Here is a 72,089-nt window from a genome sequence, read left to right on the forward strand (position 1 = left end):
ACATCTGACGCTGATACCACCTGATATGTTGACGCACGTATATGTATATTTCTGATCTCCTGCCACTCTGTTACTACACAACATCTGACGCTGATACCACCTGATATGTTGACACACGTATATGTATATTTCTGATCTGCCACTCTGTTACTACACAGCAGCTGGTAGCTGTGACCAATCTGTGGCGTCACGAAAACGACAAACTGTATGTTGCATTGATTCCGTCCCTTTTTAAATCACAGGCCTAATATTTTGGGGGAACACCATAAAAAGAAGTAGTCAAGTTTATTTCACTTATACGACGGCGGTCAGCGTCATAGTGAAAGGAAACCGGGCAGAGTTAGGCCTAAGACTTTAAAAGAGGAAGTTGTAACTTCCTCGCTTGGCGTTCAGCATGAAGGGGATAGTGCAACGACTGGTTGACCCGTATCAGTATAAGGGCTCGGGCGGGGCGGCATACTTGCCTTCGGTAAGTCATCTCAGTGAAGCAGCACTAAATAAAAGAGCGGTGGAAATCCGTCCTGCAACAAGGAGGCACATTACACGTACAAGCACTCACTCACTCCCAACAACATCTCTCTATTACTGTATTCTATTACCCTTCGATTCCTTTTTATTACATACAACGCGCTGCTTGGCGCTGTGCCAAGTGCACATTATATGAGTCGTTAGATACCCCCCATCACGAGACAGAAGCGTTTGATTTCTGGACGGGTCTATTGTCGTTGTATGGGTGGATAGAGGTTGTTTTTTACATTGAATAAAGCAGACGACAAATATAAACAAAGAAACAAAATGGCGATTTTTTCTGTCGAAGCGAACGTTTATTTTAGAGGAGAAAAGTATCAAGTTACAGATGTTTTTAAGCCCATAGGCACGTTTGAATGCTACACAATAAGAGATGGTAAGTAATGGTTTCACGAAATTTTTTTTTTTTTTACATACGGACCTGATAATTCTTCCTGCGAGTCTTTCTTTCAGCGGCCTCTCCCAAACGTTCCACGTTGACCACAAACCATGGTATGGCAATCAACCAGTGGGTCACAAAACGATCGGATCCATGATGTCTGATATTTCCCGCGATGCAAATCTTAGCCGCCGGTACACGAATCACTGCGTCCGGGCTACGACAGCCACAGTTCTTGCTGATCCCGGGGTTTCTGTGATGGACGCGACGTCTGTAAGAGGCCACCGCAATGAGTCCAGTGTACGGAGTTATGTCACCAAATCGTCCGTTTCAGCGCTACCCTGCATGCTTCAAGTATGTTATCAGAAAATGCTGAAAGTGAAAATGCCGTTGAGTGTAAATACTCCCATGTCAGTCACGCCACTCCCAGTGCAAATGCCCGACGCTGTCGGCTGTAATATTACACGTAAAACTAGCAATACCATCCAAATGGCAAAATTCCAGTTTTCAGTCACGCCTCAAAGTTTTGGAGGTTCAACAATGCAACAATAAATAACAGCACAGTTCACATCAGCTTCACATCCTCTGGATAGCGGACTGGCTGCAGATCGTCGTTTTCAACTCCCAGTCCTTGTTTGATGTTTATCCATGATGAACTGTTGTTTTTTTTCCCAACAATGTTCAGTCCGTTTACTCATGTTTTCTCTCCGCAAGCGCTATTGTCTGACTGCCGCCAATATATTGCCGTTGACCCAGATCTTCAAATTTGGTACATCATGTGACCTTTATGCATACGTGTGACGCGTACATTTTACGTAAATGGTACGTACGGCGCACTGAGTGAAACATGTGCATGGGGCTGGTTTAATGCACATATAACTTTGTACAGATTGCGTCATTACAAATTTAAATTGTGATAGTCATCCATTGTTTTTCACAATACTACAAACGCAAATCATATTTATCCTCGTGATACCTTGAACATTATTTGCTTACTTATAATAAGCATAAACACATATTTATGATGCTGTTATTGTTTTGTTATTTATCAACATATGTTGAGAAATTAACATTGAATTGAAAATGTGAACTGAAGTGTTCCATTATTCAAACATTCGTTACCTAGTGTTATTGAATTTGATACAAAATACAACACGACCGCAAATCATTTACACAAGCAAACCAAATAAAATTCAGTATCAAACTATTGTTAACCTAATTTTGTGTGTTTCAATTATTATTTTTTCGTACGTAATTCAGACTTTAATTACGTTTAAACAGTTGAACTCCCGACTTTTGTTTTCGTTTTGCTGATGCCAGAGGTTTCCAGCTTCTTTAGCTCTGTCAGACAGAGTTTGGGAAAACTTTTAACCTGCCCGATCTCTCGCTGCCAGCAACGAGCGACCTCCCCGGCTCACTGTCAGTGTTTGTCGCTGTTTGACACCGTGCCTGTCTTACCGAAGCCCACCCTGATAACAGCGTCTTAGCTGAAAGCTAGGACAATATGACAGCAACCCTGCAGATGTTTTACTTTATAGTGCTATATTTTACAGTCGGAATTGTTTTCGAGAAACAAACGTATTCTTTTTATTATTCCATTCTGGTCGTGAAGCACGTCCGTAACATTTAGCATAGCATTTTAACACCCCCTGTAAAACACATCATGGTTTCGTCCAGAATTAGGTCACGCCCCTTTAGAACGTTCAATTGGACGAAAACAACGTGTCAGGGAAAGTGGGGGCGCTTTTTGCTGTTAATCTATATCGCAATGGCGTTTTTTGTTATAATTACGAAAACATTTTGCTCCTACCAAGGTAATAGAATAGAAATAATGTTCGCGGCAGGGTAGTCTAACGGTAGTTTTACATCAAATCGATGTGGAAGAGTTTACAAATTCGAAGGCGAAGCCTGAGACCTAAAATTTGTAAACTCTTCCACATCGATTTGATGTAAAACTACCGTTAGACTACCCTGACGCGAACATTATTTCTTAAATAAAAAGCCTTACAAAACCTGATCTATCAGACAGATGAAGATCAGACTGAAGGAGTTGGACCCGAAACAAACAAAAAAAGTTTTCCATAGAGAGACTGACAGACTATACAAAGAGGCTAAACTCGCAGTATAAACAGATGGTTTTCAATTGTAACGTTGTTGTGCTTGTGCGACATACTACATGACAAGATCAAGAGTAGGCCTATCAGCTTTGGGCCGCTTTTATAACAGAATAGATTCTGGCATCACTCAGACAACAGAGCTGTTTTTAACTTAACAGATTGATTTTTTACTGTACATGCACGTGTAGCTCTATGGAACAATATTTATGTAGAAACATAGCCCTATATACACGCAGTGATTTACGTAGCACAATTCTACAGCCATCCTTTACAGTCCAGCCCTACAGACTCGCTATGCTTTAATTTGGTGGGAGATTAGGAAACTTTCAGCCCATGAGGTTTAGTTAGGAGTCAAATGCAACTCATTTTTTGTACTCAGCTGAAACAACTCAAACATTGTGAATTTCTTTTGGCGATCTGTTCCTTTAAGGCTAGCCCTAGAATTGCTATGACTTACCCTGCACTCCTCGGTTGTCGCTGTACTGTGCTCAATGCACTGATTTTGTCAGATATATGACGCAGATTAACCTTAGTCCCTGTCCATTTCTACGTCTGATGTACGTCATTTTTGTGATATGCTTTGCCTTGCAAGCGTTCGCTGGACAAAAACTTTTCCAACTGGTACTGCAATAAAGCCACATAGCCAAGGCATCAATCCCAGGCAACCTTTCTTTCGTCTTGTAGAAGAGCTGCTGCTTAAAGCCGATCTTTTGAAACTGTCCATTATGCGAAGGGTTCCTGACAATAAACTACATCCGGACATGTGCGTTTTCCCGCCATTTTTCTGTGAGCATCAGTTTACGTATGTCAACATTTAGTTTTCTTGTTTTATACTATAAATTTATCTACTGAGGAAAGGTATGGGTAAAGCTTTTCAGAAATTAAACAGTCTTGAAACAGCAAAGCAAACAGCAAAGTGGTGCTCCCCACGGTGTTGTGGGTAACAGAGGCAAGGTGCGATCAAGTCGCAGGTTTAGCGATTTCAAAACATCGCCATGAGGGGACAAAAGGCCACGGGATCGATGCTTTGGTTATTTTGCTATTTACCACAAAGTTTATGATGTTTTGTGAGATATGCTGGCGGCAAGCTGTAGTTGTTAAGAGGTTGGTAGTTTTCGACCAGGGATGAAAAAAAGGTGCCTATATCACTCTAGTGTCAAGTCATAACTATAAAAGTTTGTGTTTCTACATAAACATAGCCCCATAGCGCTAATGTACGTGTTCATGTGGTTTGGGGCAATTGTGGGAAGAAGTACATGTATGTATAAAAGCTTTCACCGTCGGTAAGTGGTTGGGGTCATGATGACCATCATTAACACAAACTTAAGAAAAGTCATATATGTTCCAGTAAGAAAAGTCATATATGTTCCAGGAAGAAAAGTCATATATGTTCCAGTAAATACATAGGTGTTACCTTCTCGCCGAAAGTCGCATATCTTTGCAACAGGCTATTTATGCATAGGATTTTTGTTATTATTTTTAATTTTTATGTGCTTCCTTGTTTTTGTTTTGCAAGTGTAATGTTTGTGTTTGTCGTTGCTTGACATGAACACAGCTTTGATTCAGGACTCAGTTTACTCCCTTTTTGCAGGTGACTGATACTAAGCATACACAATATAAGACACTAAATATCCATGACGGGTATTTTTGACGCAGACATCGTGTCACATTTCTTATCTCTGCTCTAAGCAGATTAAAATGACTGAAATTTATGGGTTAAGTATTTAACGCCTCTTGTCATCAAGTCGCAGGTGGCTTTTATCACCAAGTCAATCTTGGTAATGACTAAAAGGAATAAATTAACGGGGTCAAAAACATATTTAAAAGCGTTTAACTCCTACCTTCTACCTGATGCTAAGAGAAACAGGGTAGTCGTTGTGAGCTATGCCGATGGCCTCTTTATGGGTCTGATGGTTTTGTGAATTGAGCTGACAGTAGGGAAGGGACTACTTGAGGATTTATGTGACGGCCTGATTCTATCCTATATCCCAACACATGTTACAGCTCAGATTAGACCGGGAATTACTAGTGGATTGAAAAATACAAAGGGGCCAAGTTCTTTTGACAGACTGTATGCGTTCAATACGCCTCCAAATTGAGTGCGGATCTGTTGGTATATAGCGCGGTGACACGCACAGAGGAACATTTCCCCTGGGAAGATCATCGAGGTCACAAGACACACGCCCATATACACTGTGTGCTGGTACGCTGTTCTATCATATGCTCCCACCTTCATTGATTATGAATCTTAAGGTAAGTCAAGGCGATATATTGACTCCAGTGTATAAGTCTGTTTGCTGAACATATGACAATATACTTACCTGTGCATACATGCTATAATGCCCCTAATAGGGACAACACTAGATCAGGCTGTTGTCAAGAAACTAACGCGTCATTAATCAAGAGGTGTCGACCACACCGGGTTACTTACAGGTTTTTATATGACTGCACGGTGAGTACACTGACTTGAGACTTAGGAGTTTCTCTATGGACACAAAATGATGGAAAACTTGTGCTACAATCTTAGATCTACCCAATTTCTCTATGGACACAAAATGATGAAAAACTTGTGCTACAATCTTAGATCTACCCAATCTCTCTATGGACACAAAATGATGGAAAACTTGTGCTACAATCTTAGATCTACCCAATTTCTCTATGGACACAAAATGATGAAAAACTTGTGCTACAATCTTAGATCTACCCAATCTCTCTGTGGACACAAAATGATGAAAAACTTGTGCTACAATCCTAGATCTACCCAATCTCTCTATGGACACAAAATGATGAAAAACTTGTGTTACAATCTTAGATCTACCCAATCTCTCTATGGACACAAAATGATGAAAAACTTGTGCTACAATCTTAGATCTACCCAATCTCTCTATGGACACAAAATGATGAAAAACTTGTGCTACAATCTTAGATCTACCCAATCTCTCTATGGACACAAAATGATGAAAAACTTGTGCTACAATCTTAGATCTACCCAATCTCTCTATGGACACAAAAATGATGAAAAACTTGTGCTGCAATCCTAGATCTACCCAATCTCTCTACGGACACAAAATGATGAAAAACTTGTGCTGCAATCCTAGATCTACCCAATCTCTCTACCTACACAAAATGATGAAAAACTTGTGCTGCAATCCTAGATCTACCCAATCTCTCTACCTACACAAAATGATGAAAAACTTGTGATACAATCTTAGATCTACCCAATCTCTCCGTGGACACAAAATGATGAAAAACTTGTGCTACAATCCTAGATCTACCCAATCTCTCTGTGGACACAAAATGATGAAAAACTTGTGCTACAATCTTAGATCTACCCAATCTCTCTATGGACACAAAATGATGAAAAACTTATGTTGCAATTCTAGATCTACCCTATCTCTCCGTGGACACAAAATGATGAAAAACTTGTGCTGCAATCCTAGATCTACCCAATCTCTCTATGGACACAAAATGATGAAAAACTTGTGTTACAATCCTAGATCTACCCAATCTCTCTATGGACACAAAATGATGAAAAACTTGTGCTGCAATCCTAGATCTGCCCAATCTCTCTATGGACACAAAATGATGAAAAACTTGTGTTACAATCCTAGATCTACCCAATCTCTCTATGGACACAAAATGAAGAAAAACTTGTGCTGCAATCCTAGATCTGCCGAATCTTATAAACACAAAATTATAAAACGGTCTGATACAAATAAGATTACCCAGGTCTCGTCTATATTGGAAAACTCGATGTTAAATTACACCTTAAGACTTCTCTAAGGTAAGGCGGGTAGGGCGGGTAGAGAAGGGTCATTGTATTCCACTCTCCCCATCGATCTTTACATCTGTTGTTACCGTACTCAAGACGATTCATCAATAGGGTAGGGATATGTATGTGTCGTAAGAGAGCATCGACATATGCTGGTAACAGATACATGAACAATTTGTATAACACAGACACACAGCCAGCATACATCATATACCTAGAGCTGTTGTGTACCATCGGTACGTGTCAGTTTCCAAGTAAGCAGTCACTTTCTGATTTGGGTTTGGAGAAATCCACTTTTGCATTTCCTTTTCAGAAGAAGCAGTTAGACGCATACTTGGAGTTCTATGTCAAGAAAAACAGTTCTTAGACAACTTAGGATTTGCACTGTGGAAGTTTATTCTGAAGAGCGATATGTAAAATACACTTATAGGAAGAGTAGCGAATTATTTTTAGAAGAAGGAAAAGATGTGCAAGCTTTCAAGTGAATATGTGATAACGGTATAAAGAAAGGAGGGCTACTAAGAGGTATTGGAATATACTGATGTGTTATAAACTCAGTTGTTGACACTTACCAGATGATATGCTCGGTGGAGACTTCTAATGATTCGTACTGAACTCTTGAGAGGAATAAGTAGCTTACAAGGCGGTTTAGATGGCTTCCGTGATGGCTTTGATGGCTTTTAAGGTGGTTTTGATGGTTTCCGTAATGGCTGTTATGGCTTACAGGGCGGTTTTGATGGCTTCCATGATGGCAGTTATGGCTTACAGGGCGGTTTTGATGGCTTCCGTGATGGCAGTTATGGCTTACAGGGCGGTTTTGATGGCTTCCATGATGGCAGTTATGGCTTACAGGACGGTTTTGATGGCTTCCATGATGGCAGTTATGGCTTACAGGACGGTTTTGATGGCTTCCGTGATGGCAGTTATGGCTTACAGGGCGGTTTTGATGGCTCCCATGATGGCAGTTATGACTTACAGGACGGTTTTGATGGCTTCCGTGATGGCAGTTATGGCTTACAATGCGGTTTTGATGGCTTCCGTGATGGCAGTTATGGCTTACAGGGGGGGGGTTGATGGCTTCCATGATGGCAGTTATGGCTTACGGGGGGTGGGGGGGGGTGATGGCTTCCATGATGGCAGTTATGGCTAACAGGGCGGTTTTGATGGTTTCCACGATGGTTGTGATTTCTTACAGGACGGTTTTGATGGTTTCCGTCATGGCTGTGATGGCTTACAGGATGGTTTTGATAGTTTCCGTCATGGCGGTGGATGTAAAACCTTGCATGGTGGTTTTGATGGCTGCATGATAGCTTTTTTTTCTTTATTCATCAGTTTCATTTACATACGATAAAAAATTGAAATAATATAACATGCTGACGGGATTAAAGCTCATTGAGCTTGCCCTGTTCCAAGATAAATAGAGTATATGAAAGATATACATGTATGTGTACTAGACTGTTGTCAATGTATAAGCAAATGCACATATACATGTATGTGTACTAGACTGTTGTCAGTGCATAGGCAAATACACATATACATGTATGTGTACTACACTGTTGTCAGTGTATAGGCAAATACACATATACATGTATGTGTACTACACTGTTGTCAGTGTATAGGCAAACCCACATATACATGTATGTGTACTACACTGTTGTCAGTGTATAGGCAAACGCACATGTATACATGTATGTGTACTACACTGTTGTCAGTGTATAGGCAAACGCACATGTATACATGTATATGTATTGGACTGTTGATAGTGTATAGACAAAAGCACATGTATACATGTATACGTACTAGACTACTGTCAGTGTGTAGGCAAACGCTCATATATACATGTGTATGTACTACACTGTTGTCAGTGTGTAGGCAAACGCACATATACATGTATACGTAATAAACTGTTGCCAGTATACATGCAAATGCAAATATACATGCATACGTACTAGACTGTTGTCAGTGTATAGGCAACCCCACATATATACATTTATATGTACTACACTGTTATCAGTGAATAGGCAAACACATATATACATGTATACGTACTACACTGTTGTCAGTGTAAAGGCAAACACAGGTATACATGTATGTATACTAGACTGTTGTCAGTGTATAGGCAAACCCACATATATACATGTAAATGTACTACACTGTTGTCAGTGTATAGGCAAACCCACATGTATACATGTATACATACTACACTGTTGTCAGTGCATAGGCAAACACATATATACATGTATATGTACTGCACTGTTGTCAGTGTATAGGCAAACACAGATATACATGTAAATGTACTGGACTGTTGTCAATGTATAGGTAAACGAACGCATGTATACATGTATACGTACTCGACTGCTGTCAGGGTATAGGTAAACGCACATGTATACGCACATGTACTAGATGGTTGTCAGTGTTTAAGCAAACGCACATGTATACATACTAGACTGTTGTTAGTGTACAGGCAAACGCACATATACATGTATACACCCTAGACTGCTGTCAGTGTACAGGCAAACGCACATATACATGTATACACCCTAGACTGCTGTCAGTGTATAGGCAAACGCACATATACTGATGCACACATAAAAAAGTACGCGTAAACAGATGTAAATACACTATTTACAGATAACAAGATTAGTCAGGAAAGCAAGAGAAACACGAGGGTTCAGTTTTTTTCTTGAAGAAATTCTTTTATTTTACTTTTAAATAATGACGTTGAAGTAATGGATTCAAGCAAAGGTGAGAGTTTACCCCATTCTCGTGGACAGCTGTGTTTTAGTGTATGGCTGGCTTAGGTTTTGTGTGAAAAGAAAGGTTTTGGGGATTTGATTCTGTGGGATAAAAGTGTGCCTTTTAAATTGGCGACTAAAATCGGCGGGTAGTTGGTATAGGTGATGGATGAATTTATGAGATAGTAAGACTTGAGAGAAAATGTTTAGCTTACAGATGTTAGGTAATTTCAATGTCATAAATAGAGGTTCAGTGTTGTGGCTTCCGTAATGGCTTCGATGGCCTAGAACACGTTTTTGACGGTTTCCAAGACGCTATTGATGGCTTCCGTGATGATCAGGAAGGCTTACAAGTTGGTTTTGGTGGCTTCTTTGATGGTAGTGGATGTAAAACCTTCAGTCTCTAAATGTTATTGTATTTTAAGACACGATTGATATAATGAATCTTTTGAAGCATAACAGAGGTAGCATTTTTTGTATGTCAATCTGAAAATTAACATCCATCTATGTTGTCGTGCCACGCACTTTTCTGCAAAAGCGAGGAATATTAATTTGGGTCCATCCGTCCATGTTTCCGGCTGTTCGTCCGTATCGCTAAGCTGTATCGGTACCACATTGTGGAGCTTGCTAAGAAGCTTTATCTGTTGTTGTCTGTTTGTCGGACTGCTTTTACGACGTGATCGAATATTTGTTATTTGATGGTACAAAGTGTATATAGGCTTTAATGCATGCCCTTATACCACATATACAATTAGACATTGAGAAGAAGGATAGTCACTATTGCCAAGGTCGACGGTTCATTTAAGTTATACTTTTTAAGGCTTATACAATAAATACGACATAAGATCAACTCTTGAACAATTTTCCTCAAACCTTCATTAACTTTGGCCTAGTCATGCAGAAGAGCCATATTGTTTGCTATTGTTTTATATATGTACAGATGAACTTTAATCATGAAGTATTTGTACTCGTATAGATCACACAGGTACATAGATCATGTGGTGAGGATTGATGTTGGGCTACTTGAATGAAGTGAGGGCCATACAGTGCAAACACATTCAAGTCGTTCGTATGTGTACCTGGGTATGTCCCTCTAACTTGATATAAAACCCTGTCCCCATAGTTTTTTGAAAAGATACATCTATATGAAAGTGTTTATGAAGTATATCATAAGTGTACCTGAACTGAAATTTCATTACAAACGACAGTTACAAATATTTTATTTTCTGTTATATTTCATGTCACGGGTATGACTTAGAACCTAATGAACTGTGTTTGCGTTGATAGCGCTGTAAATCCTTCTGGCAAAACTTATGTAACATCAACAAAGACGCAAAGAGCCTAGGCACGCTACCGCTAGCAGCAGTTTACAGCTATAAGAAAATGATAAATATTATAACATTAAAAAGTTCACGTCACAACCTGACGCTGTCTTCTAAATAGATCGCTAGAATATAATCGATCAGCGCAAATCCATTTGTATTTTACAATTATTTTAGAATATATCAGATAATTACCTTTGATAAAATACCAGCAAGGTAGGCTACACAGTGGATGACGACTCTTCGTATACCTTCATAACCGATGATTGAAAAGATATCTTACATTCCTTTTAGGTATAGTTTTAAGACTGCTAAATTATTGCAAAGTTTACCCCATGTCACTCAATACAAAGTCTGACAATTTACAGGCCTACCCACGAGTGCGCAGTTTATGGCCCCAAAAAACTATACAGAGGCCCACAGCACACACATAGTGAGCTTCAATAAAAAAAAACTATTGACAAAACCTGCATCTGTTCAAAATTGATTTGTGAGAGTAGATGTACAGACAAGCTGGTGTGAAATTCTATATCCTTGCCTTTACAGCATCGAATTTTCCGGAAAATGTTTTACCTGCTTTCGGGTAGACGAACTGATAAAGATCAATGCCTTATTGTTTTTCTATTTACCCATCCTCAGAAATCAGCGATTAGAAACTCAAGTGGTTATCTGATCATCAAAAGGAGAAATCAGTTTGATTTTATAAAGTTAGATGTGACTTTATATACTAATCATTGAAAGTACCTTTTAACATCTAGTAATTCTATTTAAGAAAAAAATTTCACAAAATACTGAAGTTTCATCAACTGTCAGTTCAAAGCCCATGATCACAACTATCCACATTTCATTGAAAACAATGTCATATAAATTACATGTATTCCAAACCTGAAAGTGGGGTATATTGTGTCTTGTTCATACATAAAGCTATTCATTTATTTGATTGTCGTTTAACGCCATACTCTCAGGAAATGACGACGAGGAGTCATTAGGTGTGTACATATATTGTGTCTTCCTGTAGCAGGGCGAGTCCATGCCACCAAAATGCTGCCGCCACTGAAGCATCACGTAGAAGACACCTGACATAACACCCCACCCAGTCACATTATGCTGACACTGGGCCAACCAGTCATGTTTCCATGCTCTAAACTCCCATTGCTTAGCGCCAAGCGAGGCGTCAGCAAGTACCATTTTGAAACAACATAGCAAACCCGACACCGGTAAATTTCTCATTATAATGCAATAAACAACATAGCAAGCCCGACACTGGTATATCTCTCATTATAAAGCAATAAACAACATAGCAAGCGTGGCACTGGTGTATCTCTCATTATAAACCAATAAAAAACATAGGAAACCCGACACCGATATATCTCTCATTATAATGCAATAAACAACATAGCAAGCCTGACACTGGTGTATCTCTCATTATAAAGCAATAAACAACATAGCAAATCTGACACCGGTAAATTTCTCATTATAATGCAATAAACAACATAGCAAGCCCGACACTGGTGTATCTCTCATTATAAAGCAATAAACAACATAGGAAACCCGACACCAATATATCTCTCATTATAATGCAATAAACAACATAGCAGGCCCGACACTGGTGTATCTCTCATTATAGAGCAATAAACAACATACCAAGCCCGACACTGGTGTATCTCTCATTATAAAGCAATAAACAAAATAGCAAACCCGACACCGGTATATATCTCATTATGAAGCAATAAACAACAGAGGAAACCCGACACCTGTATCCCTGTCATTAAGCATTAAAAAAAAACACGAACTGTAAAATAAGTACGACCCCTGTGACAGGAGGGCACTAACTGATATGATGACCACCGTGCACTAATTGGTATGATGACCACCTTGCACTTATTGGTATGATGACCACCGTGCACTAATTGGTATGATGACCACCGTGCACTAATTGGTATGATGACCACCGTGCACTTATTGGTATGATGACCACCGTGCACTAATTGGTATGATGACCACCGTGCACTTATTGGTATGATGACCACCGTGCACTAATTGGTATGATGACCACCGTGCACTTATTGGTATGATGACCACCGTGCACTAATTGGTATGATGACCACCGTGCACTTATTGGTATGATGACCACCGTGCACTAATTGATATGATGACCACCGTGCACTTATTGGTATGATGACCACCGTGCACTACTTGTCATGATAACCACTGTGCACAAATGGGAGACTCGAGGGCGAGCTACTCAGACGGTGCAAGTGATGCTAGAACGCATCGTTTTCTTCTCTGTCGTTGCAGTGCGTGTGTACTTCATATATGTTTTATGAGCACACGTACATCGATAATTGTGACATATCAAATAAAAAAACAAATGCGCTCACGGCTTTGGACCGTCTTGTTACAGACGGGAAGGCATTTTACGAGTTCCCCATTGGTATGATAAGCACAGTGCACTGATTGGTATGATGATAACCATGCACTTGAAATAGTGGTCATGGTGCACTTGGTTTAGCGGACATGGTGAACATGGAATAGCAGACTTCGTGTGTTAATTTGAAATAGTGACCACCGTGCACTAACTGGTATAGTGATCACCGTGCAAGGGAAATAGCGGACACCGTGTATTTGGAATAGCGGACACCGTGCATTAATTTGATATAGTATTCGCCGCGTACTTGGAATAGCGATCACCGTCCACTTGAAATAGCGGACAACGTGCATTTGGAATATCGAACACCCTGCATTTTGAATAACGGACACGGTCTATTTGGAATAACGGACACCGTGCATTTGGAAAAGCGGACACCGTGCAGTAATTGGTGTAGTGATCATCGTGCGCTTGAAATAGCTAGCACTGTACATCTTCATTAGATGATCTAAATCAGAACGATTCATTTATCAATAATACGAAGCACTCTAAATATGTACTTAAAAGATAAGAATAAAAAATGGCTTTTCGCATCATTAAATGTCTTTATGTGATATGACCGTTTCCTATGCACGACAGATTATTTTGGGATATTTACGAAAGTTGAAAGGTTGAAAAGGGGTAAACTATTTTAAGATTAAAAGCTGTATGGATGAAGATTGGTGTATTCATCGGAGCCTTGGTCACTATAACATATTCGACGGAGCCGTGATGACTATAGCACCTCTGAATATAGTGCTACTTCAAAGTTTTATTGCTACGCAAGCTAGCTAGCTTTAATTTGAAAACGCCCAAGGAGATATAAAAACGCGTTTGTTCATTGTACGTCTTTTCAGTTTGGGATCAATAAATTCAGCGTATCGCTGCCTTATAACGTGGTAAGAGGAGCTCATTATAACGATCAGAATCCATGCCACATCCTGTTTTATTGGGGATAAACACCCCGGATAAAAAGGTTAAGGTATACACTCCAGCTGTTAACACAAAATTCACAAGTACAACTAAAAGCCGGGATCTCAGCTAAATCAAATTTCATTTCATGCTGTTTTCCGTTCAGTTTGAGTCAAAGATCTGTAGTCATCCGACTATATACGCGTATAACTAGAAGATTAGAAGCTAGCTATTCTTTGCCAGATAAAAGCGCAGTCAGTAAGCGTTCCTTATTGATAAACAGTTTTCTCTCCAACAACTGTTTGCCCTACCGATATACTATACAGTCGTAAAAATGCCTGCTTACCTGTTCAAAGGGTGACCCCCCTCACTCCACTGACAATTATACTTTCAGAAAAGTCACTCATACGGTTTATTAAACCATGTAGGAAAGAATTAATATTAATCCCCACATCATTAATGTAACACATGCACCCGTACTACTTACAAAGACAAGTCCGGCTATAGCCAACATGACTGTTATATGCATAAACTCCACGTCAAGACCCGCTACAGCCAACATGACTGTTGTATGTATAACCTCCACGTCAAGTCCCGCTACAGCCAACATGACTGTTGTATGTATAACCTCCACGTCAAGACCGGCTACAGACAACATGACTGTTGTATGTATAACCTCCACGTCAACACCGGCTACAGCCAACATGACTGTTGTGTGTATAACCTCCACGTCAAGTCCTGCTACAGCCAACATGACTGTTGCATGTATAACCTCCATGTCAAGTCTCGCTACAGCCAACATGACTGTTGTATTTATAACCTCCACGTCAGTACCGGCTACAGCCAAAATGACTGTTGTATGTATAACCTCCATGTCAAGTCCTGCTACAGACAACATGACTGTTGTATGTATAACCTCCACGTCAAGTCCCGCTACAGCCAACATGACTGTTGTATGTATAACCTCCACGTCAAGTCCTGCTACAGCTAACATGACTGTTGTATTATAACCTCCACGTCAAGTCCTGCTACAACCAATATGACTGTTGTATTATAACCTCCGCGTCAAGTCCGGCTACAGCCAACATGACTGTTGTACGTATAACCCCCACGTCAAGTTCGGCTACAGCCAATTTGACTGTTGTATGTATAACCTCCACGTCAAGTCCGGCTACAACCAACATGACTGTTGTACGTATAACCTCCACATCAAGACCGGCCACAGCCAACATGAAAAAGTCAAATATGTTTTGGCATTATTGAAACTTGGTGAAAGTGCCTCCTTCTCAAGTTAATGTGACACACCCACTGGAATATCCTTATTCATTTTGTATACATTTATTTGTACTTTCTCCGGAACTCGATATGGACATCATTTTGGAGAAAGGCGCCTTTTTAATTGTATGTATACTTATTTCCTTAGCTTTTGAACCTGTTTCCCACATTTGTTAGATCCCTCCCTTTTTACCATGTTTCAGACAGGCACATGCTTTTGTGGAGCTACGTGTACTCGGCTTCACTTGAATGAAGTTGGTGACCCAAAATAAAACCTTACTAAATCGAGAAATAAGAGCAAATACGTTGTCCAGACTTAAGTCATGCATGTTTGCAGATCATCGGAACAAGTACTCTAGAATTCATGTAACTGATTGTAAAGTTCAGGCATAGACCGATGACGTGACGTCTGAGTGCAGCCTGCACTCCGGGATGCCGAGGTTAAAACATGCATTCTTTTGTATAAGTTACAAGTGGTTGTGATATAAGTGAAGCGAGATTAGATTGGCTGTGGGTGTGTCAGCTTTCCATAACCGGTTAAAAAACTAAGTAGGCATAGATCGCTATTTGATACTAACAGTAGGTGTACTTTAAACACATAAAGGAAATAAAGGCAGAACCGTATAGAGTAAAGCATGTGTACAATTCAAAGCAGAACCGTATAGAGTAAAGCATGTGTACAATTTAAGGCAGAACCGTATAGAGTGAAGCATGTGTACAATTCAAGGCGGAACCGTATAGAGTAAAGCATGTGTACAATTTAAGGCGGAACCGTATAGAGTAAAGCATGTGTACAGTTCAAGGCGGAACCGTATAGAGTAAAGCATGTGTACAAATCAAGGCGGAACCGTATAGAGTAAAGCATGTGCACAATTCAAGGCGGAACCGTATAGAGTAAAGCATGTGTACAGTTCAAGGCGGAACCGTATAGAGTAAAGCATGTGTACAATTCAAGGCGGAACCGTATAGAGTAAAGCATGTGTACAATTCAAGGCGGAACCGTACAGATTAAAGCATGTGTACAATTCAAGGCGGAACCGTATAGAGTAAAGCATGTGTACAATTCAAGGGAGAACCGTATAGAGTAAAGCATGTGTACAATTCAAGGTGAACGAAAACAAGATACACGTAACAACGTCCTTAATGACAACAAAACTGCAAGTGTTCGGGTGATGGCTGATACATCAGCAAACCGATACTGTATGAACTAGCCCCAGAATCGTCAAGTTGTCTTAGACTTAAATCAGACTTATTCTTAACCTCAAAAGTTTTACTACTTTCGTAGCAAATTGAAAATTAACATTAAAATTCAAACCTAAGTTCAGAGATAGTTTGGAGTTCTACTTCCTTGCCGACGTCATGTCTTGTCCTTTATTCCATTTTTAGGTAACTGTGTTCAATACGAGCCACCTTCATGGCTCTGTCGTAAGGAATTAAATTTAAACTTTCCACCTGATTTCTTCAAGATATTCGAAACTGAAACTGAATTGCCTATGTTGAAATCGTCTTCAACTGTACAGAGCCTACATGTCCATGTTAGACGCTCAATCCTGAGATAGCCATTGTCTTCTTTAATTCTTATGGAGTGGACTTCCTTCAAGGTGTGGAGGTAAAATCAGTACCAGTACCAATATGCAGTACTGTGATAGTATCAGTTAAAACATCGCCGTTTTTGTGATGTAACTAACATGTAATGTTGCAAGTGTAGAACTGCATTCAGTTTACTTCATCCTTTTTTTCAAAACGGTTTGCGATTTAGTTGTGCCTAGTCCTGTTTCTATTGTAGTTTGTTGGCCTAGTCCTGTTTCTGTTATAGTTTGCTGGCCTAGTCCTGTTTCTGATATAGTTTGTTGGCCTAGTCCTGTTTCTGTTATAGTTTGCTGGCCTAGTCCTGTTTCTATTATAGTTTGTTGGCCTAGTCCTGTTTCTATTATAGTTTGCTGGCTATAGTTGGCGTTGAAGGGAGACTTTATCTTACATTACCATGTGTCAGCTAGGAGTGTGGTTATGGACAGCATACATGGTGCCTGGTTATTGTGGGTAAATAGATGTAGATAATCAAGTTTTCTGCTTCTTGGATGTTGACAATTTACATTGTGTATATATTTCACTTGTTCTATCAATGTTGAGATTTTGTCTTGTGTACAGACGTACTTATAGATCTTCTTCTCGTTTATATGCCCTTAGCTCGTAAGTGCGTGTTGAGATTTTGTCTAGTATACATATGTACAGTTTATATGCCATAGACTCGTCTGTTGTGTGAATGTTGACATTTTGTCATGCATACATATGTACAGTTTATATGCCATGGGCTCGTCTGTTGTGTGAATGTTGACATTTTGTCATGCATACATATGTACAGTTTATATGCCATGGGCTCGTCTGTTGTGTGAATGTTGACATTTTGTCTGGTATACATATGTACGGTTTATATGCCATCAGCCCCTCTGCTGTGTGAATGTTGACATTTTGTCTAGTATACATATGTACAGTTTATATGCAATCAGCTCGTCTGCTGTGTGAATGTTGACATTTTGTCTAGTATACATATGTACAGTTTATATGCCATCAGCTCCTCTGCTGTGTGAATGTTGACATTTTGTCATGCATACATATGTACAGTTTATATGCAATCAGCTCGTCTGCTGTGTGAATGTTGACATTTTGTCATGCATACATATGTACAGTTTATATGCAATCAGCTCGTCTGTTGTGTGAATGTTGACATTTTGTCATGCATACATATGTACAGTTTATATGCAATCAGCTCGTCTGTTGTGTGAATGTTGACATTTTGTCATGCATACATATGTACAGTTTATATGCAATCAGCTCGTCTGTTGTGTGAATGTTGACATTTTGTCATGCATACATATGTACAGTTTATATGCCATAGACTCGTCTGTTGTGTGAATGTTGACATTTTGTCATGCATACATATGTACAGATATATGCAATCAGCTCGTCTGCTGTGTGAATGTTGACATTTTGTCATGCATACATATGTACAGTTTATATGCCATAGACTCGTCTGTTGTGTGAATGTTGACATTTTGTCTGGTATACATATGTACAGTTTATATGCCATGGGCTCGTCTGCTGTGTGAATGTTGACATTTTGTCTAGTATACATATGTACAGTTTATATGCCATCAGCTCCTCTGCTGTGTGAATGTTGACATTTTGTCTAGTATACATATTTACAGTTTATATGCAATCAGCTCCTCTGCTGTGTGAATGTTGACATTTTGTCTAGTATACATATGTACGGTTTATATGCCATAGACTCGTCTGTTGTGTGAATGTTGACATTTTGTCATGCATACATATGTACAGTTTATATGCAATCAGCTCGTCTGCTGTGTGAATGTTGACATTTTGTCATGCATACATATGTACAGTTTATATGCCATAGACTCGTCTGTTGTGTGAATGTTGACATTTTGTCATGCATACATATGTACAGTTTATATGCAATCAGCTCGTCTGCTGTGTGAATGTTGACATTTTGTCATGCATACATATGTACAGTTTATATGCCATAGACTCGTCTGTTGTGTGAATGTTGACATTTTGTCATGCATACATATGTACAGTTTATATGCAATCAGCTCGTCTGCTGTGTGAATGTTGACATTTTGTCATGCATACATATGTACAGTTTATATGCCATAGACTCGTCTGTTGTGTGAATGTTGACATTTTGTCTGGTATACATATGTACAGTTTATATGCCATCAGCTCCTCTGCTGTGTGAATGTTGACATTTTGTCTAGTATACATATGTACAGTTTATATGCCATCAGCTCCTCTGCTGTGTGAATGTTGACATTTTGTCATGCATACATATGTACAGTTTATATGCAATCAGCTCCTCTGCTGTGTGAATGTTGACATTTTGTCTAGTATACATATGTACAGTTTATATGCAATCAGCTCGTCTGTTGTGTGAATGTTGACATTTTGTCATGCATACATATGTACAGTTTATATGCCATGGGCTCGTCTGTTGTGTGAATGTTGACATTTTGTCTGGTATACATATGTACAGTTTATATGCCATCAGATCCTCTGCTGTGTGAATGTTGACATTTTGTCTGGTATACATATGTACAGTTTATATGCCATGGGCTCGTCTGTTGTGGGAATGTTGACATTTTGTCATGCATACAGATGTACAGTTTATATGCCATGGGCTCCTCTGTTGTGTGAATGTTGACATTTTGTCTGGTATACATGTATACAGTTTATATGCCATCAGCTTGTTTCTTGTGTGAATGTTGACATTTTTTCTTCCATACATATGTACACTTTATATGCCATGGGCTCGTTCGTTGTGTGAATGTCAACATTTTGTCTCCCATACATATGTACAGTTTATATGTCCTGGGCTCGTCTGTTATATGAATGTTGACATTTTGTCTTGTATACATATGTACAGTTTATATGCCATGGGCACCTCCGTTGAGTGAATGTTGAGATTTTGTCTGGTATACATATGTACGTTCTATATGCCATCAGCTGGATTGTGGTGTGAATGTTGACATTTTGTCTTGTATACATATGTACACTTTACATGCCATCAGCTCGTCTGTTGAGTGAATGTTGACATTTTGTCCGGTATACATATGTACAGTTTATATGTCATGGGCTCGTCTGTTGAGTGAATGTTGACATTTAGTCTGGTATACATATATATATATATATACAGTTTATATGCCATCAGCCCTGCCGCTGTGTGAATGTTGACATTTTGTCATGCATACATATGTACAGTTTATATGCCATGGGCTCGTCTGTTGTGTGAATGTTGACATTTTGTCTGGTATACATACATATGTACAGTTTACATGCCATGGGCTCATCTGTTTTGTGAATGTTGACATTTTGTCATGCATACATATGTACAGTTTATATGCCATCAGCTTGTTTGTTGATTAAATGTTGACATTTAGTCTGGTATACATATATACAGTTTTTATGCCATCAGCCCCTCTGCTGTGCGAATGTTGACATTTTGTCCTGTGTACATATGTACAGTTTATATGCTACGGGCTCGTCTGTTGTGTGAATGTTGACATTTTGTCCTGTATACATATGTACAGTTTATATGCCATGGGCTTGTCTGTTAAGTGAATGTTCACATTTTGTCTGGTATACATATATACAGTTTATATGCCATCAGCTTGTTTGTTGAGTAAATGTTGACATTTTGTCTGGTATACATATGTACAGTGTATATGCCATGGGCTCGTCTGTTGTGTGAATGTTGATATTTTGTCATGCATACAGATGTACAGTTTATATGCCATGGGCTCCTCTGTTGTGTGAATGTTGACATTTTGTCTTGTATACATATGTACAGTTTATATGCCATGGGCTCGTCTGCTGTGTGAATGTTGACATTTTGTCCTGTATACATATGTACAGTTTACATGCCATCAGCTCGTCTGTTGAGTGAATGTTGACATTTTGTCTTGTATACATATGTACAGTTTACATGCCATGGGCTCCTCTGTTGAGTGAATGTTGACATTTTGAGTGAATGTTGACATTTTGTCTGGTATACATATGTACAGTTTATATGCCATCACCTTCTCTGCTGTGAGAATGTTGACATTTTGTTTTGTATACATATATACAGTGTATATGCCATCAGCTCGTCTGTTGTGTGAACGTTGACATTTTGTCATGCATACATATGTACAGTTTATATGCCATCAGCTCGTCTGTTGAGTGAATGTTGACATTTTGTCTGGTATACATATATACAGTTTATATGCCATTAGCTCGTTTGTTGAGGGAATGTTGACATTTAGTCTGGTATACATGTATACAGTTTATATGCCATCAGCTCCTCTGCTGTGTGAATGTTGACATTTTGTCATGCATACATATGTACAGTTTATATGCCATGGGCTCGTTTGTTGTGTGAATGTTGACATTTTGTCTGGTATACATATGTACAGTTTATATGCCATGGGCTCGTCTGCTGTGTGAATGTTGACATTTTGTCCTGTATACATATGTACAGTTTACATGCCATCAGCTCGTCTGTTGAGTGAATGTTGAGATTTTGTCCTGTATACATATGTACAGTTTACATGCCATGGGCTCCTCTGTTGAGTGAATGTTGACATTTTGAGTGAATGTTGACATTTTGTCTGGTATACATATGTACAGTTTATATGCCATCAGCTCGTTTGTTGAGTAAATGTTGACATTTAGTCTGGTATACATATGTACAGTGTATATGCCATCAGCTCGTTCGTTGTGTGAATTTTGACATTTTATGCGAATCATGTATTTACAGGTCTTCACTTTGGTTCTCGTCCTGACGATGCTACCCATCATTACGAGCACATGCAGCCACGTATGTGATATGCACGGGCCGCTCAGCGTGAATCACTGTGAGCTAACATACGGCGATTCACCGGTGATGATCCGGGCGTGTTGCCTGAAAGGCGATCTGTACTGCCCGCCTGTCACCTGTACCGACTATAAGGATGTCTCTCAGCTGGAGCCTACCTATGACGTGGATGCCATTATTCAAGACGACACCGCTCAAACTTGTGACTGCACAGTAGTCACCTGCGTGACGTCAAACTACGCAACCTGTTCAACATGCGCGCCATGACGTCACGGCGCAGACTGCTGCTACGAAAACCAACTATACACGACCATGGCCTTTGCCTCAGGCAATATATGATTTGAAATAGCTCCGGGCCGAAATAACATATTTTCAAGAACATTCTATCCACGATATCAGATAAGATACATAGCTTTGGATATATAAATACAGGCCTATAATAAGCGGACCTTGTTGCCTGAAACCTTGTACTTGTATTCAGTATCAGTATCGGGTACTGATCAAATTTACAAGCATTTAACATCAAATGATCGCTGAACAATCAGTTGACATAGTTATGAATGGACTTGACAGACAAAAAGTTATAAATCAAGACACTTGCTAAAAATGTTATTATGTACATAACAGGTTCACCTGTACCTGTTCACCACAGCACAAACTTCGACGTATGTATTAAAGAAAACATGTAAAAGAAATCTCTCTGATTTCGAAAATGAATTAAAAAATCATCAGATTGCTTTTTGTTTTTGAAAGTTAGAAGGCTTTCTCTTTTTTAATGTTATGTGTATTACTTTTTTATAAGAACACATAGGCCGAATTGAAACCTTGACGTCGATCGGGTTTGCGGAAGAGGTCCTTAGAGTGCGTGTAATGTGCAGGATGGATTTCCACCGTTCTTTTATCTAGTACTGCTTCACTGACACGATTTACCGAAGGCAAACTGCCCCACGCGAGCCATTACTCAGATAGTGGTCAACCAGTCGTTGCACTATCTCTTTTATGCTACAACTTACTTTTTTAAGGTCTTAGGTGTGACCCGACTCAGGATTGACCCTGGATCTACCGTCTCCCGAAGTGGGCGCTCTACCCACTGTGCCATCGAGGGCGGTCATGGTACACACACACGAAGGATATAGGAGTAGACGCATCCGTTTCTTTCACCCAAAACTTCGCACAATGCAAAATACATAACGCAGCCCAACGTCCGATACCACAGGCACATTTCTCAAAGCAATTTGGGGTTTCAGTCTAAAACTGTAATCCAAACGACAGATGAAAAGGACACATTTAACACTTGGTTTTTATTTCTTCACACGTGTTATGATGTGGCTTGACATATAAAACTACAAAAAGCTTATCAATTTTCTTCTTGGGTCGCAAAAAGGGCTTTAAATTAAACCTGTGGTAAGGCTATATAGCGGTCATTCCGGAAATTAACTAGACTACTGTGGTGACATCAACAGTGATAGCTGTAAAAACAACATTGTTCGGGGGAAAGTCCAAATTGGGGGCGCTAAGCTGGTCCTGCATTCTCAGTAGGTTCATCGATGACGTCATTTCTGAATATTCCCAAACAATAAGGGAAAAATAGAGGGTTTATTAAGAAATAGCAAATTGCCTTAAAAAACATGAAAAATTTTCTCTCGTTTTGTGGCATATCTGCCTTCATGTTACTAGCTATAATCCTCGTTTTATAGTACCATTTGTATCTGCATATCTGTCTACATGTATGTCCCTATGGCTGTCCTCATGTTCGTCCGTAAGTCTGTCCGTCCGAATGTCCGTCCATATATCCGTCCCATCGTCCATACGTACGTATGTATGTAAGCTTGAAGTGTTATGTTAAGCATTTCATCAATTTTAACTCTAACGACCTAATGACCAGAAAAAAGAGGTGAAGAGAAGCTGCTGAAGATCAATAAAGTTCTTCCTCTTCAAAAAGTGTAAGTGGCACTGAATGGGAAAAGCTAACATCCAAACGGAGTTGTTCAATGATCCACATTCATGATTCAAAAGGCACAAGAAAGAAAAAGTAAGAAAAAATTAAGTTTGAAGATTTCCTTTAAAAAAATGTCATATTTATTTGGCGAAACTGTACAATTGTTGACCAAGACTATCAAAAACAATACCATCAGCTGGTGCCAATGTATCTTGGAAATCATCAGTCTGAGACGGACTTGACTGACAACTGAGGACCAAGAAAAACATCACGCACCAGTCGACCGGAAAGAGCTATACCATATGGCTCAAGTTTGAGGTTTACCTCACATATTTTAGACACTGCTTTTCCCCAGTGGCTGAATTTAAGAACAGCACATAATTCCGTCTACAATTTCTTTAAACACAAATTGTAAGTACAATTTCAAAATGCAGCAGGGACACACTGAAGGTTAAAAATCTGAATGCAATCTGATCTAAGATGCTTTATAATTAACACGCCTGATGCAGCTAAAATTGCAATGAAACAGATCTTCATGATCAGAACAAAATACAGAGAAATCATAAATGATTTTACTGTTTATTCCTGAGGAAAAGCTCACAGTTCACAAGTTACAATCTCACTCCACAGACCACAGAAATTCCCATCCCCAGGGTAGAGAAATAACACAGACAAGTCAAGCACCTGCTGCAGTACTAGTACCAGTATAAGTCAAGCACCTGCCGCAGTACTAGTACCTGTACAAGTCAAGCATCTGCTGCAGTACTAGTACCGGTACTCAGCAAACATCTCAAGATTACACATGGCAAACACAGGGAAAAGGTCAACTATTGCAAACCAAAAAATCAATGTATGATCCAAATACAATATTCTCATACTGAAATAAAAGCTTTGAAACTCATAGCAAAATAATGTTCACTTTACCTTGTCTTCTGACATTGAACAAGGCCAAATTTGCTGATAGTATTTAACTATATATAGCCCTTCCAAGATAAAAGTCTGCTCTCTACAGGTCAAAAACTATTAATTATGAAGAAATAAATACATTCTGCCATAGTGACAATGATAATGAAATATGTACAAACCAATGGAATTAAAATAAATATGATATTAAGATTAAATGGAATATTCCCAAGTAGCAACTTTTTTAGGTGGGGATACATGTAGATATTGGTACATATAGAGTAGGGTAAAAATCTGGAAAGAAAACAGGACAATACAGTATTACAAAGGGACAGCTTGAACAAAGGCAAAAGCATCACTGTAAAACAAAAAAAGGAAAACAGATTAAGATAATAACAAGATAAACTAACATGAATGTATGTCCTGTAAATTGTTTTCATAGAGAAAAAGTGATAAAATAAGCCCAATTTACTGGGGGCAAGCTGCAGAAACAGAAAAGTAACAGCTCATTGTATAACAAACAGTCAAGAAAATATGACTATAATTACGTGTTGAGACAGAGGAGAACACTAACCGTATTCCCAGCTTACAAAACAAGACAAGTTTATACACAATTCACAGTAAAAAAAATCACACACAAAAATTACAACACAACATCAGAGTTCAAACGTAAAGACTACTGATAAAGCAAACAGATATCCCAGCAGATATAAGTGTCCTAAAGTGAAGATTACGATGACTGTAAACTCAATAACCATATTGCAGCTCTTTACAGGTGATGAAGACACACGTCAGATCACCAGGTGCAATATTATTTTTCCAATGAAAGGTCTCTTTGTATAGAGTTGATGTATAAGCAGGTTTTCTTCTTAAACATTTCCTTCACCATTTAATTTCTTTTTCAATTTTTTTTTCTTTTTTCATACCTTTACAAACCAAGGTAAATTTAAGCTATCATATTTGCGACTGAAAAAATCTCATTTCTGTTTACAAGTACAAAAAAATGTCTTAAATAGATCACACTTAAAATAGAATTTTTAATCAAACGGTGCACACTAGCAATTAATTTTTAATTATTTCATAGTCATTTCCAATGGCAGGTGAGAAAGGATTTATTCCAAGACCCCCAAATGAACTGTAATTCTTCAACATCTTCCTAAGGACACACTGAAGTACACATGAATAGCCTTCACATGTACAACGCACCCAAGTAACAGCTGTGGTAACATTTTGTAACATTTATACAACAGATCATGCTGATACGCTTGTAATTCCTATTTTATTTCATTATTATTATTATTAATAATAATTACAGAAAATAAAGTTTGTTGATGGACAGTTAAATTCCAAAACGAAGCAAAAAGTAGCCTGATACAATGATAGCAGAAAATGTGAGACAAGATGAAGGATTAGAGTTGTGAGTATATGTATTACTTTACTGAGTCTGCTGATAGGACAGCCAGCCACAGCACAGAACACAAGAGGCCAGTCAACAGTCGGTAGCAGCACTTGCCAGTCTCCTAGGCTATGGAGGAGTGTTTGTGTGGGTGAGGGGAATTATATAAATACCCTCACACACACATAAAGCATTAAAAATCCTAAACAGTAAAACACAAAATTGGCAGTATTCAAAAAGCAATGCTGGGCAACAGCACAAGTCAGGCCTATACACACCTGTACAAGATATGTCAACCTGTGACTAGTCAGTAAGGTTCTACACCTGCCTACACAACACTGGGTACGTGATGGAACTCAGTGAGCACTAGTACATCTGAATGCACCGAGTCTGACCCAGAAGTACATTAAACATCCTGTAACAATTCATTATAAAACACATTAACCTTAGTTCTGATAACTTACTGTAAAATCTTAACACAGAGTTAACATAGTATGACAGGTCTTCAATACAGGTACCATCAATCTTATGAAGGGATGCAGCTTTACAGTAAGGGAAAGTTTTGGAATTCATTTTTCCTTTGATGAATTTTCAATAATTTGTTACTAAAGTAGAATAAGTAAATATAAATCCATTATCATCATCAAACCAAATTCCCAGATACAGAATAAATTTAAGTAAAGATGCTTCACAATGCAGCAAAAAAACCTTAGTGACCTCCTTTAATTTTATGCTTGATATTTGAATACAATTCTGTGATACAATCTTAGAAAATACCTGGTGCCTTCCAGATGTAGCACATCTGACTTTTTACCCACCCACTACATAAACAAGATCTTTATAAAAATACATTTTTCAGCTCAAAAAACAGCAATGCAAAAAAAATAAAACAGTCCTATTCAATATAAAGCTGTGTACATTCACCTTCATTAGAGACCACCTGTCAGAAAGACGGGATGTCAGAACAAGAACAGTTGTGAGCTGAAGGTATTTACGAGAGTCCCACTCAAAGAGTCAATGCAAATCAGTTTATAAATGCAAAAAAACAAACATGTTGGGAAATTACTAGTACAAGTCTCAGTTATGTACTGTAGGTTATCAAATTTCACACAGCAGTCAAGTACAAAATATGTGTGTCAAAATACAGAATTTGAAATAGCTCACAGACTTCTGAAATGGTATTGTCAGTGTTCTGGGATTCAAACAATTCTTCTTGTAATCTTGTACATGAGCCAATACTCATTCTTTATCATGTGAACATACCATTACAACAGATATGTCATTACCACAGAATAATAATACTATTGTGTGAAGAATTAAGCTCACTTATACAGGAGTAAACTCTTCAACATTTCATATTCACCATTGCAATTTTTTCGAAAGTTTTCCATGGTGCACATTTTCAAGAAATGTTCCTACTCCTGAAAACAAAGAGAGGATGACATAACATTGCTTAATTCAAATTCCACTCCAGGCAATTGAATCTCATATATAAAAAAATTATTACAAAAGTTCACTGTTACATTTATTTGAGGAAAAATGTAGCCAGGCCTACAAAAGATTATGGTTTGTGGCCAGATAAAATCAGAGCTCCTCATGCTGCTTTACATCTCTTGTATTCAGCAAACAGTTTGGTAGTTAAACTGTTTAAACTATAACAACAAACAGGGCTTCAAGGCTGTTACTTTCTTGGATTCTGAATGGCCCAAACCCACTTTAAATAATTCAGGCTCAGTTAGGCTCAAGTGTAAACACTGATACATCAATTCACTTAGACATTTAATTGGGCCATCGTTTTTAAGTGCTGTGTTGTGGTGGTTGTTGTTTTCAAAACATTTGAAAGTTTCCTTTGCCACATTGTCCACAGGACAACAGCCACACTGTCCACAGGAGACCAGGAAAGATAAGAGAGAATGAGGTTCTTCAAGACAAAGAAATTCGACTAGTCTTCATGCTACACCTAATACCTGAGTGGAGCATGTGTACACTGTAAGTTAAACGGATCTCAACCAGCAGAAACCAAGAGAAAGAACATATCACTTTATTAACTTACCACTGAAGCACCATCAAACAGCATGTTGTCACCTTTAACCTGCGGTAAAGATGCATTCCTCATGCCTACAACGACACAATTATTTAACTATCAAAACTTTACAACAACAGACTCAGTCAAAGAGAAAGCCATTTATAATGGAATCAATCCTTCCCTCACATAAAGAGATTTCTTGTTTACATTTCAGTCAGAGAAAGTACAAGGGATTCATGACAGTTTAAAAGATGAAATATTACCGCTGAAAGTTTACAGTATTAAATTTATTGCATTATCATTGTATTTCATGGTTATTATTTGTACTACACTAAATAATTCTGATCACATCAAGGGAGTACTCACCTTGTTTTACATAATCATGTAATTCTTCTTGTAAGGACTTCTCATTGACAGCCCCTTTATCACCAGCAAGAGGGGTTCTCTCCCTTTGAGACTCACCTATTGAATGGCAGCTCTCTGCGGTAGCTGGTTGGCCATCTTTTGTACCACTGACAGAGCTACAGTCATCAGTCTGTTTCTCTGTTAGTCTGCCTGTCTCAGTATTATCAGGTTGAACGTTTGTGTGCTCAGCACACTTGTCGTCCAATTGAGTGTAGGAGCTTTCAGTGGTTTCAACATTACCTGCACATTTATCGTCTGACAGAGCTTCTATGTTGTCAGCGTTACCTGCACACTGGGGATCATCAGGGGATTCGGTCATGTGGTGGGGCTGGCTGCTGTCCTTGGGTATTTCAGAGTCTGCAGTAGAGGGTGTACTGTCTCCACCAGCCAGAGAGCTCTCCACAGCTTTACCGCACTCTGCGCTCTCTGCAGGACTAACATTTGATGTTTGCTCAGCAGCTTTAAGCGGACTCTTCTTGGGGCTGTGTTTTGGGCTGAATGTGGGGCTTCCCCCCTTTTCCATCTCAGCGGCCCAGTCCAGGATTTTGACATGGTCTGTCGGAGTTTTGAGAGGGGTTAAAGGAGACAGAGCCTGAGATGCCGGATCTGATTTCTCAGGAATTTTTAGCTCCACATTAATCTTGAGGGTTTCTCTCTCAGAAGAGGACCTTGGTGTGGCCACAGGTGTGTTTTCTGAGGACTTCTCGCCTGTTTCAGCTTCTGATCCTGTCATGCTAAGCTCTGGAGCAGAACTCTCGGCAGTGTCTGTCTGAAACTGAATTTGGCTTCCATGCTGCAGTTGAGGAGGACTCTGCGGATCCTCCCCTTCCTCCCCAAAGCTGTCATCCATCCCATAAAACTCGTCATCTTCAGGGATATCCTCCCACTCGTCAGACGCCCCAGTACTCACACTGTGGCTGGACTTGCTCAGGGAGGCACCTTCCTTCTGTGAGTCATCCTCCTCTTGATGAGGATTGTTCTGCTCCTCCACTAGTTCTCCTGCTTTTTCCTCCCCCTTTTTATGCATCAGTCCCACATCCTCCACACTATCCTCCATACAATCCTCCTGGTAGTCCTCTCCCGTGTAACTAGGGGTGTGGTCCACGGAGGACAGCTCAGGGACAGGTGTTGCTTCCTTAGATCGTATCGCAGGCAGGAAATCCTCTGGAGAGGTCTGTTCAGCGATCAGCTCTGCATCCGCAAATATGTCATCCTCCCAATACTCCTCCCCAGATTCATGTTTCGGTGGGGCCACGGTTTTGGATGGGCTTTTCCTTTTTGATTTAGACTTGCCATTGCGCTGCCCATTTTTCTCCTGTGAACCTGCCCTGCCACTGTTGTGGTTTCTGGTCCTGTGGTTGTTGTTGTCTGCATACTCCACCTCCACGCTGTGGTCCCCGGGGGAGTTATCAAACTTGACCACGAGGAGGTCCTCCTGCTGCTCCACCTTTCTCGACTGATCATCACTCCCAGATGACGTGCTGCGGACACGTGGGGCCCCTCGACCACGCCCTCTGCCTCTGCCTCGCCCTCTTCCACGAGCCCCTTGAGGTTTGCCATGATCAGATGGCATACCTACAAATGCAAATACATGAAATATAACTTCAGAGCAACAGATAAATAGAGGTATTAGCTAACAGCTCTTTATAAGAACAGCTGTTGGTTAATACTTCAGGCAAATAAATTGAGAGCAATGTCCTAGCATTAATTGCAAATCGAAATCAAAGTATTTATTTACAGCATGGGAAATGTTGATCATGTATTTGTAATAAATGTTTTAATGACAAGTCAAATCTGGATTGGCAGGTCAAAAAAATGGACACTTTGGAATAAGAAGGCCGATTAGATCTAGGTGAATCGAGGAGATTCAGCATTTCAAGCCCTGCATTTCAAGTATCATAGCTACAGTGAATCAGCAAGTTGATAGAAAAAAAGAGGGGTAAAACTTGGAGCCCACTGAGCTCAGGGGCAAACACACCTATACCGAACACACACATGTTGGTGGAAAAATAATAATGTGTATGAAAACAAATTTTAGTGGTTCTTTCGATTCCTTTATTTTAGTACATGATATTAAGAGAAAACAAAAAATCAACGGACTGAGGGAAAATCTTATATTCCAATATGCATACTGGCTTTTATCACAATGTTTTTGAGAGCCTTTTTCTGGTTTGTGCTGTCTCATCTGAACTCATACAACACTAGCCACCATAATCCTAACACACAGCATGTGACATAATACAGATAAAATATCAAACAATGCACATAAAGTGCTGAGGTGTACATAAAGTATATCCATCAGTTCACAAAAACAATCATAAACATACAGAGGGTGATGTAAAATGTGTTTATTACATTGCTAGCTACCACCACAGCTGGCACCTCTGACCACCTTGATGTTGCATCTCTTTAAGTGACGTCCCATCTGCCTATTCTGACTATGGATGTCCATGTAACTGGTAAGACGATGTTGGTGGTTCATGTAACCACTGATGGGTTCACCTACATGATATTGCCTGACACCTGATACAGCAAGGCTTCTGATGTCAAAGGTCAAAGCAATGCTGCATTACAACCTGCACCAACAAACTGATGAAACTCCTGTTTTTTGTACAAAATCTTATAACACTCTACTTTGTAGAAGCAATGATGATGAAGTAGCAAAGCCAGTATTTCTGGTCCCATGTCAGTGCTATTATTGCTATAGAATACTGCAGTTCTAACATTCACAGATGACAATATTCCAGCTGAAATGCGCACTGTTAATGTCATAATTGACAGTAGATCCATTGTTACACGTCAAATTGAAACTGTGGCTCTGCTGACGATGCAACTGCATGTACACAGCATTTGAGCGCACATCGGTCACAGCTGCGACCTATAATGTGCATTTCCCAGAAACACCAATCAATCACTTGATGATCCAGGATGATGTCAAAGAGCTCAAATACAAGCACAGGTGCAGCACATCAACCAGGTGAGGGTTGAAGAGCTTTGGGTGATGGCACACTGATACAGACAGGGGGGAGTATGTCACCCTTGACGGTAAGAGTGCGGTGAGGAGTGAAGAGCTAGGGGTGATGGCACACCGATACAGGTCGGGAGGGGAGTATGTCACTCTTGATGGTAAGAGAGCAGTGAGGGATGAAGCGCTTGGGGTAATGGCACACTGATACAGGCAAGGGTGGAGTACGTCACCCATGAGGGTTAGAGAGCAGTGAGGGTTAAAGAGCTAAAAGGGGTTGGGGGGGGATGTCACCCATGATGGTCAGAGAAAGACAGCAATGAGGGTGAAGAGCTGGGGGGTGATGGCACACTGATACAGGCAAGGGTGGAGTACATCACCCATGATGGTAAGAGAGCAGTGAGGGTTAAAGAGCTTAAAGGGGGAGGGGGGGGGGGGGAAATCACCCATGATGGTAAGAGAAAGAGAGCAATGCAGGTGAAGAGCTGGGGGTGATGGCACACTGATACAGGCAAGGGTGGAGTACGTCACCCATGAGGGTTAGAGAGCAGTGAGGGTTAAAGAGCTTAAAAGGGGAGGGGGGATGTCACCCATGATGGTAAGAGAAAGACAGCAATGAGGGTGAAGAGCTGGGGGTGATGGCACACTGATACAGGCAAAAGTGGAGTACGTCACCCATGATGGTAAGAGAGCAGTGAGGGTTAAAGAGCTTAAAGGGGGAGGGGGGATATCACCCATGATGGTAAGAGAAAGACAGCAATGAGGGTGAAGAGCTGGGGGTGATGGCACACTGATACAGGCAAGGGTGGAGTACATCACCCATGATGGTAAGAGAGCAGTGAGGGTTAAAGAGCTTAAAGGGGGAGGGGGGGAGGGAAATCACCCATGATGGTAAGAGAAAGAGAGCAATGCAGGTGAAGAGCTGGGGGTGATGGCACACTGATACAGGCAAGGGTGGAGTACATCACCCATGAGGGTTAGAGAGCAGTGAGGGTTAAAGAGCTTAAAGGGGGAGGGGGGATGTCACCCATGATGGTAAGAGAAAGACAGCAATGAGGGTGAAGAGCTGGGGGTGATGGCACACTGATACAGGCAAGGGTGGAGTACATCACCCATGAGGGTTAGAGAGCAGTGAGGATTAAAGAGCTTAAAGGGGGAGGGGGGATGTCACCCATGATGGTAAGAGAAAGACAGCAATGAGGGTGAAGAGCTGGGGGTGATGGCACACTGATACAGGCAAGGGTGGAGTACGTCACCCATGATGGTAAGAGAGCAGTGAGGGTTAAAGAGCTTAAAGGGGGAGGGGGGGGGAGGGAAATCACCCATGATGGTAAGAGAAAGACAGCAATGCAGGTGAAGAGCTGGGGGTGATGGCACACTGATACAGGCAAGGGTGGAGTACGTCACCCATGAGGGTAAGAGAGCAGTGAGGGTTAAAGAGCTTAAAGGGGGAGGGGGGGAGGGAAATCACCCATGATGGTAAGAGAAAGAGAGCAATGCAGGTGAAGAGCTGGGGGTGATGGCACACTGATACAGGCAAGGGTGGAGTACGTCACCCATGAGGGTTAGAGAGCAGTGAGGGTTAAAGAGCTTAAAAGGGGAGGGGGGATGTCACCCATGATGGTAAGAGAAAGACAGCAATGAGGGTGAAGAGCTGGGGGTGATGGCACCCTGATACAGGCAAAAGTGGAGTACATCACCCATGATGGTAAGAGAGCAGTGAGGGTTAAAGAGCTTAAAGGGGGAGGGGAGGATATCACCCATGATGGTAAGAGAAAGACAGCAATGAGGGTGAAGAGCTGGGGGTGATGGCACACTGATACAGACAAGGGTGGAGTACTTAACCCATGATGGTTAGAGAGCAGTGAAGGTAAAGAGCTTAAGGGGGGGGGGGGGGGGGGTATGTCACCCATGATTGTTAGAGAGCAGTGAGAGATGAAGAGCTGGGGGTGATGGCACACTGATACATGTGTGTGTAAGGGGGGGGGGGGGGATGTCACTCATGATGCTAAGAGAGCCATGAGGGGTAAAGAGCTGAGAGTGATAGCACCCTGATACAGACAGGTGGGGAGGGGGAGTATGTCAGCCATGATGATGGCAAGAGAGCAATTAGGGGGAAACAGCTGGGGATGATAGCACACTGATACAGGCAGGGGTGGAGTATGTCACCCATGATGGTAAGAGAGCAATGAAGGGTGAAGAGCTGGGGGTGATGGCACACTGATACCGCTCGGGAGGGGGGGGGGGGTATGTCACCCATGATGGTAAGAGAGCAGTGAGGGTGAAGAGCTGGGGGTGATGGCACACTGATACCGCTCGGGAGGGGGGGGGGGTATGTCACCCATGATGGTAAGAGAGCAGTGAGGGTGAAGAGCTGGGGGTGATGGCACACTGATACAGGCAGGTGGGGAGGGGGAGTATGTCAGCCATGATGATGGCAAGAGAGCAATTAGGGGGAAACAGCTGGGGATGATAGCACACTGATACAGGCAGGGGTGGAGTATGTCACCCATGATGGTAAGAGAGCAATGAAGGGTGAAGAGCTGGGGGTGATGGCACACTGATACCGCTTGGGAGGCGGAGTATGTCACCCATGATGATAAGAGAGCAGTAAGGGTGAAGAGCTGGGGGTGATGGCACACTGATTCAGGTTGGGGGGGGGGGGGGGGGGTATGTCACCCATGATGGTAAGAGAGCAGTGAGGGTGAAGAGCTGGGGGTGATAGCACCCTCATACATGCAGGTGGGGAGGGGGAGTATGTCAGCCATGATGATGGTAAGAGAGCAATTAGAGGGAAACAGCTGGGGATGATAGCACACTGATACAGGCAGGGGTGGAGTATGTCACCCATGATGGTAAGAGAGCAATGAAGGATGAAAAGCTGGGGGTGATGGCACACTGATACCACTCGGGAGGGGGGGGTATGTCACTCATGTTGGTAAGAGAGCAGTGAGGGTGAAGAGCTGGGGGTGATGGCAAACTGATACCGCTCGGGAGGGGGGGGGGGGGGGGTATGTCACCCATGATGGTAAGAGAGCAGTGAGGGTGAAGAGCTGGGGGTGATGGCACAATGATACAGGCAGGGGTGGAGTATGTCACCCATGATGGTAAGAGAGCAATGAAGGATGAAGAGCTGGGGGTGATGGCACACTGATACCGCTCGGGAGGGGGAGTATGTCACCCATGATGGTAAGAGAGCAATGAAGGATGAAGAGCTGGGGGTGATGGCACACTGATACCGCTCGGGAGGGGGAGTATGTCACCCATGATGGTAAGAGAGCAATGAAGGGTGAAGAGCTGGGGGTGATGACACACTGATGCAGGCAGGGGTGGAGTATGTCACCCATGATGGTAAGAGAGCAATGAAGGGTGAAGAGCTGGGGGTGATGGCACACTGATACCGCTCAGGAGGGGGGGGGGGGGGGGGGGTATGTCACCCATGTTGGTAAGAGAGCAGTGAGGGTGAAGAGCTGGGGGTGATGGCACATTGATACAGGTGGGTGGGGGGGGAGGGGGGGGTATGTCGCCCATGATGATAAGAGAGCAGTGAGGGGTGAAGAGCTGGGGGTGATGGCACACTGATACAGGTTGGGGGGGGGGGGGGGTATGTCACCCATGATGATAAGAGAGCAGTGAGGGTGAAGAGCTGGAGGTGATGGCACACTGATACCGCTCGGGAGGGGGGGGGGTATGTCACCCATGATGGTGAGAGGGGCAGTGAGGGTGAAGAGCTGGGGGTGATGGCACACTGATACCGCTCGGGGGGGGGGGGGGGGGGGGGGGGGGTATGTCACCCATGATGGTAAGAGAGCAGTGAAGGTGCAAGCAGGGGTGAAGCATGTCACCCATGAGGGGTGAAGAGCGGGGTGATGGCACACTGATACAGGCAGGAATGAAGTATGTCATCTACGAGGAGTGAAGAGCTGGAGTGATGGCATAATGATTCAGGCAGGGGTGGAGTATTTCACCCATGATGGTTCGAGAAGAGAGAGGTGAAGAGCTAGGTACACATCACACAGGAAGGCGGGACTGAAGTTAGGGGTGATGGCTTGCACACAGACAGGGTTTGGGTACGCGGGACACAGGAAGGCAAGACAAAAGTTAGGGGTGATGGCATGCACGCTTTGGGTACGCGGGACACAGGAAGGCGAGGCAAAAGTTTGGGGTGATGGCTTGCACACAGACAGGGTTTTGGGTACACGGGACACAGGAAGGCGAGACAAAAGTTTGGGGAGATAACAAGCACATAGGCAGGATTTGGGTACACATCAGACAGGGAGGTGAGACAAACGTTAGGGGAGATGACATGCACATAGGTAGGCTTTGGGTACACATCACACAGGAAGGCGGGACTTAAGTTAGGGGTGATGGCATGCACACAGGTAGGCTTTGGGTATGCGGGACACAGGACGGCGAGACAAAAGCTAGGGGTGATGACATGCACACAGGTAGGCTTTGGGTACACATCACACAGGAAGGGGGGAAAAAAGTTAGGGGTGATGACATGCACAAAGGCAGGATTTGGGTACACACCCCTAAAAACTACCTGCACAAAAAATAGAACTTTATGACAACCGAGAGAACCAGACTTCCAATTTCAGATCTTGTCATCTTCACTAATACAAGTTGCGTAAAATTTAGGAAAGCGAGACAAAATTTAGGGGAGATAGCAAGCACACAGGCAGGATTTGGGTGCACATCACACAGGAAGGCGGGACACAGGAAGGCGGGACAAAAGTTAGGGGTGATGACATGCACAAAGGCAGGATTTGGGTGCACATCACACAGGAAGGCGGGACATAAGTTAGGGGTGATGACATGCACACAGGCAGGGTTTGAGTACACATCACACAGGAGACAAAAGTTAGGGGAGATAACAAGCACACAGGCAGTATTTGGGTGCACATCACACAGGAAGGTTGGACACAGGAAGGTGGGACACAGGAAGGCGGGACAAAATTTAGGGGTGATGACATGCACACAGGTAGGCTTTGGGTACACATCACACAGGGAGGCGGGACAAAATTTAGGGGTGATGACATGCACACAGGTAGGTTTTGGGTACATATCACACAGGAAGGCGAGACAAAAGTTAGGGGTGAGGCATGCACACAGGTAGACTTTGGGTACACATCACACAGGGAGGCGGGACAAAAATTAGGGGTGATGACATGCACATAGGCAGGGGTAGGGTAGGTGTACATGTAAGTCACCCAAGAAAGTGTGAGGTGCTCTTGGTGATGGCATGCAGACGGCAGGGAAGGAGTACCTCTCTGTCCAGGGGCGTCCCCTCTCTGTCTCTCCTCAGTCCTCTCTGTGTGTACGAACCGCCCGCTGCCAATTCGACCCGCTTCAAACACAAGAGCACACCTACAAACCCTGCTACACTTCATGTTGACACTCATGCTTTTATGGCTCTGAACCACACAAGAGTTACAAGTTACAAGCGCTCTTTTAAATCACATCCATAGAAAGTAAGTTCTTGAGAAACAAAAAGAATAATGGATGTAAAATATACATTTTAAATTGAAGAATTTGTAAACCACTTAAACCCCAAAATTACAATAGCAACAATACTGGGAGACCGGGCATACCCCTTAATACCATTTTAATAAAATAGTAGCTTTTAAACAAGAACCTATGTTCATTTTGTCAAAGTTAACATATCACTGCCTTGATATGTTAATACTCAGGTTCACATATGTACATTTGCACACAAATCACTTCGTTAAAAACCTGCAACTATCATTTTTGATCACAAAAATTACATGTATCACTCAAAACATTTCACTCTCTGATGCAAAATTTTAGAAATTATTTGGTTCAACCCAAAACTGATCACCATGCCACTACAATAAAAACCATGCAATATGCCCAAACCAAGCAACGGCGGAACAGATTACCAAACGAATCAGGAAATCCAAATGAAGTATATAAATACACGTGTAAATGATAAAGCAGACTACATTGTAGATCTCAAATGCTTAAAATGAAAGCAGACTTAATAAAACGTAGCGCTCATACTTGTAACTGAAACTTAAAACAGTGTTCATATGATATGTGTGATCCAAACTTTAAAAGCTCTGGCCATAGGTGCAACTGATAAAAACTTTAAAACATAACATTCGTACACATGATTCAGAGGATTACAGATTCAGACCCAGGTTCAGGCCAGGTGTTTTGCAGAGGTTAGCACATCAGAGATACAGTGTACCAGATTCTGTGACTCAACACTTAGTTATAATTCACAACACCTTTCTCAATATCCTGTTTGGAAGTTAACTTTGTAAACTCACTTACAAATAATGGCTATGTATTTGATTGTGCCTTAACGTTTAACTCACGATACACACACACTTTTGTTATTCTATCAGATTTCAATAAGATGTCAAAGTAATTTTCCATGCAGCTTGAACCCAAACCTGTTGCCATTTTAAATACTTAATCTTACTAATACATTTTACATTTTAGACCAGCGAGGTCTAGAGTGATGAAATTCATACATGGATGAAAGATTGAAGAATTTCAGAGGTAAAATTCCTCTCTTATTTCAGGCCTCATGCTCATCATCACAACTATTTTGTGCTCACACTTCTCTGTTCCACAAATTGGTCCAGAAATTGTTCATTAATTTACAAAGAAAGCATTGCAGTTTCTTCAGCTGGAGTTTTGAGCTCAATGCAGCCAACTGGTCACTGACCAATGGTCAAGGCAGCATGTTCAAATCAAGGTTTCGCTAATAACGCTGCAGCATCAGTAAAAGCTTTGTCAGGTACCTGATGAATGTCAGTGGTTTGCTCCAAGTCCCCCAGTTGTTTCCACGCACTCAAGTTTTCCCGAATCCACCGTGTGATGTAAGTGAAAAATACCTAATTACAGAGTTAAACATCCTCCTAAATGCACAAACAACACTTTACATAAAATATCCCACTGATTAATTTCTGCTCAAAAAAAAATTGAAAAGATTGAAAATACAAGAAACAACAAAGCAAACCCATACAGACCTCTTGTACTGATCAACCACCTAATAACAGCATCATCACCATGCTCATACTTGTGAATAAAAGACATATTGGGGGATATCATCCGTGTGAGATGTCAACAAACACTAGTATTAAATATGCCCAAGTCTCTACAGACTACAAATCTATGATTCAAGCTTCTACTCCAAAGCAGATGTGTAAACATAATAACAAATGAAATGGTACAAAGCCCCAATCCAGATACCATCCGACACAGACAATGCAATATATTTTGCTCCAGTGAGCCCACTGCTCCTCAATTTTGGTCAAATCCATGTATAGTTTTTGTTATGGATTTTGCTGCAAAAAACTACCCGCACAAAAAATAGAACTTTATGACAACCGAGAGAACCAGACTTCCAATTTCAGATCTTGTCATCTTCACAAGTTGCGTAAAATTTACTGTTTTCAAGGAAATATTGCTTTCAAAATAATTATCTCACTTTAAATGCAGTTACTTCTACAACACAGTAGATTTTTTTGCCATTTACCTTGTTATGTATTTGACTAGGAAAAGGTCATCTGGATTAAGGCTTGCAGAGAACAGAAAATGAGGATTACTTAGGCTTGCAGCATGCTCAGGTGTCAGGTGATCACTCAGTGTACCTGGTCTGCGGCCTGGCTCAGACCTCCGCGGGTTGGGCGAGTCATCGTAACTGAAAGATAAATACACAAGAAGTCCACATTTTCACAGATTCCCATCAGCTATTTTGAAATTATTTGCAAGTATCTCTATGTAACAGATGTCCTGAAAACAAATGCTCCACTATTTCCTCAGTTTCCAAATGAAACCAAATACAGACATAACACAAGGTGACGGTCATTGCAGCTTTGGTTTAACAATGTACCATACAAATATTTCTCCCCGTGGGCTTGGTAAGAGGCATCAAGGCATCATGTAGGTTTACAGTTTCATCATTATGACAACAGAGTGATGTTCCTGTGCAAAATGACGTCAGCATTTTATAGCACAGAAGGGCTACTTGCCCATCTTAACCACAGCAGGGATTGTGTTCGGATTAAAGTATCAGCAAAACATCCTTATTATTTCAACACTGGGAATCCAAACCCACCTGAAGAATATAATTCTGAAGATCTATCTAATCCTTTTTAATTACATGTAGTTCTCTTCACATGTTACATTTGATAGATTGATCTACCCCATAAAGCAATGACGTCACGTCAAAAAGGAATGTCTCAAAACCTGTGTATTGAAACATACATTCCCAAAACATCTTCAGGCATTTTCATGATTTTGGAAATGAGGACACATTCAAAACAAATATTAGTATAATCAACAATTTGGCAATTTCCAAATGGAATTGCATACTTGTACTAATGTGTCACAGGAGGACTTGTTCTTGAAGCTTAGGCTTTACAATGCTTGTTCTGTAAGGTTCTTCTCAAAACTGCTATGTGGATGTTTTCTGACACCCGCTTTGTGTGATGTTCCAGTCAACTCTATCAGACGCTCCTAAAACTGTCCCTGTGCAAAGTTCCTGTAAGCTGTTTTGTGGAATGACTCTCGAGTCTATTTTGTACGATGTCTCTCAAATTTGCACTGCAGAATATTTTTCAAAGCTGCATTGTAAAATCTTTCTCAACCCAACCCAACCCCACAGGGTCTTCGTTACTTCTGCTCTGTGGTATGCAGGCCCTATCCAAAATGTCAGTTAACGGATATCCATCCCCCCTCCTTGTGCCTGAAGTATGTAATGTTCTGGATCTGAACTTCCTTATACCTACTCTGTAGAATGTTTCTCATTTCAACTCTGATGGGGTATTTCAGATTCGAACTGTTTGAAATATTTTCCCTATGGAGTGTTTGTCAGACTTGATCTGTGAGGTGACTCTCAGAGCTGTTTTGTGAGGTGATTCTCAAAGCTACTCTGTGGGGCAATACTCAAACCCATTCAATGGAGTTTCACCAAAACCTATTATGTGGAGAACACTGTAGGGTATTCCTCAAAGCTACTCTGTGGGGCAATACTCAAACCCATTCAATGGAGTTTCACCAAAATCTATTATGTGGAGAACACTGTGGGGTATTCCTCAAACCTACTCTGTGGGGCAATACTCAAACCCATTCAATGGAGTTTCACCAAAACCTATTATGTGGAGAACACTGTGGGGTATTCCTCAAACCTACTCTGTGGGGCAATACTCAAACCCACTCTATGGAGTTTCACCAAAACCTATTATGTGGAGAACACTGTAGGGTATTCCTCAAAGCTACTCTGTGGGGCAATACTCAAACTCACTCTATGGAGTTTCACCAAAATCTATTATGTGGAGAACACTGTGGGGTATTCCTCAAACCTACTCTGTGGGGCAATACTCAAACCCACTCTATGGAGTTTCACCAAAACCTATTATGTGGAGAACACTGTGGGGTATTCCTCAAACCTACTCTGTGGAGTGTTTTTCAAACTTGCTCTGTGGAGTGTTTCTCAAACCTAATCTGAAGAGTTTTTCTCAAACCTACTCTGCGGAATGTTTGTCAAATCCACTCTGTGTGGTGTTTCTCAACATTAAGCTGTAGAGTGTTTCTCAACATTAAGCTGTGGAGTGTTTCTCAAACCTACTTCTTGGGGTGTAGTACTCAAAGCTACTCTGTGGGATGTTTCTGAAATGTACTCTGTAGAGTGTTTCTCAAACCTACTGTGTAGGGTGTTTAGCAAATCTACCCAGTGGGGTGTTTCTCAAACCTACTTGTTAAGGTGTAGTACTCAAAGCTACTCTGTGGGATGTTTCTCAAGCCTATTCTGTGAGTTGTTTCTCAAACCTACTCAATGGGTTGTTTCACAAACTCTCTGAGAAGAGTAATTTCCAAACCTGCACAGTGGTGTGTTTCTCAAACCCACTCTTTTGGGTGTTTCTTACACCACCTCAGTGGAGTGTTTCTTAAACCCTCACAGTGATAGTAACTAAAACCTTCATTTTAATTGGTGGGGTGTTTCTCTTACCCTCTGAGTGGAGTAAATCTCAAACTTGTACCTTAAGGTGTTACTAAAACCTACTCTGTGGGGTGTTTCTCAGCATCCCAGGCTCTTTTCCACTCCCCAGAGGCAGATTTTTGGCGTTCTATCCTCTCCTGATCCACTTTCTCACGTTCAGCCTTCCATTCGACATACTGCCTCCTTTCCCTTCCTGTCATCGAGAGACTCATCTCCATTTTGGACCCAGGAGGACCTTTGTATGCTCTCTCCTGTCCATGTTAAAAAGCACATTTACATACAAACAGAAGGCAAATTGTCTTCTTTATACAAACCAACAATATGCTCTAACCACACTTTTGATTTTGCATGAACTTCTTATTGCTTTTACATAATTAAAAAAAAAAGTATGTGTGAGCGATCATAACTACTGTGGCCAGGTATACAAGCTGCCCGGTGAAAACTTACGTGTTTATCTTTTTGTAACTTCATTTTCATTTTAACATTTTGAAATTCTGTGCCACCAAAGTTTTTAGGGTGTCTTCGTGAACTGTCACGATCCCTTGATACATCCTTGTTCCCTGGACCTTCACGGCTTCTGTCCGCTAAGAAGTTGAAGGTTGGATCTGGTGGTGGACCCTGAAAACAGCCAAGCATACAGAGCTGAGTTCATACTTGCAGTGTACCCAGATGTAACACTTGAGAGGATAAAATATATTTTGTCACATGATTTCTATTTCAGACATTAATGTAACTACACATATTCCTACAGAGAAACTGTACAATAAATGGAAACAATACTACACTGCTTTCATTGATTTGGAAGACCATCATTCCTAGACGTACATGTATACTGGTAGCTATTTATATGTCTACAGAAGACTCTTATATACATACATGTATAGTCCAACATCAGCAGCTTCTAAGTTTCATGTATAAGACTCATGTACAGATCTGTACGAGTTGCTTTTTAATACTGAAAACTCATTGACTGTCGCCTATTAGCACATTTTTTAAACATAAAAGGCTTCCTTATAGTCCTGTACTGATAGCTGTTGAGTAGATTTTATTTATTTGATTGATGTTTTACACCATACTCAAGAATATTTCGCGCATATGACAGTGGCTGTTATGTCAGTTAAAGTCCTTTACTGCCCTAACAGTATAAACTTGATTACATCTACCAGTGCACTACTTTGATACATCATATTTATTCTGAGTGCAAAGTTGAGGTAGAAGTTTGCCACTGAGATCATACGACACTTTCACTTTACATGTGGCTAAGAATCAGTTCACTGGAAACAAATGTATACTGAGTTAGGCTTTACCCAAATGAAGAAATCAAGCAATGAAACAACTTACAGAGTTGCTTTCTCCTAGACGACCTGTATAACAGCTTTCTTGTTTAGCTGATGCTTCATTCACATCATTACGAAACTCAGGTGGGTGTCGTTTATTGTAAAACTCACGCCTCTGCTGTTAGTAATAAATAATCCATGCAGTGACATAGAAACGTACGAGGCTTTAGCATTCACAGAATGAACTCATAAAATGGTTAGTTATGAATAAATCTGAGTGTAACAAACAAAACAGAAACATTACAACAAAATGTATGAAAGAAAAGCTCAATGACAGTAGATTTTTTGCAAACAAAACCGTATCGGTTGCAATGGCCAGTTTCAGGGATTCACAAAAAGAATATATCTCTAAGAGTCAACACAGAATAATGCCTTCAGAATATGCTTGAAAAAACACCTTGCAAACATGTGAGCTGATTGAAGAATGACATGAACGCTTATCTCTCATGAGCACAGAAAACAAAGTACATTCATCTGTATAGGCATGTGCAGGCAAATGCCAATGGTTACGCACTAAATTACCTCCCTTGAGGTCACTCTCCCGCTTAAAAGATGCATTAAAGAGGAGTAAACTGTTTGTAGGTGGGACCTCAGTAAACCGCAAATTGCAAGTTTAGGAGTTAAGGCAACATAAGCTTCTTGATAACCTAGCATTAGACGGACTTTAATTTTGTAAACCTATCTGAATGTCCAGAATAGTTGTGCTTTTTTGAAATCAATTCAGAGACTTTTAAAATCCTGGCCCTCATTATATACGATAGACGGCTTCGGCAAACTCTTAAGCCGAAAACATCAAATTCTGCCATCCCCATGGCTAATATCATGTTTTTTTTTTACCCTCTGTTGCCTAGAAAATATTTCTCACTCTCTTGGCATAGCCTATATACTATATGCTTTAATAGGCGAGGTTCCATCTCTCGCATTAAGTCACAGTGGCTGTCATAAAACAAGGGAGGTAATTCAGAGCAAGCAAGTTGTGGAAAAATTACTCAAGGATTCAGTTTTTATAAATAGTTTTCATGAAATATTGTAAGCTTCCGACTGGCCACAAATGAAATGCTAATATTCTTAATATTATAATGACCTGGTGAAATTTTCCCCCAACGATCGAGGTGACGTAGACAGAAACAAACTGGAAACAAACTGAACTGCAATACTGTGTTAACTTACAGAATCTTCAGGGCCATAATGGTGAGAGCTGCTGAAACCATTATTTGTGCTATGATTCCTTACATCCGTTTCCTTGTCATAAAACTGAGCTTGATGACCTGGTTGTCTGTTGCGAAAACCCTCACTTTCAAACTAGGCGAAAACACACATGCCAGGCTTTAACAGCTAATCAAGGGTGAAGTGAATAAAACACAAACCACAATGACTCGTACATAAAGCATGGTATCACTCTGAAAATCATTTCATAAGGCAGAAAAGCAGGCACCTCACTTAAGAAATTTATTTTCTTTACAATGGTCTGAAAACATGAAAACAAGCTAAAAAGAAATGGTTTTATGGTATGGCAAAGATTCAGCAGATGTTTGAAATGTCGGACGGTTTAGGGTCCAAGAATACAAAGGATTAGGCTTTGACAACAGATAATTCTGTTTTGGAGCTTCAGGTGGTGACAAATAACCATCTACTCCAATTGTATAACTTTTCAACTTTCATGTGGGGAATTACAACTTTTTCAACACTTTGAAGGCCCATGAACAGTTAGGATCATAATCATTTGGCAGGACATCATAGAAAATGTTTTAAATATAACAATAAAACAAATGACCATTTTATCACGAGATTGTATTATATTACGGAGGAATGAGAAATTCTGGACTCACAAATTTATCGTCATCATCGCCCCTGTCAGAGTACATGTGATTTTCTGGTGGAATAAGGGCATTTCCATGCTGGTCAAACTCTCGCCTTCTGCGTGATCCAGGGCCCTAGGTTAGTCATAAACACACACCATGCAGTTACACACCATTACCACACATGTCAACATCACTAAGAACCCACATTCAACCTTCACGGGTAAAGTGCATGAAAACAAGGCCATATGTCATGGATGTCTTTAGGTGTGTTGTAAAGTGTAGGAAGTGAGTTTGAGTTTAGTAACACATCTGTAGTGATTATTCATATGGTCTTTAAAACACGATCTGAATATGTAAGCTAGAACATCATGATTTACACCTGAAATGTTAGTGAACATGTACGTATATATTAAATAGGGTTTATCCGTATTCATGAGTGATATAAATTTCTGTTATGTGTTTTTTTTACTCATAAGATTATCAAGTTTATATCAAATTTTGTAATTGTACAATATATTGTATTGCAATGTAAGGAAAACATATATGTACAATGTTAGCCCATCAAGCTAGGCTTGACACTCAGTACATATAGCCCAGCACATATTCGTACCTCGTCAAGCAAAAACATTTCACTTAACATTACCACTCAAGCCCGTCCTGATGTTTGTATACACTAAGTCCACTTGTTATCCGGATTGTAACTATGTCCAGTCTTAACAATAATCCCGCTCATAAAACCTATTAATCAAGAAGTCAAGCCAACTTACACCATGTTTCATACTTGAACCTTACGCAAGTATATGCTGGGTGTTCAAATAATTTCTTCCAACAGGTTTTTTTGTTGAAAATTCACTTTGTTTTCTTTGTTTTTTGTTGTTTTTTTTGTTTTTTTGTTTTTTTTTTTTGTTTTGTCTTTAAATATTAGGGTACTCTGGTCAATGGATTTTGTTGTCAACAGTTCATCTTTAAGCCACACGTATCTTGTCTTGCTGGAAACCAGGCTCCATAATGTGGCGGACAATCGCTTTACTTATTTGAATCAAAGTTTGAATGGCTGAGTTACTGTTAAAAGATGGTATATACCATATATCAGGACGGGCTGAGTTGTATAGTTTGTTTGAAATTTTCATGCTGGACTAGACACATGGACGAATATATGCCTGGCTTTGCATACCTGTAGAGACGGCTAAATGGGTTACCACAGTGTGCATACCATGATATGTGGATATAAATACAGCTCGGCAGGAAATGTGATAACAGGATAATTCAATAGCAAACCACAAAGATACATGATGCATTAAATCAGCATACAAGGTTTTACATGCTGTACCAACCATGAACATTTCCATGTGTATATTGCGAACAGATAATGACTTTCGCTCTTGCCAATCTAGGATAAGGTTAACAGGTATGAAGTTACTGCTTTATCCACAGATTCATTTAGTTTTCTTTTTAACTCAAGACAGCACATATTTCAAACAGGCTTTTTTTCTTCTCAACACTGAGACTGTGCTACCAAGTGTGCTACATCACAGGCTGTTCTGCTTCATGAATGACGGGCCCATGGAGAAATGTTAAACACTGACTGACTAACTTACATATAATAGGTTGATACAGGCATGATGCAAACAAGCTACAAACACCATGCATCCTTAACCTACCTGTGATTTGAATGGAGGTTTATCTTTAGGGGAACGGGCAGACTGGGGCTTGCCTCGACCACGAGATCGGGCTGGCTTGTCTTCTCCTGGTAAAGGCTAAATATTGACACAACAAACTCACACTAAATTCTGTTCACATATGAAAAGCAGTGGAGTACAAAAACATGGTTTTTACTGGAAGAGAATCAATGCTAACATACTGTGCAGCTTGTAAATGAGCCCAAAAGAACACAGACATTGCAAAATGCAGAAAATATCACAGGGAACAGCAAATGATATCTCTGTTTTAAGCTGAAAGATTTTATTCATACTCAACTTTTTGAAGACATGCAAAGAATATGAATGGACAACGAATGCCAAATAGCACATACAATATAGTTTGAAAGAGACAAATTGCAATTTTTTGATTTCAACACTACCAGTATCTATTCTAAACATTAGAAGAAATACAGTATATCAATATTACCCAAGGCAATGTCTAAACATGTACATGCAGTTGCTGTTTCGGATACCCATCAAGGAGTTTCTCAATTTGTAGTGGAACAGTATGAGGTGAGAAAACAAAGTGCATGTAGATCTGAACTATTGAATTGAAACTAAGCGTAGCAGTAACGTGGCGAAGGCTAATGATGTTGCATGTCATACCCAGGAAATCTGTTCTCTAACACACATGTACACAAATATAACAAAGTATTACATTTTCTATACTGATACATGATTCCTATTTCTGGAGGTGTAAAAATAAACTTAATTAATCAACCAATATAGTGATAGATATTAATGTATAATTATCATTATTGCACATAAATCTACTCTGTAACCAGTTCCATTTATTGCGATTAACGGGTCCAAAATAGCTTACATCAACATGCTTGGCACTGATTATTACTGTTTTAGGTCTTGGGGCAATTTACAATATTTCTTTTATAAAAGTGACAAGTACATTCTGGAGTAAGAAGTTTTCTCTGTAGAGCAAATTCTCTTAAAAGGACAAGACAGCACCTGGCTAAAACATATTTCAATCAAAAGTAGGATACTCAAGCTTTCTACAAAGTATCCTGCTTCATTATTTTTATGAGATTTCACTGAAAAGCAGGTAGAACAAAATGACACTAGGGCACAAATGGTCGTTAGAAAGACCGAGGCAGCCATCTTGAGAATTTCATCCAATCAAACATGCTGCTATCAGATTGCACGGCCTAAGCTGTGGCGTTGCCTTTATGTATTTACTCCATGAGTGACATACGAAAACACAAAACTACAGCATAAGGCATCAATTTCAGATTGTGTACAACAATTCAGTTATGTGTAGCTGAAGGGCCATTTCACGTAGTGTTGCAGACCACCACAGACATAAAATCAGTTGACTTACAAGCCATGTAATATTCAACAACGGTATCACAAATTATGTCAGACAGTATAGCATACCATCTCAGCCCAAACCACATTCATCTCCACAAGTACATTTTTTATCATTCATTTAAGCGTTTAGTCAGCAGTTTCTAAAATAACAAATATCAGTCAGTGAAAAAATTCATTAGGGATGCTGAAGGTTTATGAGCTGTTTTTTCTTTTTTTTTTAAAAATACAGTAAAATTATTGAAACGTCGTATTCAAGCTGAGGTGCTTTCTCTGACTTCCGCGATAACCAGGCCACTACTGCTTTCATCTTAGATGCTACCGCTACAAAATTGAAGCATAAAATCCAGCGACAGTCGAATGCCTAGATCAGCCTCAGTGGCACTTGGATTTATTGAGCATGAATCTAGTTGTACAACAATCCTATTGTAATTTTGTAAACATTTAAAAGGGGTCAAAATCACCAGCACAACCCCTCCAGAGGCTACAAACCTAAACCAGGTGTACCCCGACTGTTCATCTGCAGCTAGGCTATTGAAACAGGGTCTGTGAAGATCCAAGTAAATGATACAGCAGGCCAACTGTATCAACAGTTCAAGCAGTAGAAGACATGTTTTTCCAGTACGTCTAATTTCAGAGTAAAGTATATTTACCACTTGAGCCTTCATCACAGAAGTCCACAACTTTTATCTGTCAAATGCTACTGCTTAGACTATTATTCAGACAATAAATTGGATGTTAGAGAGCTAGAGTGAACGTGACATCACCTTGCCTTTGATAATGGGAACATCCTCAAAATGAACTTTCACTAAACTTTTACTGGGATGAAAAAAAAAGCTAAAAAAATATTTAGTCAGGTGCTATCACTTTAACTTTTGACAGCCACATATCACATTCTGATACACACACGGAAAATAATATATTGTACCTTTGATTCCTTCTTTGGAGACCCAACAGGTTTTTGCAGCTTCTCAGCCAAGCGCTTATCAGCTTCAATTTCCTGAAAAAGATGATCAGCTCTAAAAAAAGAATACCAGAAAAAACCTGGACTTTGAGTTCAATTTTTGAGTGGATGAAAATGACTGGAGCCCTGAACAATCACGACAACACTGTGTGTTTTAAATGAAACAAAAATGTAAAGGGCATAATATGATTATTTTCATAACCTCCCAATATTAAATATATTTATCTGTCAGGTTTGTCCAGATATATAATCCACAGTTTGTACTGTACCGTTACGGTTTCTGCAAGTATGAAAAACACAGTAATAAACAAAAATTAGAGAAATTTAAATGTTTCCAAGCAATATTTTACTAATATCTTTCAAGCACTCTTAAATCCTGCATAAATTAAACTTTCACTTTTACAAAGAAATTCAAGGTTCTGAATGATTGATTACATTATGCTAAATAAGCTACTGTGAAACACAGATCACCCACCTCTTTGATTACATTATGCTAAAGAAGCTACTGTAAAACACAGATCACCCACCTCTTTGATTACATTATGCTAAAGAAGCTACTGTAAAACACAGATCACCCACCTCTTTGATTACATTATGCTAAAGAAGCTACTGTAAAACACAGATCACCCACCTCTTTGATTACATTATGCTAAAGAAGCTACTGTAAAACACAGATCACCCACCTCTTTGATTACATTATGCTAAAGAAGCTACTGTAAAACACAGATCACCCACCTCTTTGATTACATTATGCTAAAGAAGCTACTGTAAAACACAGATCACCCACCTCTTTGATTACATTATGCTACAGAAGCTACTGTAAAACACAGATCACCCACCTCTTTGATTACATTATGCTAAAGAAGCTACTGTAAAACACAGATCACCCACCTCTTTGATTACATTATGCTAAAGAAGCTACTGTAAAACACAGATCACCCACCTCTTTGATTACATTATGCTACAGAAGCTACTGTAAAACACAGATCACCCACCTCATGTCGCTTTCTGAGAGCTTCATTTTTCTTGCGAATCTCCTCCATTTTCTTTGTGAGTAAAGCTTCCCTTTCTTCCTTGGTCAGTATGTCAAGGAAGAGCTCCTCTGTGGGATGCTGGAAGGCCTGACAAAATGAACATATCCTCACTCATCTACACTCACTAATAACTTTTAGCATCTTTTAGCATTAGTATATCTACATGTAACATTCCAGCAATTCAGCACAGGCAAATGAAAATGAAATGCTAATAATATCTACAACCAAATCACATTTAACTTTTTCTCACCATAAAGATATAAGATGTATTAGAATCTCTACAAAACAACCTCATGAAAGCTTTTTTTTTAAGACTCCTCTAAAATAACCTAAACTTTCAGTCAAACACTGAATTTTGTGGATGCAAATAACTGACGTCCTTCACAGCTCATATCCTTCATGTACCTGGTTGTACGCCATTGTCCACGATGTATGTTTCTTGTCAGTGTGCAGGATTTACTGGTCTGGTGTCCACACAGAACTGGTGGAGGTATGCCCCTGATTTAATTCCTGAAATATACAAACCTTCATTACAGGTAACTCTCTAAAAATTCTACACTCCATCATGATTTCGATTCAAGAGACCTGAGAAGTGAGTCCAATCTACATCGTAGCATGCAGCATATCAACTGACCATCTGCATGAAGTAACTGTGAGACAAGTATCAATTATGAAGAACGTTTAAATGTTCATACAAAAAATCTTAATATCACCAGTTTTCATTTCTGCAATACATAAAATATCTTCACCCGTTCTAAATTCCACTTACCAAAACCAACTAATCCTATCCTGCTTGACAGTGAAGCCAGCATAACCTTGCCTGTGTGATGCCGGTTTCATTATAAACACACCTAATGTACCATTATATTGTTAAGTGGATCAAAGCCCTACATGTATAGTAATACATAAGGTACATAAGGTACCAAATAATTTGGTCATTAACAATACCTTTGTTCACTCTGGAATTTCAGGCAGGTGAAACCCGTACCCCTTGGAAAGTAGCCATGAGCCTGTTACATGATGTATATATTACAGTATTACACTGCACGACATACCCAGTACATGTTGACTCAACTGAGAGTGAGTGTGGTGTTTGGCTGGGCAGAAAAAGCTTGCATGGCCAGCAATGTTAAGATTCTTGTCTTTCTACCCATGGACCCTTCCCTACGGGGGAAATAGCTACACAGACAAACCTACAGATGGTATCACCACATACTCCCATCTCTCTGCTTAACTCAAATAACATTATGTAATTTTACATGCAGAATTCTAGCCTATTACATGCATGTGTCTGGTGCCAATACATCAAGATTTGAATGCAATAAGCTGGCACAGGATAGGCATGTAGGAAGGCACTAACTGTAAATACATGTATGTGCGGTACTCTACCCCACTGAGTGTGGATACAAGGCTTACTCGAACTACTCATCCCTAGTACTTTGTTAATTTCTAAGGAGTGGTCAAAATCAGCAGCAGCCATAAATTGGTAAATCTCTTGCCAATTTTATTTCAGCAAAGAAACCAGAAATTTTTCACTCGTATTACAGAAACCTGGCGTCTTTTCAGAAGAGCACAGAACTGACAGATTGGAAAGTGGACGCCAAAAGCTGTGTGTAGAGACTGCTTGGAAGCTGTATAACTGCATGCAGTTCTAGTTTATTTATTTATTTGATTGGTGTTTTATGCCATACTCAAGAATATTTCACTTATACCACTACTGCCAGCATTATGGTGGGAGGGGAAACACCCCACCATCCGTAGATTCAGATTCTGTGCGTATTGACTGTATCATTGATAGCACTACATGTATCTAGTTGAGTACTTGTACATATACATTCGATAAACCCTTTTTGACATAAACACCAGTCACAAACAGGAAACAATTAGGCACACCTATGTATCTAAGCAGAAATAAGCCTATATTCAACATTTATACACCCATCAACTCTCCGCCTGAAAAACAAAAGTAGGGCTGCTACAGGAAATCAGTCTTCATTTTTCATGCAAATCCCACAAAATGACGACCCAAAGTAAACACAACATTTCACACTGGTCATTTCTGATCATACAATCTGTTCCAAGCAGGTACATGTATGTTCAATGAAATAAATACTGACAGGAAAAACACTGTGATGTGATTACACATGTACATATATTATGATTCACTGGCAACTCCTTCCAGTTCATTAAAGGAAAATCTGTTCGAGTACAAAATAACAGTGACCATGTACATGTATATGTATGCACTGCTGTGTTCGCCTTCCCCTCACCCCAATAATTCCCTGTCTGTACTAACCCAGTTTGTATTATGTGTGCACTTAGTATGTGTATGATACAGCTTTTGCATGACTTACATGTAGCTGTATGACAAGACAGTTTCTGCAGCTGGCAGGGAAGAACAAGGGGGCTAACATGATACCTCAGAGCAGATGTAAACATAGGCATGTCAGTCACCCCAGCCCCTTTTATATATACCACAGGCTTCAAATGAGGGTCACAAGTGGGGGCCTTGTTGGTCGCCACACATGGTTGGGCGTAGTCCCTATGCGTACCAGGAATAGATGAAATCAGTACACTGAGGTATACATGAACACAAGTTCAACTACATTTAGGTACAGCTGACAGCTTTATACTATCCCAATAAGAATAAGCACAATTTAGTTCCCAGCACTTTCTTTTAGCACAAAACACTCAAAATTAAGTTTGTCTACAGAGTAATTTTTAGTACTGTCAGATTATGCAACAAAATGATAATAATACCAAATTGATTCTGATCCGTATGTAACCTAACATCCCTGAAGCATACATGTATGTGCCATGGACATATACTGCACAACATCCAAAAAAATTTGATATTGTCCTTTCTGATGTAAATCCATATTTGACTTCCATAATATGCAATATGTATTCTTTCGTACAGGCAACTAGGATCTTACACACAGATCTTATTTTTTTCATTCTTTTTTTGTTTTGACACTTTTATGACAGAGTGTCAAATAGTTCTACTGACTTTATTGATGTTCTGACAAATTATTTTTACAATTAAACAATGTTTGTAAATTTTAAATCACAAAAATGGTTAATGGTTCCTGGGGAGAAGGGATGTATATTTAGTTATGACATATTCTAACATGATTGTATGAATATAAATAAGCTTTCAGTCTTCATCTGTGTAGCAAAAATGACTATAAACTTACAGCTTTATCACCTGTCAGTAGTCAGCCTTGCAGTTAGGGTTACTGGTTAGGATGAGACTGACTCTATGAATTATGTCTGTGACAGACAGTAAATGCTGTGATAACAACTAAACTCCTCTCTCATTACAACACTGTTGATGGGAACAAATCTGCCTACTGTGTTACCCAATAAGTGAAGCACCCTATATATTAAGTTTTTTAACCCTAATATAAAGAATAACACTGTAAGCCAATTCAGCATATTAACATGGCTATCACTGAATAACTACATGATATTGAACCAAGTCTCTGAATGCAAACAAAATACAAGGTGAAGTTTTCTTCACTACAAATTTGGAAAATCTGCAAAGATGTTCTGATCATATTTCATTCTTCAAGTTGTAGCACATGATACATAGGAAGGGTCTTCACCTAGATGTGAACAAATAAAAAAAAACTGTTGCATTCTATATTGTCCCTAAATTTTGACATGGATTTTCTAGCTTAATGCCAAGCAAAGGAAAAAAAGCATGACACATGGTTACAATACACTGCAACAGCTGAACATTATGTAATAGTTAGTACATAGTAGATTTTGAACAAGAAACACATCATACGTATGCCTACATTTCTTCACAGTTTAATAGATCCATGAAGTCTAACAGCCTTACATGAAGTCTAACAGCCTTATCTTGCTTAATGCTATCTTCTTTACATTTTCATCTCATAAGCCTTGCCATTGTAGACATCTCAATATGCATTTTGCACACTGGAAAGACGTCTTTGTTTATGCAATCGGTTTATAGGACTGACACAGTTCTTTGATATGTCATATCTCCTGTTGGGAATCGTCTGTTAATTTAGTTTTGTAAACATCATGTTTACCTGATGACATACATTCCAGAAACATATGATTACACAAGTTGAACTCTGTCAGGGTGGTAAATGAACAATTTGTTTGTCTGTTTTTTTATTCTATTAGAGCTTTATAAATATTCAGCTTTCAGCCGAACAGAAACTTATAACCTTCATGCGCTGTAAAAAAATTGTTTCAAATCTCCCAATGTGCTGTGCCAGAATTCTGTTGTATCGTTACATAAGCATGAGGTACATTTACGTTTCTGACAACCCAATTCTATCTGGCTAACCCAGAAAAAGTAGATACAATGACACATGCATGAAAGTCTGTGATGGAACCAGCAAACCTATTCAAGTTAATGTATTTTACTACCTGCACCCCATGCTTTGAAAGACATCTGTCAAGTCTAAATAAAATTTAATTAAACACTTATAAAAACACACATTTTTAAAAGTTTATTATTTATTCCACTTGATTTTACTGTTTATTTCTAGAAAATATAACAATACATATCTAGGGACATTCTAGTTCATCTACGCAGGCAAAGTGTGCCATTTTAAATTTTTTAACAACAAACTGAGACTGACTGAGTCCTTCTAGAAGGACATTCGGAGTCCTATACGCCTTCGTAAATTCTGCAAACAGGTTTAACCTCTATTGCAAGAACCCTTATTAAAAATGCAATAAACAAATAACAACTACACAAATAACTACAGAACATCTACGCCATTCTCCCCCGCTCCCCAACCCCTCGCCTCCGTCAGTGTAACACCATCACCACACCAGGTAGCAGAGGAGATCTCAGAGATTGAGGGAAACACGAGAGACATGAGACTGAAGAGGCTGGGAAGAGTTTTCTTCCATCTCAAAAGTTTATATTTTTAAGCCATTCGCCAGTCTGTGACATCGTACAATAAAGCATCCCATAAAACATTTAGATGAGCAACTTGCGGTCGTCAAAACTTGCAACAATACAAAAAGATACATGTAACTGAGAAAATTTTCAAGAGTTTGACAAGTACTTACGAAAACCCAGTCGCCATTTTCCCCCAACTCTACAGATTGCAGCTTTCCGTAACTCTAGACAGAGAAGAGCTCTACGCGGAGTGGGCGTGTTATGCTTCGCCAGTAAGTCATCTTTACCCCTAGATTTATATTCAGTCTGAAAAGCATCAACTCTCTTTTTTCATTTTTTTATGTTTTTATTGTTTTTTTCTTGCACGATTTCATATGATCTAAAACATTTTACACAAAGATCTTGCATGTAAACGGGCATGTCTATTAGGATATAGTATCGCTATTGACTTGAAATAATTCCATCCTTGAAAATATTCTTGATTAGATAAATTCTTTTTCTTTTTGCCAGGAGAAAAAATCTAGCTGATACGGAGGAAATTAATTCCGACTTAATAGTCTACAAAATTTTTCCTATTCCTATTCTCTTTTTTTTATAACCGAAAAAAACACAAGAATCTAAACATTATGTCCCTTCCGCGTTTTTTAAATAAGATAGTAAATATCGTACCCACTATATAGGCCTACCCTTTACAAGTTTTTGTTTTAGTAAGATCGTGGCATAAAATAAATAACGAACCTATTATAGAAGCCAATGTATCCCAACCCATGTTACGTAAAATAGTTTGATATATATTTTTTTCCTTGCCACTGAGTAAAAAAATAGTTACTATTATATGTTACTGTTAGTTGACAAACTTTCTTGTTGCAGTTGACGATAACACACATAGAAATGTAGGCTTATAGAGATTCCGTAAAAATCATGTGATCTGGCTAAAATAAAATTAGTGATCTGACTAAAATACAGTTTTACGTTGAATCTGACGTAAATCTTACAAATATGTTTTCAGTGTCTGTGGAGTGATATACCCGATTTTCCACAGTTCTGTCGTTTGGCGATCGATATGTAATATCATAGCATAGGGCATGCTGATGCTGTTCGGCTTTATGCTTATGAATATTCGGTGAGGTCATTTACAGATAGAAACTTCCCGTGTCAAAATATATTTATGAAAGGGAGTCTATATGTAGTTACAAAAGCAGCCTCCACTCTGACAAATTACCTCCTTGGCATCTAGAATGATTAGCTATATTGAAACAATATATGTCTAAGCGTCATGACGTCATAAACTAATTTTGCACGACATAATGTTATCTGGCATAGTGAAAAACCTACGTCACAGCGTGACGCCCTCCTTTGTCAAGTCACTCTATTGTTCGCACGAAAGAAGGCCACGCAGTAAAAGGAAGGCAGATGGAGCCAATTTATTCCTCGTATTTTCCTTACAGAAGTCATCCTGGGGGTGATGACATGTAAGTTAATGCCCTCATGATATACATAGATAGGTATAGGCCTACAGTGCACGAGGCTTAGAAAAAGGGCGAATCAGGGGTTACGTCGAAATGTTTATAGGCATATTTCCCAGTGTGAATCTTCAAGGTTTATAGGCATATGTCCCAGAGTGAATCTTGAAGGTTTATAGGCATATGTCCCAGTGTGAATCTTGAAGGTTTATAGGCATATGAACCGGTGTGAATCTTGAAGGTTTATAGGCATATGTCCCAGTGTGAATCTTGAAGGTTTATAAGCATATGTCCCAGTGTGAATCTTGAAGGTTTATAGGCATATGTACCAGTGTTAATCTTGAGGGTCTATAGGCATATGTCCCAGTGTGAATCTTGAAAGTTTATAGGCATATGTCCCAGTGTGAATCTTGAAGGTTTATAGGCATACGCCCCAGTGTGAATCTTGAAAGTTTATAGGCACATGTTCCAGTGTGAATCTTGAAGGTTTATAGGCATATTAACCAGTTTGAATCTTGAAAGTTGATAGGCATATGTCCGAGCGTGAATCTTGAAAGTTTATAGGCGTAAGCAGATGCTACATGGTTTGTGACACCCCACTGACACTGTTATCGCTTGCTGATAGGTATAGTTTTGCCAAAAACATAAGCTCATTGTGGCCGGCAGAATGCACGCACATCAAAGCTCAAGCCTTTTGGCCAAGCCCAAAAGTCAATACCTGTGATGTGCAAGAAACTCATTCATTTCTGATTTTACATACAGGCCTATATTATATATATACTGGCCCTTACTCACCACAAAACCTTTGTCTGGGTAAAGTTTTTAAACACATAAGCCTTTACATGGCCAGATGTGAACATTTAGCTATTTGGGGAGGGGGGGGGGGGGGGAAGTGGGATATACGTGTACCTGAGCATGTACGTGTTTACTGACTGTTACTTGCGCAATGTAACAGATTACTAATTCGAGTAAATATACTTTATTTCATTTATAAATGTAACATGTTTACTGTAAAAGGTAAACATTTATACAGTATGAGTAAAAAAAATTTTATTGGAAATTCTGTGTACCTGCTACATTAGATAAGCGTGCAGTATTATAGAAACATTTCTCGTTTCTTCTACATATTTTAACAGATCCCCACGGCTGTTGTCAATCATACGGATAGCACGTCCAATGCTGGATACAACAACTACGGCTATCCGCACATATCCGATGTTCCCCACAGAGGTAAATACGTGTTTTATTTGGCCTAGTGTTCTGGTAGCGCCGTGGAAGAATAGTTCGTTCATACAGGGAACAACTGATTCTCTCTGTGGATGACGAATTTAGATAAGTATAATGTCTCCCACTTTACACATGTGACAGGAACGCTGACCCGCCCAGAGACACTGGCAAGTCCTGTGTACCCTCGCTTACCGCCAGCGACATAATGAGAGACTCCGAAGTTTACCCAGTTTTAAACAAGGCGAGTCTACCGACTGGCTCGACCGTCCCCTTGGTGGTGCAATGGGCTCAAATCATCGCGATGGGACACCCGTGCATATGTCCGTGGGTTCCTTCCAGAGTCTGGACTAAACGACTGTGTACCTAATCCCTTATCCACCCACATCCCGGTCAACACGACAGCAGGTATGAGCGCAAGTAACACCTTGCAAGTAAAAAACAGATACTATATGGAAATCACTCGAAAACATCTATCAAATATGGATACACCGTCGATTCTGCCATTTTTAGCACCGACTATATTCAGTCCCCTATATATCTGTTGTGCATGATGTTTTCTTGTTAATTTTTGTGGGTTTTACATTATGCTGTTTGTTCTCAAGAAACTGTAATTTTTCGTATAATTGTTAATTTTGGAACTTAGAGAGTAGATTCAATGAACTGATTAATCAACATATTTCTCCATCATCGATTTATCGATATTTGGAATTAAATATCTATCATTGATTTTGTAGCCCAGAATATGAGGTCATTACATGACTCAGTACTGATTCCTTGGTGCTTAATATATTGAACTGATTTTAGCTGCAAAGTTAATGTAACATACATGTATTCACCATGACTGTTCTCTACAACGTGATGGCAGCATTCATTGGTTGTTGTTGTTGTTTTTTTTTGTTTGTTTTTTTTTTTTTTGTTTGTTTTCTTTCTTGTTTGTTTTTGTTTCTCCAGAGGAAACGGAGCCCAAAAATCATGCCATCGCTGAATGCAGTGTAGCCAGTAATAGCAGGTACGTGTTCGTCCTTGTTATTTAGGCTTTTACCTTTCTGTATTATACGTGTGAGTATAATAACAGATAAGGGGGTCGCACTTTGTAATAGGCCTCATCATTCTGTATTGTAACTGTGAGTGTAATAACAGGTAAGGGGTCGTACTTTGTATTAAGCTTCACCTTTCTGTATTATAAGTGTGAGTATAATAACAGGTAAGTGATCGTCGTTTGTAAAGCCTTCACCTTTCTGTATTATAAGTGTGAGTATAATAACAGGTAAGGGGTCGTACTTTATATTAAGCTTTGCCTTTCTGTATTAGAAGTGTGAGTATAATGACAGGTAAGGGGTTAACCTATATATACAATCACGATGGCTTTACCCTGCCTTACAGGGGACGAACTGTCAGCAGCCTTTATATGTATAGAAACAGGATGGCTTTCCCTCCCTTAAAGGGTACGAACTGTCAAGAGCCTTTTTATATGTATTGGAATAGGCTTGGCTTTCCCTCCCTTAAAGGGGACGAACTGTCAGCAGCCTTTACATGTATACAAACAGAATGGCTTTCCCTCCCTTAAAGGGGACGAACTGTCAGCAGCCTTTATATGTATACAAAACACGATGGCTTTCCCTCCCTTAAAGGGGACGATCTGTCAACAGCCTTTATATGTATACAAACAGAATGGCTTTCCCTCCCTTAAAGGGGACGAACTGTCAACAGGCCTTTATATGTATACAAACAGAATGCTTTCCCTCCCTTAAAGGGGACGAACTGTCAACAGCCTTTATATGTATACAAACAGAATGGCTTTCCCTCTCTTAAAGGGGGACGAACTCTCAGCAGCCTTTATATGTAAACATTCAGGGTGGCTTTCCCTGCGTTACAAGGGAACGAACTGTCAGCAACCTTTATATATATATGTATACAATCAGTTTGGCTTTCCCTCACATACAGGGGACGAAGTGTCAGGAACCGGATCTCGCTGTGGTTTTCTCGCCCCCACAGTCACTTCTTGAAATCATTCCGCCACAAAGACAAGAAGGTAAAACATACGTCAGTTTCTTAAACTTACCCACGTTACGGCGGAGATGATTAAATATTGAATCGAAATTTATATCTGTTCAGAAATAGTCTTGTGTTAAACACTATGCAAATGGTAAAATGCCGAATCTGCATTAAAAAGAAGTACAGGGATGAAGGAGAGCCCAGGTTTAATATACATAATATTTAATATATACAATATTTAATATACATAATATACATTTATGTGATCTCTCTGTATTTATAACCATCCTCCACAGATACATTTATCTGTTTTAGTTATGTTTAAGTTACAGTGGTGCAAACACTGTACCAATTTAAAACAAGTAATCATTAGTCTTGGGTGTCACTTATACGTGTATTATAAAATACTCATCTCACTGGGAATTTTTTTTATATATTTCTCCACTTAGATCACACGCCATTGCTCTGAAAATGAACGAGTAAAAGGACTGGATGAGAGTAAAAATGGACAAGAGGATGAGAAAACCCAAGAGACCGACAAGGCGAAAGAGACTCAGGTGAAAGTAATGCAGGCCAATCTCTCAGATACACCTAGATGCAGAGGAGCCTTGTCAAGAGTGGCTCGTCGGCTACAACGACAGTTCAGAAAGATTTTCAACTGAACAAACACTGCCATATACTATTTTTTGCTGTACAAAATTTACTTTCTTCTCTAAAACTCGTGGTCATAGTTTATAGGTTATCTTATTTATATAAGAGTAAAACTTCAATACATATATATCGAAATATAGAATTTATATATATTCGTTCGTTTTTGGATTTACCTAAAATAAGAAAACTAATGTTTACGGTTGTCTATAATATAGACTTGTGTATGGCATGCAAGCATAAAGTGTAATTTTATTACCAAGTTGATATTTAAAATAAAAATGATCTCTAGTTTTGATATTTTGTCGCTGGTCTTGTGTTATCTGTCAGGAACTATTTCATAATTTTGTGTAGCAGATATGGAGAAATAATGTTTCACGAAATACGACTGACCGGTTTAAGTTATTAACTCGATTTCAATTCATGTTTCCATCATGCAACAAATCTAATTCAATGTCCATTCATGAGTCCATGAATGCATCTTGCGTCCAATGATGGTCGTGTACAGACTAAATCTGCTTTCAACTTCGAGCTTAGATACAAAACTGAAGAAGTTCGTACGAATGCGCTCCCATATACATTGACTAGTTCATATACTGGTTGGTGTTTTACACCTTTTTAAAGAGCATTTCACTTGTACGATCATAGTTTATGTGGATGGTTATGTAGGATTAGGTCAATATGGTTTAAGTGGATGGTTATGTAGGATTAGGTAAACATGGTTTAAGTGGTTGGTTATATAGGATTAGGTCAACATGGTTTAAGTGAATGGTTATGTAGGATTAGGTCAACATGGTTTAAGTGGTTGGTTATATAGGATTAGGTCAACATGGTTTAAGTGAATGGTTATGAAGGATTAGGTCAACATGGTTTAAGTGAATGGTTATGTAGGATTAGGTAAACATGGTTTAAGTGGATGGTTATGTAGGATTAGGTCAACATGGTTTAAGTGGATTGTTATGTAGGATAAGGTCAACGAGGTTTAAGTGAATAGTTATGTAGGATTAGGCCAACACAGTTTAGGTGGATGGTTATGTAGGATTAGGTCAACATGTTTAAGTGAATGGTTATGCAGGATTAGGTCAACATGGTTTAAGTAGTTGGTTATATAGGATTAGGTCAACATGGTTTAAGTGAATGGTTATGCAGGATTAGGTCAACATGGTTTAAGTGGATGGTTATGCAGAATTAGGTCTACATGGTTAAAGTGAATGGTTAGATAGGAGTACGCCAACGTGGTTTAAGTGGGTGGTTAGGCGGGAAAAATCAACATGGTTTAAGCCGATGGTTATGCAGGATCTGTCTTCATGGTTTAAGTAGGTAGTTATGCAGGATTAGGTCAACAAGGTTTAAGTGGATGGTTATGTAGGATTAGGTCAACATGGTTCAAGTGGATGAACTACTGAGGATTAGGTCAACATGGTTTAAGTGAAATGTTATGTAGGATTAGGTCACCATGCTTTAAAGTTGTTGGTTATGCTGGATTAGGTCAACCTGGTTTAAGTGGATGGTTATGCAGGATTAGGCTATACAGACTGGATCAACGTGGGTGAAATAATGGTCACACAACGTTGGGTCAACATCGTGGATATGAAGGATCAAATAGGACTGGGTCATCATGTTGAAAGTGGATGGTCATACTTGATTGGGTCAGCATGGTTGAAGTGTATCGCCACAGATAGGTAGATTAAGCAAACGAAATGTTTATAATTGCACATATAATTGTCGGCTTTGATGAAATGAAAAGCCATGATGCACGAGTGATTAATGGATTGGAATCCACTTTCATACCTCTTCTCGGAAATCGGGTCGCTTTATTGAGCCACTGCACCATTAATGGAAAACGTTACGAAAAGTTTTATTTAGGATGTTTTGTGAAAGTGCCTCGGATAGTGTTTTCTGGGAATTTAATGTCGCGTATCTGTATATCTGGTTGTAGTTCGACAGCGTCTTCTTGCTACACGTCAGTCCCATTGCTGACATATTTATAGCGCTGCCAAACTAAATTACACTAGACATGACACCTCCTGTGTCACAGTATACTGACAACGGATTTTCTGACACTTGATCAGTCCCATGAATATGCGTTGAAGATGACGTCAAAGCTATGGGGAGAAGATGACGTCATTTCTGAATAAATCAAAACCGATCGTGGACGGAAAATATGCATAACATAATCTTTGTTTGATAGCTCCTTTTCATGCATCCTTTAATGTGACTTAATAGGGAACTCATAAAACCCCTTCCCTGTGTTGCTCGTCCTCGAGTGTCCCATTCTGACAGGTAACCATAAGAAACATTTGACGTCAAAAAATGGCATCAGGACCATTGTTGCCGGTTTTTATGAGGTCAGCTAGTGACGTCATAATGCCTGCTGTGAGCTATTTTCAATGACGCCTGTGAAAACGTGATAAGTTACGAAAGGATTGTCTGTTACGTCACCACATTGTTTGAGAAGAGAACATCAAATATCGATAGAAGAAAAAGACTTCATGCAAAACGGCCTACCAATATTGTCCTTCCGGCTTCCTATGAGACGGCATTTGGGAGGAGATGACGTGTAAGTTTGGTTTAAGGGTGGGGTGAGGAATAAATTCGGCGAGATCGGGACGCCGATGAAGTGTGGGTGTCGGGTTGCGGACTGGACAGTATAAATGCGATAAGCTTTAAATACACGACTATTGTCACACTGTAAATAGCTGTCACAGGAGAATACATAATATGTTAATTTGTTGGCTTTCATACAAATTTATACATTCACCTTCTCAGTGCTAGACAGTGTGCACCGTACAGGTCTCTGTGCAGCACATTATACCACTGTACATTTTTGTCACATCTCTGTCTTTCTCTATTTAATCGAGTCTCTTTTAGAACAACTTCTTACATTTAAAACATTATTTTGAGAGTTTGTGAAATTTGTAAATTGTTATATCTCAAATAGATCCCATCGGAGCATCTCAGTAATCTGGGTGTCCCGGTCTACCACGGTGCAGTACCACGGATATCCATCCACGGACCACATTCCTCACTCAGGTATATGGAATTTTAGTTTAATCTCTTGCTGTACTAAAACATTTCCGTACTAAGACAACGATTTCCTGCCTCACCGCCCAGTTACGAAATGATGGATAGTTTCAACTTTGACATCGCTAATTATCCTTACTTTGAAAGCAATACACATAACTGTCTTGCATAATAGCATATCTCGAATTTTAATATTTGTCTGATCGTAATCATGTGTTGTGTGACGTTTTCAATCAACGTCGCTCATTATTCCTTCTAAACCTATAGAGTGTCAGGATATTCCATCAAGTCCTTCGCTATAACACTCTCCACTTAAATTTTACAATCAAGATAACCATCTGTGAGTAAATATATGGACGGAGTGTCTAGTGTGTGGCGATCTGCTTCATAATTGTGTCTAATTCCGGTTTATCTGGGAGCGGGTTTTGGTGTTGCATATGCATCGCCACGTCTCGCCCTATGGACAGTTGCAACACAAAAACAACTGTCATACTCATACTTCTGAACAATGAAAATTTATATACATATATGGTTTACTATTTGGATACTGATTATGTTTACACACATAAAACGTCCCTTGCCAATTTTCGGCTTTATTGAAAACTGCTAACTGATTCTGTTTTCATTGATTCATCCTAATTCCTTATGTGCGTTTTTTGGTGGTTTCCTTTAAACGTAATCTAAATTGCCCTTAAACAAAAATTATTAAAATAGACGGTACATGACGCATTACATTTATTCGTATACATCGTCGAGTGTCTGGATTGTAACGCATAGATTTGCTATTTACCATGTAATGTGTGTATATTTATATTTATGTATTTATGTATTTATTTATTTATTTATTTATTTATTTATTTGGTGTTTTAAGCTGTACTCAAGAATATTTCATTTATACCAGCAGTATGTATATTTGTGTATGCATGCAGTAGTCGGTTCAAGGCTGTGAATTGCACACATTGTCTGTAGGAACATTTATTTATGTATCATATATCAACCCAAAGGTAACACATGCTGAAATAATTTGACCGTTCCTGACGACTGCAAACACAGGGCATCGAAAATAAAGAGTATCACAAAACATGATTTCAATATTCTGAGTTCTATTTTTCGGATTTTGATTTACTCCAAACTCAATGTTGTGCGTTGTATCTATATGCAGGATCAGGGAGTCCATCAATACTGTACGTTGTATCTATATGTAGGAGCAATGAGTTCATCAGTGTCGTATGTTGTTTCTGTCTACAGGAGCACTCCACTCGTCCAGAAGAACTGCTAAGCCCTGTATACCAGATTTCTCTGCGTCAACAACACCGGGAGAGACGGAGAAGGTTTCCAAGTCTGAACAAATCCAGGCCTCTCGAGGATCAGACTCTTCCGGTGCTGTTGGCTCTTAGCCCAATTCAAAACCCTAGGAGAGATGTCTTCAGACCAAACCGACAAGCCATCTACACACCAGTCATCCAAACAGCCATCTCCACCTCACCCGATTCCACCGCAGCCGATCCACCTCAGCCAACCCCACCGCAGCCAACCCCACCGCCTCCAATCCCACACGAAGCCAACCCCACCCGGGCCAACACCCAGCCCTCCCCGTGCAGCCAACCAAAAAGTCTTAGAGGGACGAAATAAAGCAAACAGGCGCTGTCGCACAAGGAGAAGCAACGTGTACTTCGGGTATATACTATGTACCGGCATCAACCCAGTGAAGCTAGTATTAATTAAGATATTTATTTATTTCATTGTCATATATTGCCGTACCCTGTTCCGGATTTTCATTGATATGACAGAGGTCAGGCATAAGGGTGGATGACGCTGAGTACGCAGAGTGACCCACCGACATTCTTCAGGTATTCTGCCTGACACACCTCTTGACTTAAAGTCGCATATGAGACAGTGAGAAGTGAGAGATTTCCTCATTATTATAATCAATAATTGATTGCATTAATCAGTCAATACTTAGGGTAGCCCACCATGTAGACCTAACAATTTATACAGGTTTTTAGCCCAAACTATGAAAAGGAAATTTCAGGTTTAGTCATGCTATAAAACATGAATTGAACCAAAGTATGTAATCAAAAGTACCTGCTGAATTTAAAATGTTTACCATCAGCGATTTTAATCGTTCGTGATTACGATAAGAACACGACAGTATTACCATCCATGAAATACAATCTTTTTGTTTCAGACAAAAGGAAAGGTGAGAAAATCATGGCCGACAGAAGTGATATCAGCAATGACAGGTAAATTTACTTTGGGAGGTGACTCTCGCGTCAGGCAAACAATTTATGTCCAGTTGTTACTTTGTAAAAAAAAAAAATTCTCCAAATTTTCAACATTATCTAATTTTTAGGATTTGTGTTAGGCTGTTTCTCTTGAATCATGCATACAATTCGATTAATAAAGAGTGTCTATACACTTCAAGGTATTTGAAGACCAGTGGAGGCTAAATGAGGCTAAGTTGTTGCACACCCTTACGTAAACTGCTGTATCTTTACGTTTGTGCAAACTGCTGTATGGTTACGTTTGTGCAAACTGCTGTATGGATGCGTTTGTGCAAACTGCTGTATGGTCACGTTCGTGCAAACTGCTGTATGGTTATGTTTGTGCAAACTGCTGTATGGTTACGTTTGTGCAAACTGCTGTATGGTTACGTTTATGCAAACTCTTGTACGATTACGATTGTGCAAACTGCTGTTTGATTTAGTTTGTTCAAATTGTTGTAAGGTTACGTTTGAGCAACTGTTGAGTGATTACGTTTGTGCAAACTGTTGTATGTTTACGTTTGTACAAACCGTTGTATGGTTACGTTTTGATGCCGAGTACAAAACACCTCATCACTTAGTATGCGGCGTTATATACTTGTTTTTGGTGAGCAACCTGTCCATACAAGTGAATCCTCACCATACCTGGCTCATCCCATACCAAAGCACTCGACAACGTTCTTAGTACACGTCATCCTTCTCAGTACACCCAACCCTTCACAGTACAAATCATCCTTCTCAGTACACGTCATCCTTTTTAGTACACGTCACACTTCACAGTATACGTCATCCTTCTCAGTACAGGTCACCCGTAACGTCTCTGTACACATTAATCCCCTCATTACAAGTCATCCTTCTCAGCACACGGCACCTTTTTTGGGACATGTCACGTTCTCATGACGTCATTTTCTCTACACGTCCCCCTCCTCAGCACACGTTCTCGTCACGTCACAGTACACGCCAACTACCTCAGTACACGCCAAGTATCTCAGTACACGACAGCTACCACCTAGCCATACGCGATCTCCCTTCTCTACACGTCATCACTTCTTGATATGCTCTCTATAACTCTGGCCTCCGTCTCTTAAGTGACATATTCTTGAGTATGGCGTAAAACACCAATCAAATAAATAAATTAATTAATTATTTTTTAAGTTGCAGGGGGCGAACTGTCAGGAACCGAATTATGCGATTGTTTGCTCACCCAAAGGTTCGGTACCTTAAACTGCCCATCAAACACAAGGTAGGTAAAAAACTACTGTTTGATTCTTAAGATCTTTAAGAATTTTAATGATTAAACAAAGCTGGGAACGATAATAAATAAGCAAAATAACTCCGAAGAAATTCATTGTGACGATCTCAATATTTTGACTTTAATTAAGTCATCCTCAGGAAAAAGTGTGCCAAATGAATGGATTACTGCATGGAGTATAATATGACTGAACAGGCGACATCAGTTGACAGGTTATTGTCCATAAAGTAGATAATAAACACTGAAAAGGTGAATAATATGTTAAGAGTATGTTATAGTTTTCTTATCTTAAGATAATGCACATGATGACATATACATGCAATTGGCTATATAAGGATCTTTATAAATATATAAACACATATTTATGCATCTTTATGAATATTAAAAAAAACACTTTCTGAAGATTGGAAGAATAAAGTAAAAATAAAAAATGCAGCCTACCTAAACAATTGAAGCTCTTTAGAGGTCATAATCTCATGGTTTGTATACATCTGGTACATAAAATTATGTGGAAGTGCATTTTTTTTCACAACATACTCATGTGTAAACAACATACTGCATGTGTGCACAACATTCTGCATGTGTACACAACGTACACAGTAGTTTTTAGAGAGTATGCTGACGAGAAAATAAATCATGCATGTTAAATTTGATAATATTTGACCATTTAGATGTCACCTATGTGTACATTTGAGCACGCATATGCAAACTGATATAATCAGATTAAGACACAATTGGAAAATAAACAGAATTACATGGCCAGATAAACACCAATGTGCTTGGGGAAATATTATCACGGCATTTATCCATAAATTCTAACCCTTTTCTAACCATACTGTGAACATGCAGTAAGGTCACATCAGGTTTTATCACTTAACACACGCAGACTGCTAAACTTGCACATTCAAAATGCATACACATACAGAGCTAAAAATCGACAATCCGACAGTAAAACGTACGAAAATAGTGCGATGACCTTATTGATACGCACGAGGTGGGTCCCAGCAGTCCACCATGTGCAGGTAAAACATTTGTTAAAAGCATTGTACTCGACTGGAAAAACTGCAATACGAAAAGCTTTACTGATTTCATTGACAGTGATTATATATACTAACTTCGTTTACTATTTTCTTTGCCTTTAACATGTATGTATGTGGTTTCTTTTGACAGTCATTAGGGGCATCTTTTCTGTTTGAATACTCTAACTTACGAAGAATTACACATCAAGAAAGCCCCTAATACGTTCGTCTTACAAACTTTTGTCCAAACAGAAAATACTCAACAGTATGGCGGTTAAAGAGATGGATGAATACGAAGCAAACAATGATGGACAAGATTGTCAGGAAAATGAAAAGAATGGTGACAAAGTGAAAGTCATAGCAACACATAGGCTTACAACCGGAAACCCCAGAAGATGGAGCGCCGTGTCACGTGTTGCTCACCGCGTTCGGTGTCAGTTTAGAAAGCTTTTCAACTGATACACAATTCCCTCAATGTTGCACAGATGCAAACTATATTTTGTACATTCGTTTGTAAAAATCTCCTGAATAGTTTTATGGATTATTACCTTTGTATGTAGGCCTACTATATGTATAAATGTTGAAAAATTAACAGTTGATCTCTCGTGTATAGATTAAGTTCAATGAATCTGTTCTAATGTACAGTCTATATTTGTGTGTGTAAATCTGTCAGTTGCTGTAGTATATTTTGAATACAGCTTTTCAATGTTCACACTTGTACAGACGGCGAATCTCTATACCACTTGTGGTCTAAATAAATAAATAAAAACGCACACGTGCTGCAGATGTATAATATTCCGTTTCACTTTTTGCCCGTTATCACCTGGTGTTTGTAAGCTGAAATAGGGGTTAGCATTTCTCGTTGGTATCAAAGCAGTTTCTTGTGATGCAAATGGCTGTTAATTTCCACAGAAACTAAGGGCACCCTCTCTGTCAACAATTTAAACTTGAGCCCTTAGGGTAGCAGTTTTCTCTCAATCCTTCTCGCTTGATCTCAAAGTCCAAGCTCATGCACGCTGGCTTTCTCTCCAGTCGTATGTGGGAAGGTTGGTCCTGCGCATGATCGTTGGTTTACCCCGGGTTCTGTCCGTTTTCTCCCAGCATACTGCTGGCCGCCATCGTAAAACTGGAATATTCTTAAGCACAGCGTAAAACACCAATACAATATTTAAAAAAACAATAAAGAAAAAACTGGAAAACTTTCTACATCTTTGTATACCTACTGCAGTTTCCTTTAATTATCCTTCTTGGTATCTCACTGTATATAGCTGTTCACGAAATTCTGGCATGTCTGTAGGACCTACTTGAAAATTTGTTGTGTAAGTGACTATTTATTCCCTCGAAACACGCTCATATATAAAGCCTGACGAACTCCATTCAATGACAAGAACAAGACGTTCGACTTTAATAATGCTAAGACTAACATTGTGGCAGTGGTAGGAGATAAAGCCTTTATAATGTTGCTTTACCACTTTCTAAAAATTTAGAAATTCAACACTTTATCAAATGCTAAGGCTTTGCACGTTGTAATCTAAAGCTAGGCCTATCTTGCTATCAAAATCAACAATTTAAAATGCCATGCCCCTCACCTCACTCGATTATGTGTTGATGATGCGGCACCACATTTTAAGATGCTAGAACTCACATTTTGTATGAAACAATTAAATTAAATCTTGTTCAGTTCATTTGAACACGTAGAAAATGTTGACATTTTACATTTCCGTTGTAGGAGAGTATTGAAATAGCCTTTTAATATAGACTAGTCTCGAAGAAGTTTAACACCCTTCTGGAGTGGATCTCACATTCTGGATGTCGCATTCACGCCTGTAGGGGTCTGCACGGTGTAATCGGCATTTCCAGTCGGTTTAAGGGGCGACTTTGACATGGCTACATAGGCCTACAACCGACCATTTTTAATACTGACCTGAATGACTCGCGAGAATGTAGGCCTATCGTTGATAGAAATACGAAATACGCATACACGTAATTATAGATGTCTTTCCGCATCATAATGGAACTTGCTTTTGCTAAAAGACGGACGAGAGCTTAAAGCCCATTAAAGTAAAAAAAAAAAAAAAAAAGATAAAATTTGAAAACCACATTAGATATTTAAACAAACGTACATAACAGACACATATATATATACATATATACATATATATAAGCCTACAATAAGGATTCGCCTACACATGTACGATAGGCTATGAACTGATTAAGGAACAGCAACAATGCAGTGATGTAATACTAGCAGTGGAATGGATGCATCGATGGATATGCCTATATATGGTCTCTGTAAGCGTACGGGTGTAACGCTTGATAGAATATCCAAATTTAGTTAACACACACTACACCTGTTGTCGAGTAATAGTAATCATATCTCATGAGTTTGTGTTGTAAGCAACAGTTAGATGTATTTTGCCAATCTCTCTCGACTTGTAAGCTGTATAGTCAATGTGGTCACTGGGAGAAAATGGGAGAGGGGGGGGGCGGGGTGAATCTACTCAGTTGTCTCCCTTCATCACTTTATTTCCGGAGAAGACAGAGAAGGATGACGGAAAACTTCTCCCAAACCGCAGACTCGTCGAGTTTGTCTGAGCCCAAATCGGGCTTGAATCTGTTAGACTTGCCAGAAGAAGTGTTACTACACATACTATCTTTTATGAGTTACCATAATGTCAGCGAAATCCGAAGGGTAAGAGGTTTTCTGGTGGTTCATAGTCTGACATTTTTCCGTAGAAAAACAAAATGGGTTACCTGCCCTTAGACAATGACAAACAACGTAAACATCTGCTAGCTTATGGTCACCCGAGAGGCTCTAAGCGATTTTACACAAAATTATCATTTCGTTTCTTCTATAGACATAAGTTAATAACGGATAATATTACTCTGTTCTGTTTGTTAACTTCAGTCTTCACTTCTGAAATTCACGATTTGAACATCTGACATTGTAGATCTGCCAAGCTTTCAACCGGCTGTGTCAGCAGGCTTTAACACAGGGCTTCCTTCGTGTGGACAAGTTTCATAGTGCCATACAACGACGAGTCAAGTCACAGCTTCCGCGTAGAGAGTCCGAAAGACGCAACCACTCCTTGGCTCGCCATGTTGACATCTTATCTGCCATAGAAACCCGTCTCTCACTACTTAACATGACCTACATGAAGTATATAGACGTGGGTCTGTGTGCTTTTATACCGGGAAAGGTAACCTCTTTGCATATTTAGACATATTTAAGGGAACTTAAGTGTAAGAAAAATCGTCTCCCAATAGTTTGATTCTTTCAAGGAAATTTTGTTGATGATAAGAAAACATTTAGGAATGAGAGTCTTGAAAATTGAGCACATTAGCATGCTACAGATAGCAGTACGCGGGGAGCTGTCACCCATAGTAGACCCATTTGCTGCTATGTTGATTTATTTTCAATGCCAAAACTCTGAGACACGTTTACATATCCAAGACACATTTTTGTGGGTGCGTACTTTGACCAGTGTTGTGTGCTTCCTCCTTCCTAGGCCTGGTTACCACAAGTTAACGCGACGCTGAATAATGTGAGGGAGGGGAATTTGTTGAATGTAGTACTCACATACATATACATGCATCCATTCGACTATCACACATTCAGAACTTGGGAATATTAATTAATACAAATATTTATGCTCATGTTTTAATATTCTGGTGCATATCTTCTCCTGTCTGATACAGCGTTGCTCACAGCACTAACATGTATAAGTCTTTGTATGTTATACTCCCTGCCAGCTACACTTTAGGTGAAGTCTTTGTATGTTATAGTGCCTGCCAGCTAAACTTTAGGTGAAGTCTTTGTATGTTATACTCCCTGCCAGCTAAACTTTAGTTGAAGTCTTTGTATGTTATACTGCCTGCCAGCTAAACTTTAGGTGAAGTCTTTGTATGTTATAGTGCCTGCCAGCTAAACTTTAGGTGAAGTCTTTGTATGTTATACTCCCTGCCAGCTAAACTTTAGGTGAAGTCTTTGTATGTTATTCTCCCTGCCAGGTGTTGGATGAGTTGTTCCGCATCCTGCGGGTTCTCCAGGAGAGTGCAGAGCCCCCCAGAGCCCACGAGTTCCTACAGGAGCTCAGAGATATATCTTCCATGGCTATGGAGCACTTTGAAGAGAAAATAGTGCCCCTTGTCAAGCAGAAGATTCCCCCACTCAGTATGCCCGTGCCGTTTGGAGAACCAGGTGACTCACAATCAGGTAAATGCGTTGTGAGGTGTCTCTTTGTTGTTACTGTTCATATGCTATAACAGTAAAAATAGAGAAAACAACAATAATGGAGAGAAAAATAGTGCATTTCATTGAATAAATTGTCAGTTTGCATACGCATAAGACCAGTCAGATGCAAGATTGTGCTATTCTAATTCAAAATTATTTAGCAGATGACATGATTCTTCATGGAAACATTTTATATATGAGGAAGAAAGGTGGCCATGTAAAATGTTTGAAAAACTGTCTAAGCAACGTCCTCTGGGTCTATCCTAATTTGAGATGGGAGGGATTATAGACTGAACAAAGCCCCAGGCTTCAGTCCTTAGCCTCAGCCATGAAAGTCCCTTGCTCAAAACCAGTTTCTTCTTACATGCGTACAAATTTATGTATTAAATTCAGCAAGGTTCTGGATTTTCTCCTGCTGATTAACACTGCTCCTAAGGTAGCAAAATGAAATGTATAGAGTAGAACAAAAAATAGTGTTCATTTGC

The 72,089-nt window shown here is 39.7% G+C and overlaps 2 protein-coding genes and 1 long non-coding RNA gene across 7 annotated transcripts in view; 1 reads left to right on the forward strand and 2 right to left on the reverse strand.

Annotated features, from left to right (window-relative positions):
- Window positions 1–23,860: 23,860 nt before the first annotated feature.
- LOC135466169 (uncharacterized) lies at window positions 23,861–26,686 on the reverse strand. The gene is made up of 2 exons (XR_010444096.1): window positions 24,476–26,686; window positions 23,861–24,440 (listed from the first exon to the last, which is right to left on the reverse strand). It is a non-coding gene; the product is annotated as an uncharacterized LOC135466169 (long non-coding RNA).
- Window positions 26,687–26,690: 4 nt separating this feature from the next.
- LOC135466167 (coiled-coil domain-containing protein 9-like) lies at window positions 26,691–54,683 on the reverse strand. Of its 5 annotated transcripts, none has more exons than XM_064743545.1 (15): window positions 54,649–54,683; window positions 49,993–50,097; window positions 49,549–49,674; window positions 48,518–48,589; window positions 46,231–46,326; window positions 44,597–44,701; window positions 43,938–44,069; window positions 42,772–42,882; window positions 41,878–42,048; window positions 41,494–41,681; window positions 39,035–39,129; window positions 36,721–36,801; window positions 28,448–30,061; window positions 28,109–28,173; window positions 26,691–27,476 (listed from the first exon to the last, which is right to left on the reverse strand). In XM_064743545.1, the coding sequence occupies exons 2-15, from the start codon at window positions 50,005–50,007 to the stop codon at window positions 27,471–27,473; spliced, it is 2,877 nt and encodes a 958-aa protein (XP_064599615.1). In that variant the 5' UTR covers window positions 50,008–50,097; window positions 54,649–54,683; the 3' UTR covers window positions 26,691–27,470. The 5 variants fall into 5 exon arrangements, with proteins under 5 accessions (XP_064599615.1, XP_064599616.1, XP_064599614.1 ...); XM_064743546.1 differs by having other exon boundaries at window positions 39,080–39,129; window positions 42,772–42,885; XM_064743544.1 differs by having other exon boundaries at window positions 42,772–42,885.
- A 15,230-nt stretch (window positions 54,684–69,913) lies between these two features.
- The window catches only part of LOC135468302 (F-box only protein 28-like), a 4,383-nt gene continuing 2,207 nt past the window's right edge, over window positions 69,914–72,089 (forward strand). The window contains exons 1-3 of the mRNA XM_064746484.1: window positions 69,914–70,062; window positions 70,322–70,570; window positions 71,382–71,586. Coding sequence (XP_064602554.1) covers window positions 69,919–70,062; window positions 70,322–70,570; window positions 71,382–71,586 — 598 coding nt within the window. The 5' untranslated portion in view covers window positions 69,914–69,918. The remainder of the gene's footprint in view (window positions 70,063–70,321; window positions 70,571–71,381; window positions 71,587–72,089) is intronic.

Source organism: Liolophura sinensis, chromosome 6 (assembly GCF_032854445.1).
Source record: "Liolophura sinensis isolate JHLJ2023 chromosome 6, CUHK_Ljap_v2, whole genome shotgun sequence".
Lineage (NCBI taxonomy): Eukaryota > Metazoa > Mollusca > Polyplacophora > Chitonida > Chitonidae > Liolophura > Liolophura sinensis.

Excerpts from the sequence above, each read along its gene's own strand:
- LOC135466167 (XM_064743544.1), bottom strand. Across the intron at positions 46,327-48,517 it reads CTCCAAAGAAGGAATCAAAG|CCTTTACCAGGAGAAGACAA; the intron begins GTACAATATATT and ends GTCAATATTTAG. Across the intron at positions 30,062-36,720 it reads GGACGCCCCTGGACAGAGAG|GTATGCCATCTGATCATGGC; the intron begins GTACTCCTTCCC and ends TTGCATTTGTAG.